The 72089-nt window shown below is 47.0% G+C and overlaps 3 protein-coding genes across 3 annotated transcripts; all 3 read left to right on the plus strand.

Annotated features, from left to right (window-relative positions):
• Nucleotides 1-34878: 34878 nt before the first annotated feature.
• LOC123121547 (uncharacterized) lies at nucleotides 34879-46105 on the plus strand. The gene is made up of 10 exons (XM_044541549.1): nucleotides 34879-36196; nucleotides 36704-36862; nucleotides 36954-37307; nucleotides 37385-37448; nucleotides 43659-43876; nucleotides 43956-44069; nucleotides 44197-44302; nucleotides 44378-44589; nucleotides 44912-45015; nucleotides 45588-46105. Exons 1-10 carry the CDS (start codon nucleotides 34928-34930, stop codon nucleotides 45733-45735), a joined length of 2748 nt encoding a protein of 915 aa, XP_044397484.1. The 5' UTR covers nucleotides 34879-34927; the 3' UTR covers nucleotides 45736-46105.
• A 4443-nt stretch (nucleotides 46106-50548) lies between these two features.
• On the plus strand, nucleotides 50549-54857 carry LOC123121549 (20 kDa chaperonin, chloroplastic). The gene is made up of 6 exons (XM_044541551.1): nucleotides 50549-50800; nucleotides 50888-51060; nucleotides 52141-52320; nucleotides 52638-52793; nucleotides 53517-53594; nucleotides 54517-54857. The coding sequence occupies exons 1-6, from the start codon at nucleotides 50581-50583 to the stop codon at nucleotides 54688-54690; spliced, it is 981 nt and encodes a 326-aa protein (XP_044397486.1). The 5' UTR covers nucleotides 50549-50580; the 3' UTR covers nucleotides 54691-54857.
• A 494-nt stretch (nucleotides 54858-55351) lies between these two features.
• LOC123121548 (uncharacterized) lies at nucleotides 55352-57052 on the plus strand. Its single transcript, XM_044541550.1, has one exon. It carries the CDS (start codon nucleotides 55536-55538, stop codon nucleotides 56565-56567), a length of 1032 nt encoding a protein of 343 aa, XP_044397485.1. The 5' UTR covers nucleotides 55352-55535; the 3' UTR covers nucleotides 56568-57052.
• The last annotated feature ends 15037 nt before the right edge of the window (nucleotides 57053-72089 follow it).

The raw sequence follows: 72089 nt of genomic DNA on the forward strand, positions 1-72089 counted from the left end.
AACATAATATATCTCTAGTGACATATGTATATCAAAATTAGAGTGTTTTGTACCAAGTTTGTGAATAAGTATTATTCTAATTATGATTCGTTGCAACGGACATGGCCATTGCTAGTATTTCCAACCATGCATTTTTTTCCTAGTATTCCATAGTTTCGAGTTTTCCATCAAGATATTAGTCACTCATGGTTGATATTTACTTTCAATCATGTACACATATGCACTATGTAACTAGCCTTGCTTATTGGCTTCCAAAGCTTAACTTTCACTCCTACTTACAATATGTAGAGTATTTAACAGAAAACTACCACTTTCAACCAGCCCTAGGAAGAATCTATTGTACAAAAAATAGCAAAAACATACCCAAAATTTCTTAATCCACGCCAAAAACTACCTAGTACTCCTACCGATTAGGTTCGTTTAAACCCATTTAGGACAGGGTTTGCCCACACGTCCGTGCTGACGAGGCAGCTTAAACCAACACATTTTGTTTGACCGTTGACACGAGGGACCCACATCTGACCTTCTACCCTGTTATTCCCCCTCAAATCATTATTTTTCCTGAACATTACTTCAAACAGTACTGATGCGTGTTCGTCGGTGGCGCCGGTGATGAGCGAGTTGACCGCCGCTCCGCCGGACGGCCCGGACGCCGCGCTGGCCTCTGCACGGGTTGGCAGGCTGGCCCGAGTGTGACTCACGAGCGAGCAAGCCGCCGCGCTGGCCTTCGCTCGAGCCAGATGGCTGGCCTTAGCGCGGCGCGCGCGAGCAAGCCGCCGCGCTGCCGTGCCAATCTAGCTAGCAAACCTTGCAGATAAGCAGCTAGACAGAGCTATCTTGGCTAGCTAGCGGCCGCGAGCGCCGGACGGAGCTGGCATCCGGGCTGCCGCAACATGGGCTCCGCACCGCCGACGGTTTTGACCTCGCCTTCTGCCGGCGGCGGTAGCTAGGTCCCATGGCCGAGGATGACTAGGTGGACGGGCCGGAGGTAGGAGGTCACTCGAGGATTTTTGTTGGTAAGAGCATGTACAATGGTTGATAAGGTAGTCTTATCTTAAGTCTGCCACGTATGCAAGTGGTAGTAGTTTCTTGGCATTTTAGTGGTTTCTTGCATTATTAGAGCAAGTACAATAGAGCCCAGTCAGCGGGCTATAAGAAATAAACTAGTATATTTCTGTTTAGTTGGAGGAAAGAGAAGAGGAGAGAGAAGGTAAGCGGGCTCTTCGTGAAGAGCCAGCTCTAGCACGTGCTCCTAGGCACTTTGTGAGAATGAGAAGTGGGCCACATAATAAAAAAGTAGTACACTCTTTTGATCTATTATTGTACATGTTGGCTATAAGATGGGCTGTAGATGACATGGCACTGGCTTATAGCCAGCAGCTGGCTATACTATTAACCATGCTCTTAGGGGTTTCTTGTAAGGAACAATGTACGTACTACTAGCGACAAAAGGCGATTCTAGGTTGCGTTGTACTCCAACGAGTACTACTAGTGGTCGCGGGAGTGTATACCTCGTTTTGTGGGTTCGATCCCGGCCGAACGCACGGCGGCCTTTTTTAAAAAATAGTACTACTACACTTCGCTGCGAGCCAATATTTTACACGGGTAGTTTGAGTTTTGAAGTCAAACGGACGTGCGGCCCCACAATCTGGGTGCACTGGACAGCCTAGCCACGTGAACGGGTTTTCCTTCCCAGCATCCCGTGGCTCGCGTGCTCGCCCTAGCCGCACCTCGCTTGCAGCTTCCAGCTAGTAGCATATTTAAACTAGCGCCTCCCAATTAAGCCCGAGGAGCCGGAAAAGCCTGGCGGGGCATTGGGAACTGTGCAATATGGCTCTGTACGTAAAGTGCTCTACTACTACTCTGTAGCTTGTGGCGTTGCACGCATGGACTTCACTCCATTATCGGCTCTACTATAAAAGAAATTCCTCTTGACGTGTTTTTTTTGAAACGGAGGCAAAAGCTTTGCTTCATCTCATTCATAAAGAAGGAACTACTAACAAAGTTCGACGAGATCCATTACACCTCCACAAATGGAAGCGAAAAGCCTAGTCTCGCTGTATCAAATAACTCAAATGTTCTGCCCCCGCAGTAACCGTCGCTGATAAACAGGCTGCTAGTGTGTGCGTGAGAGGAGCGGCTGAGTAGGCCAGCTACGTGAGAGGAGCGGCTGAATAGAGCACCGAGAGTACCCACTAGGCCACTACGCAGGTGTACTTCCCCTGCATTGATAGTACAGCGATGGTTCTAGAGAACAGTAGTACCCTCCACTTCCAACTGTAGCTCCTTGGCCCTGAGATTCAAGAGTTCAAAACTGGTGCACTATACTAGACTAGACTAGAAGTACAGTACATCGCACTACTAGTTGAGAAAAGTAGTACTAGTACTGCTACAGTACGAGTACGTACTCCTCCGTCACATAATGTAAGACGTTTTTTGACACTAGTTGGCGTGTACAAAAAATGGCAAAAACATACCCAAAATTTCTTAATCCACGCCAAAAACTACTACCTAGTGCCAAAAATTTCTTACTAGTGCTATTATTTACAGTATAATGCAATCCCATAACGTTCCATAATGCTAGTACTAGTAGTAAATAATAGCCTCACCCCTTCGCTGAGGAACGATCTACAGTTGGAAGGGACGAGGCCCTGCGGTTACTACGCTCTTATCTCCTCCTCGCCAGTTCCCCTCCCCCCGAAGAGAAGGCAGTTCGTCGCTGCTCCCATGGATTCGCCAGGCGGTTCTCCTCCTCGTCGGGGCTGGGAGACCTTGGACGACGATCCTCTGGGAGAAATCGCACGCCGCTCCGACGTCCTCACCGCCGCAAGACTCGGTGCTTCCTGCACCAACTTTTTCAAGACGCTGCTTAAACAGGCTTGGGAAAAGGCCATGCTTGTTGGTCTTCCATGCGTCCTCGAGGAGAAGGTTCTTCTATGGGACAATCCTTCGAACAGTCCACCGCTCCCTGGCCATGGTTGCACGTTGACTCCGCTAGAGTTGCCGACGTTGAGAGGTAGTCGGATTTTGTCCGATGAGCAGGTCAGTAATGGAGTTTGATCATGTAGTACTTAGTTATTCCATTTCCATCCCGTAATTTCTCCGCTGCCCACCGTCTTATATATAGGTCTGGGTCGGTGCCAACGAAGATTGGCTTGCATACCTCCGGCCGGATACCACCATCATTTTGCACAACATCCACAGCAGTGCGGCCGTTCCGGTAGACCCCTTCTCCACCATTGGGATCGGCCTTCCGGACTGGCTGGGCTTGAATACGTATGATGATGCCTACATGAGATTGAAGAAGATAGCAATTGCGGACCCGCCGACAAAGCGACGCGGCTACGACGATTACTATCTCATCGCGGTGTTCGACATAAGGATTGCCATCAATGCAAGAGGCAGTAACGGCAGAGGCTGGCGCATGTTGGCGGCGGCAGATTTGTACCCCTACACGTTCGAAGACGCCGTGCGCCATCTAGGCCGCATCTTCGCGGTGACAAGCCAGGGGACTTGTTTCATCTGGTTGCCATCCTACGGTACGGGAGATTACAAACGGAATGCACAAACCATCATTTGCATCCCTAACGGTACTCCATTATTTTGCAGGGACCAGTCATCCCCCGATCAAAATAAGATCGCCGATCCTGGATGTGCATTTGCATCCGCGATTCGGTCTAACCTGGAACCTTGTAGCTGACTTTGGCATATTGGGATCAACTATCTTAGCAGTCGTTACCCATGGTACCACTGATGTGCAACATGGTCACACAATCTACCACGATCGGACCGTCACCATCTACCCAGGTATTCCATTTTTTAACCCTCTCGCCTTCTCTTTCATTGTTGTACTAGTAGTATACTTTGTAGTACTAGTAGGAGTACTTTTTACCTTGGAGGACGCGTATAGCTAGCTAGGCCCTTGAAGACTTGAACCCACTAGCTGCCACCATTTTTGTTTTTCCATGTCTTACTATCTCATCCATGTAGCCAAGAGTGGCTATATATAATAAGCCGGTTATTTTACTTCCTCTATACCGGAGTAGTACTATTTGCTGCACAGTATTACTGACCGCCATATTTGAGCACAACATTATTATGCATGGACCTTGACTATGTACGTCACCATGTGTCCAGATCTGGGATGCCGCGTGTACCAGATGAACGGCGCCGAGTTCGACCCCCGTGATGCTACGTGGGTGCCGAGGAACACTCTTGGAGAGTACTCGCTTTTCATCGGGGACAGCTACCCCATTGTGAAGCGGATGCCACCTTCCGTGCACGACACGGAAGGCCTGCCGTTCATGAAGCATGGTTGTGTCTTCAGTGCGCACCGCCGGATGAACGACATGCTGGGACACGCTATCCCTGATTTATGCCGCTTCAGCTTGGATGAGTCTCCATCGTGTGGAACCGGACTAGAAAGCTGCGACAATGATTCCCGTTGCCCACCGCTATGGATCGTGCCATCCATGAAGAACACCTGGGACTGGAACCTGGAGGAGGACATGTAGCCCATCTATAACGTGTAAGTGGAGTACGGTAATTGTGAACGGTAGCGCTGTGAATATATGTAGACTAGTCGTGCACAAATTTATCACATGAATTGGAGATGAACTTGTGTGGCATACTGGCATTTGTCCTTTAGAATTTATTACTAGTAAATGTGTTATGTGTACGTGCAACTTGTGTGGTTGTTGCACGGGCTCCAACACGCTCTTTGAGAAAAAAAGGTGGCACAGCTTTGGATATACGTGACGTGGCGGCATCATACAGTAGCATCGTTCGCTATAGTTGTAGTACACTCCTACTAGGACGACAACTCCTATAAAACCTTGCGCTTGGCTCTTTGCCTCTTCGGGAGGTTCAACAGTTCGTACTCGTGTGAACCTTGCACTTGGCTCTTCGCCTCTTCGGAAGGTCCAACAATGATGATACTACAGTACAATATGCTTCTGGCAATCTGACACCGATTGAACTGCTGCACGTCCACCGCGAGGGCGAGGGCGAGGGAGAGGGAGAGGGCGCTGTAGTCAAAACCCTCTCCTCGTCCTGCGAACCACCGCGCGCGTGGGCGAGGGAGAGGCGTAGTAAGCAAGCTTCTCCTCGTTCGGCGAGTTGACGGGACACATCAAAGCAGTACTAGTACTAGTAGTAGTAGTCCATACTGCGTCCTTTCCGATTAATATGGCTTAATTTGAAACGAGAAAAATACACTGGCGGTCAACGTATGTAACAATACGCTCTTTACGGTCACTATATATAGTTTTGCGGCGATTATACGATCACTAGCTCATCGTAGAGCACCGTATTGCACCCTACTGACCGGCCACATAGTCGACGTGGCACTTTGTTGACTGGTTAAATTGTCACCTGGTTTCTGGGTCCCACCTGTCAGTTGGCAGAGCAAAGAAATCAGTTAAACAAAACTTTACGCAGGCGCGACACGAGTCCAACCCTTGCGCGCGAACCGCCCTGGCTGTGTATGTGAGTGCATGCACGTGTCCTCCCTCGGTCTTCCAACAAAGAGTGTACATCGGCTATAAAACAAAGAGTGTAGTACATGATGTACATCTACACTTCCAATGCATTTAGCCTTTAATCTAAATCGATATTGATTGACTAATGCACCAACTTGTGCTGTAGGTATAGGCTACATGTCTATCCTTAATTACAGCATGCAACGGCCTTCATTTAATCTTCTTATCTCAATGGTCGCATGCACACATAAGTCTGCTACTTTTGGGCGTTAATTATGCCCTGGTCAATGTGTAAATCTCTAAATGTACAGTCTTTCACGGACGTAGGGAGTAGGTTGAGCACTTGAGCGTGAGCGTGTGTGTTGCGTCGTGTGCTGTGTGCCGCATGGGTGCGTGAGTGTTGCGTGCGTCCATGTGTACGTGTGAGTGTTGCATGTTGCATGCATGCATGCATGCATGGGGCTTACTCCCTCCCATTGACATGTTCATATTTCAAGCTTCCTCTGTTCCCTCCATATGGTGATACTCCCTCTGTTCCCAAATAGTACGGAGTAAAAGCCTCCCTCTGTTCCCAAATACGGAGTATTTGTCTTTCTACAGATTTCAACAAGTGACTAGGTACGGAGCAAAATGAGTGAAGTGAGCGTAGAGGCATAGGGATACTGTAGAAAGGAAGTCCTCGCGATCCATTATTCCCCATCTCGGTCAGAGAGAACTATTCAACTAGTCTTCGCAGTGAAGTGACAATACACGCTGCAGCAGATGGGACACGTAATTAATAAGCTGAACCAGCGTGTTGGTGTTACTAAATCAGCCTTACCCAGTACTGCCATCATGTTTGCCAGTAGAGCACGCTTCCGCAAATACGCCTACGCACCTCTGTCCTCCATTAACTGACATATGGGCCCTGTTGTGGTAGACCCACATGTCATCGGTGTAACTATTTACACTCCGAAGGACGGTATATCCTGGTAGTAGTACTAGTAGAATTGAGATTGAATGCACTTTCTTCCCCGTCTTCCACTCTTCTTCCTCCTCTCTTCTTCTTCCTCCTCTCTTCCCCATCGTCGGCCGCACACCATTTACCCCCGCTCACTGCTCGCCCGCCCGCGCCATCTTCCTTGGTAGCTCGCGCGTACCATATCCCCCGCTCACTGCTCGGCCACACGAGGAGAAGCTTCTTCGCTCGCCCGCCCGAATCCACTTCCCCGCTGGCTCGCAGGCACCGAAAACCCCAATGGCAGAACCGACTGACACGCAGAGCCGCGATTGGAATTCCCTCCCCGATGTTCTCTTGGAGCAGATCTGTAGTCGTATGGACCTACTCAGCACCGTCCGTCTGGCCGCATGCTCGGTGTCTTTGTACCGTCTACTCGTCTGCAACCGGCCGGCTCTTTTCAAGACACCCTGCTTGCTGATGCCCGATCCTCGCAGGTGGCCCAGACACCGACTTGACGATCCTACGGAGGTTGCCGTGGTGCCCCTCGACATGCTACCACTACCCGTCCACCTGTCCTTCATGCGCGGCCACTACTGGGCGGGCATGAAGGCCAACTGGATCGTCCTCATCCACCACACCGGTAGTCCGTGGCGTCTCGTGGATATCTACACCCAGCGAGAGATCACCCTTCCATCGTTGGATACCGCCGCCATCGAGCCTCGCGGCCCGCCGGACACTCCTGCCTACTACGCACGAGACGCGTCAAGCTTTTGGCTCGACCTCTGTTTGCAGAAAGTTGTAATCTGCGAAGTGCCCACACCATCAGAAGACTACATGGATTACAAGCTCATTGCCTTGTTCAACATGGGATTAGTCTATCTGGAATCCGGTCGCCATACATGGTTATGGCTCATCATCAATCCTGTTGAGGCAACATTTCTGTCTGATGCTATAGTGCACGATGGCATCGTTTACGCGGTCGACGCACAGATTGGCTGCCTATACTGGTGGAATCTATCGTCGTGTAATTGTTCTATCTCATCTCATCTTTACCTTATGAATACGACTGCCTGTTCATTTGTTACAAATTTAGAATGCATAGCATGTCTATAACCACATCATTGCTATATGTTCCTCTCATTTCCTAGATTTTTATGACCACACATGTTATTGTTAGAGTTGATATGAGAACAATTGGCATCTAATGATTGTTAGAATACATATTATGAGCATAACATCATGATTGCTATATGTTACTCTCGTTTACAAGATTTTTATAACAACGCATGTTATTGCTTAGAGTTGATATGAGAACAGTAGTAGTAAGTGCTATGGTAGAATATGAGTAGGCGCTGTCATAGCTGTTTTCCTCTCATTGTTACATGATGTTTGAACCATGACATATTGCTAGAATATGAAAGCCATTGGCTTATTTTTTAACTTGGGGTATGATTATGACCACGACATTGCAATTCTCTGTCTATGATATGTGTCACTGTTATAATAATCTTAATTCCACACATACTCTGAACATGATTGTTTATTTTTGTCCTTTTGGTCTCCAATTTGAATTGTTGCAGCAGACGCAAATGCGCTGGCCTTCATGATTCCAGGACCTGGAATCATACCAGCCGATGGGTGGTGGTTTATCGCTCGTTCAGCTGACGGCGGTCATTTGATGCTCATTCGCACGTACCAAATTGACCAAACCATTACATCAAACCACATGCAGTACAATGCGTGGGGCGTTCGTGACATTGATGGCTATGGCTGCTTCGTGTTCGAGAAAGATCCCAGCTCCGTTGGGCCAGGCGTATTCAACTGGAGGCGGGTTTACAGCCTCGGCAACCACTCCTTGTTCCTCGGGCTCAATTATCCGATCATCCAACCAATCATCGATCATATCACCGGCGATGATTACTGTGCTATGCAACTTCCATTCGCGAGGGGGGGCTGTGTTTACACATCATACCATGGGTTTCATGAATCACCATATCCAGAGATTCGTCGACACAGCTTGTTGCCAGATAATCTTCAGTGTGTGAAAGGCATCAAGCTTCCATGCGATGGATGGCTTTTGCAAACCCGACATGCGGCGATGTGGTTCATGCCAACAGCAAATATGCACAACTTGATTCGTGCTGATATCTAGACTGAGCCATGTATTCTGCTGTTGTAGCACGACCCTCTTTTGTTGGATATTATGTACTGTTGTTAGTTTGAAGCACTCCTCTGGTTTGAAGGATAGATACCTTCCTGGGATCAAGTGCATCCTAACTCACCTGCGTAGGATGTACTGATAATGATTATGGAGATGCTGTGCAGAAGCCATATATATATATATATATCAGTTAGGCTTCAGGTGCGTACTTGTTAGTTAAACCTATGTATAAATTGTGACACTAAATACGACTAGTAAGTAGTACAGTAGCAGTACTAGTATACGTCGGTCAAATCATTCATCATGTCCACACATTGAATTGACGTGACAACACGCTGCGCGTAAGGTGACACAAGAATCCCGGCGGCGTGTTCGGGTATTCTGGACTTCAGATTTGGAGTACCACTTATCTGTCGAAATCTTTCATCATTCACTTAAAACAGTCGATTGATCATACATTGAGTACCATATAACTGGAATTACCGATGCAAGTCGAAGAAGGATTGGCCGGTGCTGCCGGCTGGCGTCAAGTTCGATCCCACGGATCAGGAGCTGATCGAGCACCTTGAGGCCAAAGTGAGTGCTGACAGCGCGAGATTTCAGTCTCTCATCGATTTGTTCATACCAACCATCGATAGCGAGCAAACTTCCGGGTAAGACACCGATCGGCCGTCTACTTGCACAAACATATTCCTTTGGTTATAGCTCTATTTTTCTTTTTAGACGCAGACCTGGTGAAGCAATTACAATTTGACAGTTAATAAAAAGTGAAACAAGTGACTACAACATGCCAAAGATGTTATGAAAATGCCAACTAGGTACACTAAAACCTGTATTCCACAATACTGCAGGTATCACACTGAGTGGCCTAAGGAAGCATTTCTTCCAGCGCAATTCCAGGGCGTTCAAAAGGGGCACGTGGACGCGTCGCAAGATACAGTCGGAATGCGGCATGCACGCGATGTGGCACAAGACCGGCAATACCTTGCCGGTGATGGTCAACGGCCGGCAGACGGGCAGCAAAAAAGGTTCTGGTGCTGCACACCAACAAGAACTTCGACCAGCAGAGGACCAACTGGGTGATGCACCAGTACCACCTCGGGGACCTGGAGCAAGAGAAGGAGGGGGAGCTGGTCCTCTGCAAGATTTTCTACCAGACGAACACTAGGGCCAGGAGTAAAAAGATTATAAGTTAGTTTGGTATTGGTAGTTGTACTACCTTGTCGTCCGCAAGTTGGTATTGTTGTTAACGATCTTTTGGTATGAACTTGCATTTGCTTCCAACCATCATGCCGAGGGTCGACGTGGATATAAAGCTGAAGCATTTGTTTCAAAACAAATTTTCAGGCACCTGATTTTTATTTGATGGGTAGCATAAGCACCCGCCGTTCGAATTCCCAGTTCTCCTATTTTTTCGAAACAAGTGCATGCACTTATTATCACGATAAAAAACAATATCCGTGATGCATCCCAGTTATCAGTCTGTACTTGCAGAATTCTCTCGTTTATTGAGCACGTATATTGTTTTTTCAGGTCGAGCAAGTTTCAACTGGGCTGTAGACTGCCCAGGGTTGGTTTTGTTTTTAACAGGCCCAGCCCATGACGACAATGGGGCACAAAGATCCAGCAGGTATCTACTGGCCTCTGGCCCACCAGCGTTAGTTATGTTTTGTCTTACAACATCTGCAGGCAGTTTTTTTTACTGAATCAAACACACAGCTCAGTTCTATTTTCCTCTTGAAACGCATGTCCTACATCCGTTTTCTAATCTCTACCTATAGTTTTACTAGTTCATATACATGTATCATTATATTGAAAACACATAAAATTCCCTTTTCATATTTACATCCTTATTTCTGTTTTTTTCCACCCAGCACTGATTTTTTACCACTAGTTTTCCCTTAAACCAACTCAATTGTCCCACGTCTTATTTGCTTACAAAAACAAAACGATTTTTTGGCAAATCAATAAGTTCTTAAAAAAATGTTTATCATTTCGGGATTACAACAGTTCGGACTCCACCGAAATATGCAAAATAAGGTTGAACTTTTTGACCGTGGTCCTGGGCAGAAAATGGGCTGTAATAAATTACTTAAGAATTAGCAAATGTGCTGCAAATTATAAAAAATAGCAAATGGGCTTTATTTTGTCTGCCACAGATTTGGAGGCTGACTTGTGGGCCTACTAAGTTCATGCGTACACAAGGTTTCTCAAAAAAGAAACTTAGTCCACAATCGACTCTACCAGCGTCAGACCGTTAGATGTCAATCTAACGGCAATCGTGCTTCTTCAGTCTCTGATCTTCCTGCCCCAGTCGCCCAAACCAGCACCGTCGGAACCGCCTGCTCCCGCCTCCCGTGGCCGGCAGTGCTGCCGGGCAGGCCTCACGGCCCCATCATACTCGCATCCCTCGCCTGTCTATCCCTCTACTCACCCACACCTCCTGTTATTTTCCGGCGACGGCAGCCGAACCAGTCAACCCTCATACTCTCTACCGCGTGGGCAGCCACTGTCGTGTCTTCCCCGGCTCCGTGTCATTCCCTTCGTAGGCCTCGCCGCCGTCCACCGCCCTGGTGCTCTCAGCGCGGCGTGGTCAACGATGTCCATCCAACGGCCATAGTGCTTCTTCAACCTCTGGTCTTCTTGCCCCAGCCGCCCAAAGCAGCGCCGGTCGTGCCGCATGCTCCTGCCTCCCGTGGTCGGCTGTGCTGTCGCGGAGGCCTCACCGTCCCCATACTACTCCCACCGCTGGCCAGGCCATCCCTCCACTCACCCACTCCCCCTATTATTCTGCGGCGACGGCAGCCTCACACCACAGCCGAACCAGTAAACCCTCGTACTCCTCTCCGCGTGGGCATCCACTGCCGCGTCTTCCCCGGCTCCGCGTCGTCCCCTTCCTAGGCCTCGCCGTCATCCACCGTCGTGGTGCTCTCGGCGCGGCGTGGTCAATGTGGTCAACGACTGACTTATATCGGAAGAGTACTGTACGTGGAGAGGCTGACAGCTTGGTCCACGGCAGCCGCAAGGAAGTGCCTCCTTATTACGCGCAAAATAATTATTCCTCCACCTGACAGCAGGGACCCACTGGTAGGCCACCAGTATTTCATGGAAAAAACGTTTCCCCCCTAACTGCTGGGACCCAACGGACGGGCCACCGTATTTCATGAAAAAAATGTTTGCCCCTGAATGCTGGGACCCACCGGACGGACCACCGTATTTCGCGAAGAAAATGTTCCCCCCGCTGTCAGCTCGGACCCACCGGAAGTGCCTCCTTATTACGCACAGAAAAATGAATACTCCCCCTGCTAGCTGGGACCCACCATGGTGGGAGGCTGACTTGTGGGCCTACTAAGTTGACGGGGACGGAGGGCTTTGTCAACTTAGTCAATATGAACGATTCTAGCTCCAGTGACCGTACGATGTCCATCCAACGGCCGTCGTGCTTCTTCAATCTCTGCTCTTCCTGCTCCAGCCGCTCAAACAAGCGTCGGCGGGACTGCCTGCTCCTTCCTCCCCGCGGCCGGCTCTACTGCCGCGCAGGCCACACCGCCCCACCGTACTCCCATCGCTGGCCTAGCCATCCCTCTACTCACCCACACCTGCTGTTATTCTCTGGCGACGACAGACGAACCAGTAAACCCTCATATAGTCGTACTCCCCTCCGCATGGGAAACAACTGCCGAGTCTTCCCTGCCTCCGTTTCATTCCCTTCCTAGGCCTCGCCATCGTCCACCGCCCTGGTGCTCTCGGCACGGCCTGGTCAACGTGGTCACCGACCGACATGCATCTGAAGTGGATTGTACGTGGAGAGGCCGACAGCTGGGTCCACGACCGCACGCAAGGAAATGCATCCTTATTACGCGCAAAATAATGATTCCTCCACCTGACATCAGGGACCCACCGAAAGGGCCTCTGTATTTCACGAAAAAAATGTTACCGCCGCTGACAGCTCAGGCCCACCAGCTATATCTTCGCACGCAAGGAAGTGCCTCCTTATTACGCAAAAAAAAATGAATACTCCCCCTGTTAGCTGGGACCCAGTATAGTGGCAGGCTGACTTGTGGGCCTACTAAGTTGACGGGTACGGAGGGCTTTGTCAACTTAGTCAATATGCACGATTCTAGCTCCACTGACCGTACGATGTCCATCCAACAGCCGTAGTGCTTCTTCAACCTCTGGTCTTCTTGCTCCAGCCGCCCAAACCAGCGCCGGTCGTGCCTCGTGCTCCTGCCTCCCATGGCCGGCTGCGATGCGGCGGAGGCCTCACCGCCCCTACTACTCCCACCACTGGCCAGGCCATCCCTCTACTCACCCACACCCCCTGTTATTCTGCGGCGATGGCAACCTCACACCGCAGCGAACCAGTGAACCCTCGTACTACTCTACGCGTGGGCATCCACTGCTGCGTCTTCCCCGGCTCCGCGTCGTCCCCTTCCTAGGCCTCGCCGTCGTCCACCGCCCTGGTGCTCTCGGTGCGGCGTGGTCAACGTGGTCAAGGAACGGCTTCCATCGGACGTGGACTGTACGTGGAGAGGCTGACAGCTGGTCCATGGCCGCAGCAAGGAAGTGCCTCCTTATTACGTGCAAAATAATTATTCCTCCACCTGACAGCGGGGACCCACCAGACGGGCCACCAGTATTTCGCGGAAAAAACGTTTCCCCCCTGACTGCTGGGACCCACCGGACGGGCCACCATATTTCATGAAAAAAATGTTTACCCCTGAATGCTGGGACCCACCGGACGGACCACCGTATTTCGCGAAGAAAATGTTCCCCCCGCTGTCAGCTCGGACCCACCGGAAGTGCCTCCTTATTACGCACAAAAAAATGAATACTCCCCCTGCTAGCTGGGACCCACCATGGTGGGAGGCTGACTTGTGGGCCTACTAAGTTGACGGGGACGGAGGGCTTTGTCAACTTAGTCAATATGAACGATTCTAGCTCCAATGACCATACGATGTCCATCCAACGGCCGTCGTGCTTCTTCAATCTCTGCTCTTCCTGCTCCAGCCGCTCAAACAAGCGCCGGCGGGACTGCCTGCTCCCTCCTCCCCGCGGCCGGCTCTACTGCCGCGCAGGCCACACCGCCCCACCGTACTCCCATCGCTGGCCTAGCCATCCCTCTACTCACCCACACCTGTTGTTATTCTCTGGCGACGGCAGACGAACCAGTAAACCCTCGTATAGTCGTACTCCCCTCCGCGTGGGAAACAACTGCCGAGTCTTCCCTGCCTCCGTGTCATTCCCTTCCTAGGCCTCGCCGTCGTCCACCGCCCTGGTGCTCTCGGCACGGCCTGGTCAACGTGGTCAACGACCGACATGCATCTGAAGTGGACTGTACGTGGAGAGGCCGACAGCTGGGTCCACGGCCACACGCAAGGAAATGCGTCCTTATTACACACAAAATAATGATTCCTCCACTTGACATCAGGGACCCACCGAAAGGTCCTCTGTATTTCGTGAAAAAAACGTTACTGCCGCTGACAGCTCGGGCCCACCAGCTATATCTTCGCACGCAAGGAAGTGCCTCCTTATTATGCAAAAAAAATGAATACTCCCCCTGTTAGCTGGGACCCAGTATAGTGGCAGGCTGACTTGTGGGCCTACTAAGTTGACGGGTACGGAGGGCTTTGTCAACTTAGTCAGTATGCACGATTCTAGCTCCACTGAGCGTACGATGTCCATCCAACGGCCGTAGTGCTTCTTCAACCTCTGGTCTTCTTGCTCCAGCCGCCCAAACCAGCGCCGGTCGTGCCTCGTGCTCCTGCCTCCCGTGGCCGGCGGCGATGCGGCGGAGGCCTCACCGCCCCTACTACTCCCACCGCTGGCCAGGCCATCCCTCTACTCACCCACACCCCCTGTTATTCTGCGGCGATGGCAGCCTCACACCGCAGCGAACCAGTGAACCCTCGTACTCCTCTACGCGTGGGCATCCACTGCCGCGTCTTCCCCGGCTCCGCGTCGTCCCCTTCCTAGGCCTCGCCGTCGTCCACCGCCCTGGTGCTCTCGGCGCGGCGTGGTCAACGTGGTCAAGGAACGGCTTCCATCGGACGTGGACTGTACGTGGAGAGGCTGACAGCTGGTCCATGGCCGCAGCAAGGAAGTGCCTCCTTATTACGTGCAAAATAATTATTCCTCCACCTGACAGCGGGGACCCACCGGACGGGCCACCGTATTTCGCAAAAAAAATGTTTCCCCCCTGACTGCTGGGACCCACCAGCTACACCTTCGCACGCAAGGAAGTGCGTCCGGGCAAAAAAACAAAACGATTCGCCCCCTGACTGCTGGGACCCACCAGCTACATCTTCGCACGCAAGGAAGTGCCTGACAGTTGGGACCCACCTGGTCGAAGCGTACGTAGCGTTGTCATTCTGGTCGCGAACGTGTACGTACATATATACTGGTGGATGTAGAGGCGCGCATGTGTCGTAGTAGAGGCGCGTATGTGTCGTAGTAGAGGCACGCACGTAGCATGTACACGTACGTACAGCGGCCAGGGTGCAAGAAAGAAAATACGGCCACGTATGTGTACATACGGGCGGGGTCTCGAACGCCTACTCGCGCATATGTACGGCCAAGGCTCGTGTACATGGCTGGGTCAGAACGGAGAAACAACGTCGTCGTCGTGTTCATGGGGAGGCAACGGAATGCGTCGTGTTCATGGGGAGGCAACGGAATGCGTCGTGTTCATGGGGAGGCAACGGAATGCGTCATGTTCATGGGGAGGCAACGGAATGCGTCGTGTTCATCGGGAGGCAACGGAACGCGTGGGAGCCAACCGGCTGGGTCGGAACGGAATGCGTGGTCGTGTTCATTGGGAGGGCTTGGACGGAACAGGCGATGGAAATAAGGCCTGGCGTACCGCAGAATGGAGGAAACGGACCTCCTACGGTCGAAACGGGGGTCCTGTTGATCGGGAGGGGTGTGGCGTACCGCAAAACGGAGGAAAGGACCTCCTACGGTCGAAACGGGGGTCATGTTCATCGGGAGGGGTGTGGCGTACCACAAAACGGAGGAAACGGACCTCCTACGGTCGAAACGGGGGTCCTGTTGATCGGGAGGGGTGTGGCGTACCGCAAAATGGACGAAACGGACCTCCTACGGTCGAAACGGGGGTCCTGTTGATCGGGAGGGGTGTGGCGTACCGCAAAACGGACGAAACGGACCTCCTATGGTCGAAACGGGGGTCCTGTTCATCGGGAGGGGTGTGGCGTACCGCAAAACGGGACTCCATGGGATACTGTTCATCTCCACCGTCGACCTCCTCCAGCCTCCACGGGCTCCTGTTCATCCAGCCTCCACCGCGCGCTACTCCACCGTCTACTGTTCAACCACCCCTCCACCGTCTACTGTTCATCCAGCCCTCCACACCACGGGGTCCTGTTCAACCACCCCTCCATGAGCACCCCTCCATCGTCTACTGTTCATCCAGCCCTCCACACCATGGGGTCCTGTTCATCCAGAGGCAACGCCACCGCTCACTGTTCATCCAACCCCCCCCCCCAACGCTCACTGTTCATACAATCGATCGGCTTCAGTTAGCAGCAGTAGCGAAGGAATCGCTCGATCGGGTTCAGTTAACAGCCATCGATCGATCGCTCGGGTTCAGTAACGCGTAGCCTGCAGTGCAATCGCTCGGGTTCAGTTAGAGCCCAACGCCTCGCTCGGATTCAGTTAGAGCCAACGCCTCGCACACACGCGCGTACGTGTACGAGAGAAACGCGCATCGCTCGGCCCCCGACCTCCCACCGTAACCGGGAACTCTCCGAAATTTTCCTCGCCCTCGCTTCTACCACGGTTTTTTCCGTCATGGACGGCCCAAAGAATGTCATGCAGCTGCGTCTCCGGCCCGCCCAGGACAAAAAGCCCATTTTCTGTCATGATTTTTTGTCATAGAAGTAGGAGCCCACCACATCTATGATGATACCGGGTTTTGTCACAATTATCGTCATAGAAGTGTCATATGTATGACAGGAAAAAAAATCGTTCGGCCCAAAATGTCACGGATGTGTCTTTTTTTTGTAGTGAAGGTTGCCCCATCAAAGCATTGGGTAGACAAAAATTTGGTTGAGGTTTTGGTTGCCCATGATTTGGCCAACATTGGCAAGAAAAATGAACTAGAGTTGGCTAGAGTTCATTGGCATGCCAAAAAAATGGCAACCATCCAAACAAAGACTAATCTTTGGGTCATGACCAAAATTTTGGTAAGGTGCACTTTGGCCACAATCCAAACACACCCCAACACCCGGCTCGTCGAGGATGCACGGGGCGCCGGGACGCGTCCGCGGAGTGGTGTAGCGCGGCCAACTGCATCCTTAGGACTTGAGACCATGCCGAGTCGTCTTGCTTTTTAATGACATGCAACGATCGCATGTGAGCAAAGGGCATCTCCAACGTTGCCACAATCGCAGCTGACTACCCTGTCACACCAAAACCCTCGTCCCTCGCGCCGTCGCACGGTGCATTCCCAGCAGGCGCCAGCTGCCCGCATTCATGTCGTCCATCCCTATGCCGTCGTTAAGAGGCTCGGTGCACGAGGAACCAACTCCGGCGACTTAATGACGCACCAGGACGCTTGGCCTCACCGGAATGCGCTACTTAAAGCGGCAACGCCCAACTAACCTCCACACCATAGTGCATCGTCCTCCTACCTGGCACCACATCCGCCATGACCGCAAGCGCGAACGCTCTGCGGGAGAGCTTGTCTTCGGGGATGAAGCTCGAGGTCGCCGCCCTCGCTCAAGTCGCCTCTCGCGACGCAATAGCGGCGTAGCCGGACGCGGACGCGACCGCACAAGCGGTGGCCACGCTGGCGGCCGACGACGGGAGCACTGTCAGCCACGCGTCCTACTTGCCGCCGTCCAACGTCCGGCACCGCCGAGGTCGAGGACTCCTCCGAGGATGAGTAGGGCATGGGAGGCGGCAGGGCATGGTGTGCCAACTGGCCGGTCTGTATCCCGTGTTCTACTCTTCCTCGCCGGAGACCGCACCTTCACTTCACGGGTCTTGAACCCCGCCCCCGTACATAAAGATCGCAGATGGAGGACGTCGGTCGCCGCCGTAGAATAGGTATAGGGTCGGGTTTATTTTATTTTTCTGTCCTATAAAAGTTCGAAATGTAATGAAAATCTGTCGTGTTTGCATTAATCTCGGCCGGTGTATATGAACTTTCACAATAATATAGTATATTGTAGGAGTACTAGCAAGATGCCCGTGTGTTGCACGGAAGGTCAAGATCTTGTGGGAGAAAAGGATGAACGAGGGAAGGCCTTATCTGCAAATGTGGAGAGGAGTGCGGGTAAATTGTCATAGTTTCCTTCCTATCCGTTAGATATAGATCGGACGGCCTATATTGCAGGATGACAGGCACACCATCATCACCAACTCTGCTTTTTATTGAACCAAGACAAAGCTAACATGCAAAGTAAAATAAACACATAGGGTCTATACATACACAATTTATCTTAGGCACTCCAATAGTACGTCCATTACACATTCACGCATTTCACATCTTTCTACATCTACGGGAACCTACGAAAGGGTTAACGTAAATTGCCTCTCTCTCTCCTCCCCTGACTTTCATGGTGGTGGCCCCCTCCCTCCCCCCAATCTACAATCAACAGCTCACATGTTTCACATACGTTAATTGCGTATCTGGGATTACGTAGGTGTAGCATTACTCGTCCTAAAAAACCCAACTAAGCCAACCTCCCAGCATATCGCGCGGGAAAAGACCCGGCCGCGCCGTTTTAGTCGAGATTACCGGATTACTAGTAGTAGTATCGATGGATCGCGCGAAGCAACAAGTTTTTTTTGAGGGGGCGAAGCACCTAGTTTAAAAGGAAAAACGGCGGTACACTCACGACACCCTTGTCGCGGTCGCATTGCACCCCACACACGTTCGGTCATGCACACGGCTCACACAAACGGAAAGCGCTTCGGCTTGCCTCTTCACTGACACGTGGGACTGCACTTGGAGAAACCGACCATGCGCCAAACTCCCCCCGCCCACCGTGCAAAAATCCTCCCCCCACCCAAAAATTCCCCCCAAATCCTAGATTCAACCGCCCTTCGGCCAACTAGCCAATAATATTCCCCAAACCTCCCTTCCCCCGTCCCCCTCCACTCCATTCGCTCCGCCAAAGCCGCCCTCCCCGCCGCGCCAATACGTCGGCGCCGCGGTTCGTCGAGGGGGACGCACGGTGATCCTCTCACTCCCACAGTACGCTCTCGTAGACTGCTGTCCTCTAGCCGCGCTGCCACCACTGGCGACGTTCTTGTGGAGGCACACGGCGGTGACCTCCGCCACCGCTGGCGACGTTCGTGTGGAGACGCATGGCGGTCAGCTTCTCCCATGGTACGCGCATTCTAGACTGAAGCCCCGTGCATGTCGGTGTAGTGCTGAATGTTAGCTGATAGACGTTGTTAATCTCACTGTTTGCCGAAGTAGTTTACAGTCAATATGCTCTGCTTAAGAAGCTTCCTTGCCCTGTTCTGCACTCAATTTTCTTAGCTGAGATGGTATGCCAAGGCCGATTAGTTGCTAAAATATCCTGCCATATATTTATTGTGACGTAGATTGCCATTGTCTAGTAGCTAATCTGTTAGGTGAAATAGCTCTACACCGTTTTATACTCGATCTTTGTTGCTGCGATGGCCTTCGATAGTTCGATGGCTGTGTGCTCGGCCTCATTGACTGCTGAAACAGCCTGCCATAATTTAGCACTCAAATTTGTTTGCTGAATTAGCTTTACATATATTTCGTTACTTAGATCTGCTCGTCCAAATATCTTGTCATAGCTTTAGACATCGACCTAGGTATTTTTTTGGACTTCATAAAAAAGCATATATGTTTTTCCTGTAGTATCTAATAGAAGAACTAATTTGTATGTTTAACTGATGGACAGGACTTGGATAACTTTTGCTCGAAGATTCTTCGCTGCATATGTCGAGGGGGTTGAAAACTTCATGAACTTTATCAGAGCTGAGTACGGTGGTCCGAAATCAGATGTGCTCTTCCCGTGTAGCAGTTGTATGAATTCAGTTACAAGACCCTAGTCAACTGTGCAAAATCATCTACACTTGTATGGGATGTCGGTCACATATACTAGGTGGGTTCATCATGGTGAAGCTGTGAACATCAATGTTATTGACTACGTGGAAGCAGCAGATCACCATCTTGATCTGCCTGATGCTCAGGTGGAAGAGGAGGATGAGGAGGTGGTGGCGGAGCCAGTGAGTTTGACCAACATTGAAACAATGCTATGAAATGCCCATGCATTCTGTGAACTTTCACCTGCAGAAGAAAAAACGGTGGGCCCGCATGTTGGAACAATGCAACGTGGCTGTCACCCCAGGAAATAAGCTGTCAGTATTCTCAGCTATGGTCACCTTTCTTCAGGTGAAGACATCTGAGCGGATGACCAACAAATCATTCGATGCGATGTTGGCTGCTTTCCGCAAAGCTTTCCCAGATGCGTCTGAGCTGCCACACACCTACAGTAAAATGAAGAATTTCCTTCGTGCAGTTGGAATTGGATATGATATGATCCATGCTTGTAAGAATAATTATGTTCTGTTTCGGAAGGATTATGCCAACTTAAGTGAATGCCCGAATTGCAAATCATCAAGATGGAAAGATGGAGATGCTGTGAAGAGGATTCCTCATAATGTCCTGAGACATTTTCTAATTACACCAAGATTGCAGAGGTTGTTTCATGATGCTGAAATAAGAGAGAATGTACTGTGGCATTCTAGGAACCAGGAGTACAGAGATCAGAATGTAATGAGCCATCCATCACATGGTAGTGAGTGGAAAAGCTTCAATCAGAAACACGAAAAGTTTGCTGCTGACCTGAGAAACATTAGACTTGGCTTAGCTTCAGATGGATTTAACCCATTTGGCCACCAGAGCGCCACATATAGCATGTGGCCAGTGCTTGTTATCCCTTACAACATGCCTCCAAATGTCTGCACCAAAGAATCAAACTACATGATGGCCTTGCTCATCCCAGGTCCAAAAAGTCCTAGAAAGGATTTTGATTTGTTCATGGAGCCTCTTGTGGAGGAACTTCAACAGCTATGGAAGGGTGTTCTCACTCGAGACCTATATAGCAGCCCACCAGCTGATTTCTTTCTGCGTGCTGTTATAATTTGGTGCATCCATGATTATCCGGCTTTGGGCACTATGTCAGGGCGAATGACACATGGTTACAATGCATGTGTTCGCCGCGACAGGAATCCGCTGTCATACGCAATACTTAGCAAGATCTGTTACATTGGACACCGCCGTTTCCTTGCCAAGGACAAGCCGCATCCTAGAAAATACCGAAGAAATGTGTTCAATGCAAAGCATGAAAACCGTGATGCGCCAAAGAGGCTCATCGTCGATGAGTTGCAAGTGAAATTAGAGAAGGTCAGGCATATTACACCAGGAAACCATCCTGGTAATGGTAGCTGGAAAAGGAAGCGTGGCAGGGCAGAAGAGAGATTATTGTTTACCCGCAGGTCCACTTTGTGGGACTTGGAGTATTGGAAAGATTTGGATCTGCGGCATAATCTTGACGTGATGCACATCGAGAAAAATATATGTGACAACATTATCGGCACACTTCTTAATATTGAAGGCAAGACGAAAGATACCTTAAAATCTAGGATTGGTTTGACACACCTGGGTATCAGACATGATTTGCAGGTGCAAGATGAAGGTAAACCACGGGATATGGCACCAGTTGTGTACGTCTTGGACAAGGTAAAAAGAAAAGAATTCTGCAAGGTCCTGTCACGTGTGAGATTCCCACATGGATTTGCTTCTAACCCTGAAAGGAGAGTCAGTGCAGATGGAAACAAGGTACAAGGGTTGAAAACTCATGACTGCCACGTCCTACTTCAAAGGGGTTTACCTGTTATCCTTAGAGGATTGGGCCGCCCTGACTTATACAGAGCAGTTGTAGAGTTGGGACAATTCTTCAGGGAACTCTGCAATAGAAATATCAGGATAGATGCTTTGGAGCGTCTTAGAGACAAGATACCAACTATCCTATGCGATCTTGAGAAGATATATCCTCCAGCCTTCTTTGATGTGATGGTGCATTTGGTTGTTCATCTACCTGATGAGGCACTACTTAGAGGTCTAGTACAGTATGGCTGGATGTACCCTATTGAAAGGCGGCTAGGCACTTTCAAGGGCTATGTTAGGAACAGAACTAGACCCGAGGGTTCCATTGCAGAGGCGTACATTGCTACAGAAGCGTTGACATTCTGCTCAAAATATATTGGAACAGCTAATCAGCTTAGCAAAGAGGTGGATGAAGACAATCCCGGGCTCAATGTTTTCGATTATTCTGTTCGAGTTACAGGGAAGAGTCGACAAGAGGACAAACCTAAAGATTTGGACAAAATGCTTTGGTATGTGTTGAATAACTGTCCTGAGATACTACCTTATATCAAGTAAGTGCTAAGTACTGCAGCTTATACATCGTAATCTACTAAACTTGCAACAAATTCTTATATATTTAGATGTTTGACGCGATCACTATGTTGTGCAGCATCTACAAAAAGGAGTTACTGCCGCAAAATCCAAGAAACATTGACAAACTGGTTATGACAGGATTTGCGAAATGGTTCAAGAGCCATGTAAGCTTTTGAATTGCACGGTCAGTTTTTTTAATACATTGAGTACATAAGATGATCAGCTTGTCTATTTTCTAACCATAGGTTAAGAAGATGCGGGAGGATGGGCAGGCAGTTGATGATGCCCTTTACTCACTAGCAATGGGTCCTGATACTCGGGTAAGACATTATGAATCTTGCGTTGTTGGAGATGTGCGCTACAACACCCTTGCACGAGACGAAGGCAGGAAGACACAAAACAGTGCCATCATGAGCACGGATACGTATGACAAAGAGATAACTGAAATGTATGCTAACATAACAGACATTGTTCAGTTGCAGTATATCTCCAGTTTCGAGGATCATCGTTGTGTGGTTTTGTTGTGCTGTCATTGGTATAACCTGTTTTCTAGGATCGCAAAACCCAGAGCTGATGATTATTTCAAATCCATCAATGTCAAGGCGGCGTACCAGACCAACGAGCCTTTTATTTTGGCAAATCAAGCAACACAGATATTTTTCTTGGAAGACACATTTGCACGTAGTGATGACTGGAGAGTATTGCAAAGGTTTGAGCAGAGGAATTCGTTTAATGAAGTTGCACAACAAGATGATGCTTACACTGCTCCCGATGTACAAGATAACGCAGATGTTCCTAATATCTTTGAGAACCATCACGTCAATGACGCCGGCGAAAAGATTGCCTGTTGTGTTGTGGACATACAAGAGTTGATCAAGAAGAAGCCAACGTTCGAGGACGAAGAAGAAGATGACACCGTGGGGAATTACGATTCAGACTGATACACATGGCGAAGATGTTGACGCTGCTGCTGCGGATGATGATTACATTGCTTTTGTCGTATTTGCCTGTCAGAAGACGTTTTTTTATCTACTATGTGAAATTGTGTTTGCTATGACAACTGAAACCTGATGAACATGTTGTTTAGTATTTTTCCTATGAGAACATCACTTGTTATGTATGCTGATTTGTGTTTGATGATTGTATGACGACTAAAACATGATGACATTGTTGTTTAGTTGTACTCATATTTGGCTGTGAAACTTGAATTTGATGACATAGTTTGTTGTTGGACTGCAATTTGCTCGACGTCTTCGAATGAGAACAAAGCTGACCCGATAGGGCCTCTGCTAATTTATTTATTTATTACCAAAAGGGCCTCTACTATTTATTTATTTATGAGCAAAAGGGGATACCACCTGATTTCCGTTAATAGAAATCATTAGATGTTCACAACACTACGCCCAGCCTGCTATACAGGTTTCATTCATTACTAGTTTCAGCAAAGTGCTCATGTCATAGCCACTGAATACATCACGAGTGCTACATACACTGCAAATAAAGAGACAATCATCCTACAGAGCACATCGATTTTGCCCATTATCTTCACAAGCTCTTTCATCTCCTCATTGCTGTCAAGGCCGTTCAACAGCTGTTGCTTGGCCATGATCAGAGGAACTGCATCTTTAACCTTCTACTCTGCATCTTCCTCTTCTGCCATTCCTTCAGTTACTGGTCCAACACCCCAACCTGCTGGTATTGGGATTCCTCGGCTAACCAAATAATCAGCGTAGTTGCACTCCCCTACATCAGCAACTTCCCAGAAATACAAATCACATGAATCTTCCCTTTTCTGCACGAATCAAATTGGAAGATCATCGACCAAACTATTAAAAAAATCAGCAACTGAAAGCAGCAGAACAACACTTAAACATATTATTACCCCATGATTCGGGCATTTGTAGAAGACTCGGCTAGGGTTGAGGATTGTGGTTGAGACGCGATGGATGACTCTACGTGATTTGCAGCAGTAGCACCACACCAACGGCAGCGGGTTGCGATGAGCAACCGGCTACGGTGCGCGTGCCAGCGGGGGTGTGATGAGACCCACAGGTGATGGTACGGGTGGCGACTTGGTGCATATTTGGTTGTTTCCTGCTGAAGAGCAGGTGGACGAGCAGCCAGCGGACATGGTTGCTGCGGCCAAAGCTTCTGATGCTAGGCAGAGTAAGTAGAGAAGAGGAGAAGCGAACGTTGGATATGTCAGTTTCATTACTTGCAGAGTAGAATAGCACCATATATATAGTCATAGTCTAGGTTTGGATTCGAACCAGCTACAGGAGCACGTCTCTCTTTTTTCTAAAACTCAGCAACGTCTCTTTACTGGTACACTAGCTTGTTCTGTACGCCTTCTCAAGTCTTTGATTCCTCCACCTGACATATGGGACCCACCGGAAGGGCCTCTGTATTTCGCAAAAAAACGTGCCCCCCGCTGACCAGTCGGACCCACCAGCTATCTTCGCACGCAAGGAAGTGCCTCCTTATTACGCACAAAAAATGAATACTCCCCCTGCCAGCTGGAACCCAGCATAGTGGGAGGCTGACTTGTGGGCCTACCAAGTTGACGGGGATGGAGGGCTTTGTCAACTTAGTCCATATGAACGATTCTAGCTCCAGTTATCGTACGATGTTCATCCAACGGCCGTAGTGTTTCTTCAACCTCTGGTCTTCTTGCTCCAGCCGCCCAAACCAGCGCTAGTCGTGCCGCGTGCTCATGCCTCCCGTGGGCGGCTGTGATGCCGCGGAGGCCTCACCGCCCCCTAGTACTCCCACCGCTGGCCAGGGCATCCCTCTACTCACCCACACCCCCTATTATTCTGCGGCGACGGTAGCCTCACACCGCAGCCGAACCAGTGAACCCTCGTACTCCTCTCCGCGTGGGCATCCACTGCCGCGTCGTCCCCTTCCTAGGCCTCGCCGTCGTCCACCGCCTTGGTGCTCTCGGCGCGGCGTGGTCAATGTGGTCAACGACCGACTTCCATCGGAAGAGTACTGTACGTGGAGAGGCTGACAGCTGGGTCCACGGCCGCAATCCAGTTTTTTTGTGATTTGCCAAGTAAGTCGCTTTGTCAGGCCTGTTGGGCTGCAAATCTTTCAAGACAAGGAGAGTTTCATTCGGCTGGCCGAGAAAATGTCCTATCAGTAATGAGAAATGGGTTGTACATTTTAACACACATCAAACCGGCAATTAGTTTTAAATTTCTTTTTTTCATTTCGAGATTTTAAATTGCATTGATTTTTATGAATGGACAATTTGTTGGATTTTATATTGATATACATTTATTTTTAAAATCAGTTTGAATGTGACTCAAAATTTCAGGATTAAAAACAGTTCGGACCACACCAAAATATGCAAAATTTCGTACAATTTTTTAACCGTGGCCACAATATGGGCTGTAATGCTAACAAAAAGAATATGGGCTCCAAAAAAAACCTTAAGAATTAGCAAATGGGTTGTAAATTTTTAGAAATAATGGCAGATGGGTTGTATGCTGTTTTTCACAGATTTGAGGCTTTCCTAAAAAAAGGGTTGACGCACGAGCATTGACTATTGGATGTCCATCCAACAGCCGTCGTGCTTCTTCAATATCTGCTCTTCCTGCTCCAGCTGCTCGCGCCGGCGGGACTGCCTGCTCCCTCCTCCCCGCGGCCGGCTGTGCTGCCGCGCAGGCCTCACCGCCCCATTGTACTCCCATCGCTGGCCTAGCCATCCCTCTACTCACCCACGCCTGCTGTTATTCTCTGGCGACGGCAGACGAACCAGTAAACCCTCGTACAGTCGTACTCCCCTCCGCGTGGGAAACAACTGCCGAGTCTTCCCTGCCTCCGTGTCGTTCCCTTCCTAGGCTTCGCCGTCGTCCACCACCCTGGTTCTCTCGGCGCGGCCTGGTCAACGTGGTCAACGACTGACATGCATCTGAAGTGGACTGTATGTGGAGAGGCCGACAGCTAGGTCCACGGCCGCACGCAAGGAAATGCCTCCTTATTACGCGCAAAATAATGATTCCTCCACCTGACATCTGGGACCCACCGAAAGGGCCTCTGTATTTCGCGAAAAAATATTACCGCCGCTGACATCTCAGACCCACCAGCTATATCTTCGCACGCAAGGAAGTGCCTCCTTATTACGCACAAAAAAATGAATACTCCCCCTGCTAGCTGGGACCCAGTATAGTGGCAGGCTGACTTGTGGGCCTACTAAGTTGACGGGGATGGAGGGCTTTGTCAACTTAGTTAATATGCACGATTCTAGCTCCACTGACCATACGATGTCCATCCAACGGCCGTAGTGCTTCTTCAACCTCTGTCTTCTTGCTCCAGCCGCCCAAACCAGCGCCGGTCGTGCCTCGTGCTCCTGCCTCCCGTGGCCGGCTGCGATGCGGCGGAGGCCTCACCGCCCCCTACTACTCCCACAGCTGGTCAGGTCATCCCTCTACTCACCCACACCCCTTGTTATTCTGCGGCGACGGCAGCCTCACACCGCAGCGAACCAGTGAACCCTCATACTCCTCTACGCGTGGGCATCCACTGCCGCGTCTTCCCCGGCTCCGCGTCGTCCCCTTCCTAGGCCTCGCTGTCGTCCACCGCCCTGGTGCTCTCGGCACGGCATGGTCAACATGGTCAAGGAATGACTTACATCGGACGTGGACTGTACGTCGAGAGGCTGACAGCTGGGTCCATGGCCGTAGCAAGGAAGTGCCTCCTTATTACGCGTAAAATAATTATTCCTCCACCTGACAGCGGGGACCCACCGGACGGGCCACCGTATTTCACGAAAAAAACGTTTCCCCCTGACTGATGGGACCCATCAGCTACATCTTCGCACGCAAGGAAGTGCGTCCGGGCAAAAAAATGATTCGCCCCCCTGACTGCTGGGACTCACCAGCTACATCTTCGCACGCAAGGAAGTGCCTGACAGTCGGGACCCACATGGTCGAAGCGTACGTAGCGTTGTCATTCTGGTCGCGAACGTGTACGTACATACTAGTCGATCTAGAGGCGCACACGTAGCATGTACACGTACGTACAACGACCAGTGTGCAAGAAAGAAAATACGGCCACGTACGTACATACGGGCGGGGTCTCGAACGCCTACTCGCGCATACGTACGGCCAGGGCTCGTGTACATGGCTGGATCGGAACGGAGAAACTGCGTCGTCGTCGTGTTCATGGGGAGCCAACCGGCTGGGTCGGAACGGAATGCGTCGTCGTGTTCATCGGGAGGGCTTGGACGGAACAACCGATAGAAACGAGGCCTGGCATACCGCAGAACAGAGAAAACGGCCTTGTGTTTAACCGACCATGGTCGAAACAGGATCCTGTTCATCGGGAGGGGTCTGGCGTACCGCAAAACGGAGGAAACGGACCTCCTACGGTTGAAACGGGGGTCCTGTTGATCGGGAGGGGTGTGGCGTACCGCAAAACAGAGGAAACAGACTTGTGTTGAAGCACTACGGTCGAAATGGGGGTCTTGTTCATCGGGAGGGGTGTGGCGTACCGCAAAACGGGACTCCACGGGACACTGTTCATCTCCACCGTCGACCCCCTCCAGCCTCCACGGGCTACTGTTCATCCACCGTCGACCTCCTCCAGCCTCCACCTGCGACTATTCATCCACGGGCTCCTGTTCATCCAGCCTCCACCGCGCGCTACTCCACCGGCTACTGTTCAACCAGCCCTCTCCACGGGCTCCTGTTCAACCACCCCTCCATGGGCTACTGTTCATCCAGCCCTCCACCATCTACTGTTCATCCAGCCCTCCACGGGGTGGTCCTGTTCATCCAGCCTCCACGGGGTCCTGTTCATCCAGCCCCAACCGGCTCGATCGATCGGGGTCCTGTTCATCCAGAGGCAACACCACGGGGTCCTGTTCATCCACCCCCACCGGGAACTGTTCATCCAACCCCCCCCAGCAATGCTCACTGTTCATCCAGAGGCAGCATCGATCGGCTTCAGTTAGCAGCAGTAGCGAAGGAATCGCTCGATCGGGTTCAGTTAACAGCCATCGATCGATGACTCGGGTTCAGTAACGTGTAGCCTGCAGTGCAATCGCTCGGGTTAAGTTAGAGCCCAACGCCTCGCTCGGGTTCAGTTAGAGCCCAACGCCTCGCACACACGCGCGTACGTATATGAGAGAAACGCGCATCGCTTGGCCCCCGACCACCCACCGTAACCGGGAACTCCCCGAAATTTTCCTCGCCCTCGCTTCTACCACGATTTTTTCCGTCATGGACGGGCCAAAGAATGTCATGCAACTGCGTCTCCGGCCCGACCAGGACGAAAAGCCCATTTTCTGTCATGATTTTTTGTCATAGAAGTAGGAGCCAACCACATCTATGATGATACCGGGTTTTGTCACAATTATCGTCATAGAAGTGTCATAAGTATGACAGAAAAAAAATTCGTTCGGCCCAAAATGTCATGGATGTGTCTTTTTTTGTAGTGTTACTAGGCATTTGCAGGTTCCATATTTTCTTCCAGATTGGGTGAGACGAAGAACCACTAAGACCATCTGAAGGAGTTCGACTCAAGTAACTATCCTCCCACTACCTATAATAGGCCGATCTCACACTGAAGATCCCTGATTAGTAAGGTGCCATGCAATGTAATATTCCGTCTGGTGGTGATGAATCGGGATTTGCAAAATTCTTTCCGCATCAATATGCCAGAAATTGTCCCTAATGAGGTCTTCATCCCAAGCACCAGTAATCGGGTCGATCAATTCTTCTACTCTCGTGAGCACTCTATTACCAGGAACTGTGATGATTTTTCTTGAAGAACTATTCGGTATCCAACAATCCTCCCAAATGTTTATCTTGCTTCCATTACCAACTCTCCATATGCAACCTTTTTTAAAAGTTTGAACACCTGCCCATATACTCTGCCACACATATGAAGATCCTTTTTTTAACTGGCAATTTAAGATGTCACCCGTGGGGAAATACTTGGACCTCAAAACCTTGGCAAAAAGTGAGTCGTAATTTTCAACTAGCCGCCAACACTACTTGGCAAGCATTGCAAGGTTGAAGCTACTGATGTCACGAAAGCCTAGACCCCCTCTGTCCTTAGGCACACACATCTTCCACCAAGCAAACCAACATTTTGCGCTGGTTTTCTCCATCACCCCACCAATAATGCGATATGGCATCAGTGATTCCCTTACAATTTTTTTCCGGAAATTTGAATACACTCATCGCATAAGTCGGTATGGCTTGGGCCACCGCTTTTATCAATGCCTCTTTTCCACCATATGAAAGTGTTCTCTCTTTCCATCCATTAACTAACTTCTGGATTCTTTCAATCAAGTGTTTAAAACAGTTAACTCGATCAACACCAATCATGGAAGGCAGGCCCAAATATTTATCGGAAAGGGATTCCGTCATAATATCAAGTATTTGGCATACCTCCACTTTGGATTCCACATCTGTATTCGGGCTGAAAAAAATTGAAGACTTTGCTGCACTCACCATTTGTCCCGAGGCTGCACAATAGTCGTCTAGGATCCTCTTCAGCGAGCCAACATTAGTACTATCTGACCTCATGAGAATTAATGAATCATCAACAAACAAAAGGTGAGATATGAAAGGAGTGTCACTGCACACTTGCACCCCCTTCAAATTTCCTTGTTCCTCTTCACTGGCAATCAGAGCAGAGAGGCCTTCTGCACATAAAAGAAAGAGATAGGGAGATAGGGGATCTCCCTGTCGTAAGCCCCTTGTAGGGGTAAAAGGTGTTGTCTCATTGGAGTAGAATCTCACTTTATACTCCACTGATGTTACATAGGCCATTATGAGCTCAATCCAGCTACTATCAAATCCTAGTTTACCAAGAATAGCCTCCAAAAAGACCCACTCTACATGGTCATACGCTTTGTGCATGTCCAATTTCACTGCACAAGATCCCACCTTGCCTTTTTTTTCTTTTTTTCATCGTGTGAAGACATTCATATGCAACTATGACATCATCCGTAATAATTCGGCCAGGAACAAATGCACTTTGCATCTCACTGATAATCTCTGGGAGAAATACCTTCAGTCGAGCCGCCAACATCTTTGAAATGACTTTGTAAACCACATTACATAGGCTTATAGGGCGGAATTGGGACACCTTCTCCGGCGTGTCCACTTTTGGAATAAGCACTATGGTGGTCGTATTCCATCCCTCAGGAATAACCTTACTGTTCACGGCTTCGAGTACCACTTTCACCAGATCCGGGCCTACCAAGTTCCAAAATTTCTTATAGAAAATTGTGTGCAGCCCATCCGGGTCGGGGGCCTTCAAGTCACCTATACTGAATAACGCTCTTTTAACTTCTTTTTCGGTGTAAGGTGCAAGTAAGGCTTCATTCATATAAGAGGAAACACGCGGTTTAACTTTATTTAATACTTCCCAATTGGGTACAGCAACTTCTAAAGTAAAAAGGCCCTGGAAATATTCATCTATTAAACTTCTCATGGCCTCGTTGTTCTCTCTCCAGTCTCCGTTTTCATCCATCAGACGACGAATAAAATTCCTCTTCTTTCTTGCAGTAGCAAAATTGTTAAAGAAATTTGTATTTCTATCACCGTACTTGAGCCAATTTGCCCTACTGCGTTGTACTCAATAAATCTCCTCCTTCTCCATAGTTTCTTCAATTTCAATGAAGAGAGAGCGTTGCCTATCTGCTGACTCATCAGTGAGTGGCCCCGATCGCAACGAGTCCAGCTCCGCCTTTAAGTCCTTCATTCGACGTTGCGGAGCCCTCAGAACTTCGCGATCCCATCGATGAAGGTGTTCATGCACCAAGGCAGTGCGATCAGCTAGGGACGCCGAGACGCACGTGCATTCCCATGCCTCTGTGACCTGCTGAAGCATCTCTTCCTCCAGCAACCATCTTGCTTCGAACTGCCTCTGTTCCCGCCTAGTATGTTGCTCAGCTCCCGCCGCACCATCTGTACCAAGTACAATCGGCATGTGGTCTGATTTGATATGCGGAGCATTTGTAACAATCGCGCCTGGGAACAACCCATGGAAGGGGCCATTACATACAGCTCTATCTAGGCGTTCACGTAGCCGGTGACGCCTCCAAGTGAATTGGTCTCCCTGGAACCCCATATCCTCCAATTGACAGTCAACAAGAGCGTCTCTAAATCTCTGCATCATAGAAACAGGGCGTGGAGAACCACCCTCCTTCTCATGGGAATACAAAATCTCATTAAATTCTCCCAAGACCACCCATGGGATTTGTGTTTGTTGGGCTAGGCCACAGAGATAAGTCCAGGAAAGATGTTTATCCTCCCAACGTGGCTCGCCATAAAACCCAATCAACCTCCATTGCTCCTCCGGTCCAGTACCCACTGTTGCATCAATAATTTTTTTTATTCTTGTCATGAATTTGCATTACCACAGGGCAACGCCAAAACAAAATGAGCCCACCACTGGCTCCAACACTCTCCACAACTTCCACTCTATCCATCTTCAGTTTTCTTATGAGTTTCCCTGCCTTAACTGTGTTCGGATGTGTTTCAGACAGGAACAACACATCCGCCCCCCACTGCTTCTGGATATCCAAAAGAGCTCTCTCTGTTGCGGAGCTGGCCATTCTACGGCAGTTCCAACTTAAGATTTTCAGTGCGCACGGTGAGCACCCTCGAGGGGAGTAGCCGATGTATCAGTTGATGTACTTGTGTCGCCATCCGGTCTGTGTCTTTTTCTGGTCATGGATTTTCTGCGGGGTACTCATTTGGCTCTTGTCCACAACTCCAGAGGAATTTGTTTCTATCATCAAGATTTTGTCTGACACAAAGCCTTCTGAGGGAACCTGCTGCTCCACCGTCCTCTCTGTGAACGTACCATCGACATTGACAAGTCGTTTGCGAGCCATCGTGACAACAACCCCATTATTCACCAGTCCTCCATCACTATCAAGGTCCATATTTTCTTGATTGTTCGGGTCTCCTGGGTTGCCACTTCCTCTACCTGGGCCACCTCCTCGACCCCTTGCACCCCCCACATGGTGCCCAACCATTATTCTGTGTTCGATTTGAAGTTTCAAAATTCACCATCAGCCACTCTCCCCATTCGCAGGAATCTGGGTCATGTATGCCATCACCACATTCGGTTACCACGTGACCCATCAGCCCACAATAGTTACAAAATTCTGGAAGTTTTTCATATTCCACATGATACTTCTTACTTTCCTTCAGATTAAAGGTACAAATCGAACCAAGGGAGTGTCAAGTTTCAGGAAAACTCGGGAACGCAAATATTTCGAAGGATTTAGGCGTCCTTCATTGACCATCACCTTGATCGGAGCTACTCCCACCTTCTTTGCAATTCTCTCAGCCAATTCAGTTTTCTTCATTAGCCCATCTGGTATGCCCATGATTCTCACCCAAACTGGGATGCGATCCAAGACATAATCATTAGCATTAGTGATCCCATCATATTCTTCAATCACCACAGCCGAGTTCCGAAAGATCCAAGGTCTGCCACTCATCACACGGTTCCAATCTCCCATGCAGTTGAATTGGGCTAAGAACAGATTGTCATTCATAGTTTTAAACATAACACCTCGGGCTGGAACCCAGTCGTTTCACATATGTTTGAAGAGCGCAACATGGCTGAAGGGCTTCAGGGTATGAATCCTAAAGATGCAGATCCATCTAGTGTCCTCGAGGGACTAATTACACATGCCTCAAATCATTGAGATATATTCAAGCTTAACTGGGAGGGACTAATTACACATGCCTCAAATCATTATACCTTTTCGTGGTGTCTCTCAAAAGGTAGAAATGAGAATCTCTTTGCGAAAAAGGGTGGCAAACCTTGTCATGTCCTTTGTTGCAGCTAATGCTATTTTGCAGGTCTCCAAACTTGAAGATACATGGCCGAATATTGAGCAGAGACAACAAAACAACGACAATAGCAATTTTTTGGCTGCCCAACTCCCTCCAACTCTCAACTCCGATCTTGAAGCAGGAACGTTTTACTCTGTGATGCGGCATGGGAAGAGAAGCAAGGAGGCGACCCTCATCCTGCTAGACTTGGACTTATCTTACATCTACAGAATAATCTACACTGCAAAAACAAAAAAATCCACGTTGCAGCATATTTCTTCGGTCTCCTCTCCTCTACAAGCCGAAGCTTGTGCTCTACTTATAGCAACTAAGCTTGCAAATATTTTCAGAATTCATAAATCCTACCTTCTAGATGGAAAACTACGTATTTGCCACCACAACAAGGCCCTCTACCGTCTCTTCGGCTTCAGGGCATTGGCGCAACAAATCGCTTCTAGCGGACATCCAAGCCGCTCCCTCCTTCAATCATATCAGGATTTATCATATCAACACGACAACAATGCCAACAACACCATTGCACATCATGGCAAAGCTTGCTATAAAGATACAAAACATATTGTTGCTTTTCAGATGCCTTGCTTTGCAATCTTCTCAGGGAAATCAATGTCTCATCAAAGATACTCTTGACGTACTTCCTCTGTTTCATAATGTAGTGCATACAATTTTTCTCAAAAGTCAAACATTACAAATTTGGATCATGTTTAACAGAAAAAATTATTCATTTAAAATACCAAATACATATCATTGGATACATCATCAGTTATATTTTCATGCTGTATATGTTTGGAATTGTATTATAAATAGTTTTCTCTGTAAAATCAGTCAAAGTTTGCTTGGTTTGATTTTTGAGAAATTTTATATGCACTACATTATGAAACGGAGGGAGTATCTAGCGTGCTTCCTTTTACGCTTCTACCTGTAAAATGCTCCTAAGTGAATAAAATCTCACACCATGCTACTGTTCACTGTACTAAAGCTAGAGCTCTCAAAGAAGCCATGAGGGAGGTATGGTCTCTGCCGAAAGAAGAATATTTCGCTTGCTCCGGACCCGATTGGCTACTAATGTTACTTAGCCAATGTGACAACATCTCCAGAGATAAGATACTGTTGATGTTATGGAGAGCCTGGTATTTACGTGACGGTATTATGCATCAAAAAGGTACTACCTCCATTGCCGAATCTAGAATCTTCTTGTCTAATTATTGGAACTGTCTAAAGGGAGGCATTATCTCTGCTGATGACTTGAAGGGCAAAAGTCCCGTGGTTGCAATTCCTAGAGAGAAATCTGTAGCTGGTGCCCATTCATCCAATGCTTGGACAAGGGCCCCCGTTGGCTCTGTGAAGGTAAATTCTGATACATCTTTTATTGCTGGTCGGGTATGGCAGCGTCTGGAGTCATTGCAAGACAAAGCGACGAGGAGGTTTTGTTTAGTGCGGGCTGGACCCTTCCTGATTGTAGTGATGCTCAAGAGGCAGAAGGGCGGGCGATGCTGTTAGGCATGAGGGCTTTGGAAAAAGTATATATTGGTCCGACGAGGTTCGAGACAGACTGCGCGGCTATTGTTGAGATCCTCAATGCAAATTCTGTAAGCCGGTCAAGATGGTGGGCTACTTATATTGATTCGTTGGACTTGCTGAAGAATTCTCCATCCCGGAGAGTAACAAAGATTGGGAGAGAGAGCAACGTGGCTGCACATAGACAAGTATTTCTGGATGGAGGGAGTAGTATAAATGATGTAATCTTAAAAGACTGTACTCTAGGTACAAGTAATATATAAAGCTCTCTGTTCCCTCAAAAAAAGAAAATCTCACAGGTTAAAAAAAAGAGAGAGAGGGAGGCCAAAATGGCATCACGCAAACACGCCTACCGAACGGCCCACGGAGCCCCCCAAAGCCTAGAAAGCGGAAGGCCCAGTCTCGCTCTCGCGTTTCCACACAGAAATAGGCGCGCCCTTTTCCATTTTCATTTTCAAATAGTCACGGCCAAAAATTCCACCCCCCACTCCCAGTTCCTCACCCAATTCCCCTCCTCACCAAATGGCGGCGAAGCCCAAGCCCCCCGCGAAGCCATGGCCGCCGGCGACCTCCACCTCCACCTCCCATACTAAGACCACAACCAGGCCCTTCATCGCCGCCGCAATCTGCGAAGACGACGACGACGACTTCCAGATCCCTCCCCCCGCCAGCCGCCCCCGCCCCTTGAAGCCCTCCTCCAATGGCGCCGTCTCGCGCCGCCTCCGTAAGAAGCTACAGCTCCCATCACCCTACTCCGGGAAGGAGAACCGTCCCGTTGCCAGCGGCACGGCTTCCTCTGAGAGTGTTGTTACAGTAGCTGCGGCGGCTGCCGAAACCCTAGCGGGCCGTTCGAGGGTTGGTACCGGCATACGCCGCGTACCCGAGGGCAACGAAGTGACGGGTGGAGGAATCTGCGGCATATCGAGGTCCCATTCCGATTGCCCCAAGTTATTCGCTACTGAGAAGACTGGATTGGGCGGATACGACGGTTGCAACGGAAGTTCCAATCGATTCCCCAATTCGACAGAGTCGAGTGTTTTGGAGTCAGGCGAAGCATGTAATTTGGGAAGTTGGCACTGTGAAGAGGCGGAAGGGGTCTCCAGGGTTTGTAATGCGGTTCCTGAGGAGAGGCTGGTGGGGGGAATATCTGGTTCATGGCTCCATGGCTCTGTCTTTGATGAAGGGAATGTGGATATAGAAGCTGAGATTGCATCTAGATCCGAGACCCAAAAGAACGAGCGGAGTGGATTTGAAGTTCATGACGGCAATTACCACTCATGTTCTACAGAATCAGAGCTTTTAGTGCTGGATTCAAAATATGATATTGGCGGTGCAGATTGCAAATACTTCCAAGAGCCTGGATTAGGAATCTCTAGCTTGGTTTCTGAAGAGAGAAAAGTTGCTGTGGAAGATGCTGCCACTCTCAGTCCTCAGACTAGGGAGAAGAAATCAAGCTCAGCTGCAGATTGTCTAGAGTATCAATCCTCGAATTCAGTTGAATCGGTGCTTCTGGAATCATGTACGACCCATCATGCTGAACAGGACGATTGTGATAATTTTGAGATTGGAACCCAGCTTAATGAGCTCATAAACCTATGCATGGAGGATCAGGTGCACAGTCATCGTAACAGCAGGGCATCTAATGTTGAAGGGAATAAAATGGATTCTGGGAGGTTTGAGTCAGTTTATAAAGTGCAGTGCCCATTATGTGGGTCAGATATTTCTGATCTGAGTGAGGAGCTCCAGCTAGCACATACTAACAATTGCCTCGACGAAGATGAACCTGCTAAGGTGATGCTTCAATATCATATTACATATTATTAAACTGCTGTGCTAGTATAGTGTTTCTATTAATCATTCATGATAACTTATTGGGCTTTCAAAGGTAGTTTAATTTATTGGAACCTTAGGTACTGATGTGTTTCTTGAAATTTTGTACCAGTGTTCAATATTGAACTTAAGCATGAGGTTGTATAATATTTTCATTCACTGTGTATTAATCATAGTTACGTGGACTGTTGTTGTGCATGTGCATCATTATCTGCCTAGTCGAGTTGATAGATGAACACATGAACATATATTGTCAATATTTTGTTGTGGATCGTGGGGCTGTTGGCAATATGAGGCTTCTATTTTCGTGTCATGTTAACTCAAGCACACACAAACTCAAGTAAGGGGAGGAGACTCTTGATTCGATATCTTTTGGTTAATGGTTTGATCATTGGCCTTTCCAATAGTTTTTGTATCAATTATTTCTCACCAACATCACATAAGATGTTTGAATTTCCTCTGTTCCAGGAATCTAATCCTAATCATGAAAGAGGACCTTGCGATGGAGAAAATATTGAGAACACGTGTGTTGTAGAATGGTTAAGGAACCTTGGGCTATCTAAATATGAGGAAATTTTTACCAAAGAAGAAGTTGACTGGGAGACCTTGCAGTGGCTCACAGAAGAGGTAGTCAACGTATACTGGTTGGTGTATTAAATTTGACAGTCTTTCTAGTTATAGATAAAAGAATTAACATATTGGTGCCTATGGATTGCAGGATCTTCTTGGTATGGGAATTACTTCCCTTGGACCCAGAAAGAAAATTATCCATGCCCTTGGTGAATTAAGGAGGAAAAATGACAATGCTAATGACACAGAAGCAGATGTGTTAATTTCTGAAAATACTAAAAGGACTAAAGGTCCAATGAGCGGGAACAAATTAATTACGGAATTCTTTCGGTGTTCCTCATCTGATCAGAAACAGAGAGACCACAAAGTCCAGAAACCATCTAATTTGAATAACCAGAAAAATTCCAGTGCTAAGGTGGCTAGTAGTAGAAGTCGTACTCGTAAAGCAAAGGTTAAAGATACACCTCTTTGGTGTTGTATCCCAGGAACACCTTTTCGAGTGGTATGATATTTCCAGGTCAATTGGAGCATTTGTCCTTCATACGCTAGTGGGTTCTGTAACTAAATTTGTTGCTGCAGGATGCATTTCGCTACTTACGAGGAGATTGCTGTCACTGGTTTTTGACACACTTCCATCTAGACCGTAAGTCAAGGTTCTTTTTTGCGTGCCAGTGCCAACTAATAGAGTAATTACAAAAGATGATCGCCAAACTTCCTGAGTACATGTTTTCCCCCCTGTTTGAATGAAGGTTTCTCAAATCTCAACGAACAAATTTGTTATGTTTTCGTAGTGATCTAGTGGTTTTGGCCTAAGTTATCCAGAAAGAGATGTCTGCAAACTTTAACCAGTATAAGAGTTTCCTGCTGAGCAATCGGTTTTACTGAACCCAAAAGTATATGAACATACCTAGCCCCTATGACTTTATGAACATCGCGAGGCTGTTCTTTAGCAATCTAAGTGCTTTTCTAATGAAACAGGGCCACGGTACCCTACTACTCATCCATTATGTTAATCACTTGGTGTGTGAGTCACTGGATTTGTATGGAATGTGGTAGGAGGATTATCTTTTTTTTTTAAATTCTTTTCTATAAATTTGAATCTGCTGACTGCTGGCCTCTATTGCGTTATACATATTTAACGTTTGTGCTGTAATGTTCATGGAGCTACAGTCGTAGCAGCAGAGTAACTTTTGAACTTACCTATGTGCGAGCGGTAAACGTCTTACCCTGTCAAGGGCGACGTGTCCATGTTATATAGTAGGGGAGCCAAAACCCTAGATGGCTTTACACATGCGGTTTGAGAGAGAGATAAGGGAGAATCTAAGATACATCTTGGGAGAGAAAAAAGGAGGAGATGGTTACAAGAATATCTCATACAAACTACCTCCTAGCCTTATCTCTAATATGCACTGAACATATATCTCGTGACACACATATGTACCGCATGTGGATGATGTTTGACACCCCCCTTAATCACAACTTCATTAGGTTGAGATCATGCTTAAATTCTTCAAAGCTTCTGATAGGCAAGGCTTTAGTAAACCCATCTGCAACTTGATCTCTGGAATGAATGAACCGAATATCAAGCTGTTTCCGTGCAACTCTTTCTCTGACAAAGTGAAAGTCTATCTCTATGTGCTTTGTTCTGGCATGAAAGACTGGATTTGCAGATAAGTAGGTGGCACCAAGATTATCACACCACAAACATGGAGCTTGAGAACTTTGTATACCAAGTTCTTTTAACATTGATTGAACCCATATGATTTCAGCTGTGGCATTTGCTAATGCCTTGTACTCTGCCCCTGTGCTAGACCGAGACACGGTGGCCTGTTTCCTTGCACACCACGAAATCAAGTTAGGTCCAAAAAATATTGCAAATCCACCAGTAGAGCGCCTGTCATCCAGACAACCTGCCCAATCAGAATCTGAGAAAGCACTAACAAGAGTTGAGGATGACTTGCTGAAATTAAGGCCAATGCTCAAAGTATGTTTGACATACCTGACGATGCGTTTTGCAGCAGTCCAATGCACGGTGGTAGGAGCATGCAGAAACTGACATACCTTGTTGACAGCAAAGGAGATATCAGGCCTTGTTAGAGTCAAGTACTGTAGTGCACCTACTAAACTCCTGTACTTTGTACTGTCCTCTTGATTCAAGAGTTGCCCTTCTGTGAGAGATAATTTATCTGAGCTGGATAATGGAGTGAAGGAGGGTTTACAACCTTGCAGACCTGCCTTTCTTACCAAATCAGTTGCATATTTCTCTTGAGAGAGATGAAGTCCATCCTTGTGTTTCTTCACTTCAATCCCAAGGAAAAAATGCAAATCTCCAAGATCCTTGAGAGCAAATTCTGCACTTAAATCCTTCAACAATGATGCAATGGCCTCACTAGATGAACTTGTAACAATAATATCATCAACATAGATGAGAACAAATATGCATGTATTGAGCTTATTGTAAATGAACAGTGAGGTATCTGACTTGGAAGAGACAAAACCAAGTGATTGCATCTTGTGACTAAGACGGGAGTACCACGCCCTTGGGGCTTGCTTCAAGCCATAGAGTGCTTTATCAAGTTTGCACACAAATGAGGGATTAGACTTGCTCTCAAACCCAGGAGGCTGTTTCATATACACCTCTTCTTCCATAACACCATGGAGGAACGCGTTCTGTACATCTAGCTGTCTGAGACTCCATCCCCTAGAAACAGCAATAGACAGAACAAGGCGAATGGTGGCAGCTTTTACAACCGGACTGAACGTGTCCTCATAATCAATACCATATCTCTGTTTAAACCCTTTTGCAACAAGCCTAGCCTTGTATCTATCAACAGTTCCATTAGATTTTCTCTTAACTCTGAACACCCACTTGCAATCTATAAGATTTTTACCTTGCCGTGGGGGAACCAAATGCCATGTTTTATTTTTCTTTAGTGCCACATATTCTTCCATCATTGCTTTTCTCCACTTTTCATCTCCGAATGCCTCATCCAGAGTTCTTGGTTTAACTTGTTCATCTGTAGAGCAAACTAGGCCATATTTGCTTATATTTTTACAATTGAGGGGTTGAGTTACACCTTTTTGCAACCGTGTGAGTCGCCGAGGTTGCACCGCAGAGTCGGCTGGCGCAGAGGATCCGGAACCATGCACAGGAGTTCCTGGTGCTGGTGATCCCGAGGCAGATCCGCCCGGCACCCGCACCGGATCCTCTGTGGCTTCAGCACGTGATGGCGAGGTTGCATCTGCCGCAGAAAATCCTGGGTCACCGACCGGCTCATCATGAGCCCATGATTGCGCGGGGCCACGCGGATCAGCACCGAAGCCCGTGCCCTCCTGGCTGGATGGGTCAGCGCTGGATCCTGCGCCAGTCGGCCGCGCCTGGGGGCGCCGCTTGTAGCAGCGCGATTCGTCGGGGAAGCGCGCACCGCCCAAGCCACCAGGACGTCGCCGCGTGGCATCTGGCGATTGGAGCGGAGCCGGCGCGGGGCTGCCGCCACCCGAGGGCTGGCGCGGAGCCGCGGGAATCCGCACGAGCGGCAGATTCTGCTGCTGGCAGGTCTGGCGCATCTGCCAGCGCTGATCCCGGCGCGGATCTCCTGGACTGCAGCTGATTCGGCGACGTTCCCAAGGAGGATCTGTTCCCCAAGTCTGGACACAACAAATATGGCACTTGGGGGCCAATTTCTTCATCATTTTTTTCGCTGTTTGTTCCTGCAACATCACCAGAGAACTCGTGTGCACCGTTAGGAGGGTTAGTCAGCATTGAATCATCACAAGTATTTCCCCCGTGATCAAGGCCGGTGAGGTAAGATGGCAAGAGAAGAATTTCTTTGCGAAGTAATGCACCGGCGTTTGGATGAAGATCAGCAAAAGGAAACTTGGTTTCGTCAAAAACAACATCACGGGAGATATAAACACGCCCCGTAGACACATCTAGGCATTTTACACCTTTGTGTTGAGCGCTATACCCAAGGAACACACATTGCTTTAACCGAAACATAAGTTTGCGTTGATTATATGGACGAAGATTTGGCCAACATGCACACCCAAAAACATGAAGAGACGTGTAGTCAGGCTTGGTGTGGAGTAGCCGTTCTATTGGAGTTTCATTATTGATAACACGACTAGGAAGCATGTTAATGATGTGAACGGCAGTGAGAAAAGCTTCATCCCAGAATTTGAGAGGCATGGAGGCGCCAGCTAAGAGAGCTAAACCGACCTCAACAATGTGCCTGTGCTTGCGTTCAGCAGAACCATTTTGTTGGTGAGCGTGGGGACACGACACATGGTGAGAGATGCCGAGAGTTTGAAAGAAAGAGTTTAATTTCTCATACTCTCCGCCCCAGTCTGATTGGACAGCAAGTATCTTGCTGTCAAACTTGCGTTCAACGAGTGCTTGGAAGTTTTTAAAAACTTGAAAGACATCGGATCTTTTCTTAAGGAGATAAATCCAGGAAAATTTACTATAGTCATCAATGAAGCTCACATAGTACGTATGTCTACCAACTGAGTTGGGGGCAGGACCCCAAACATCTGAAAAAATTAATTGCAATGGTTTGGTAGACACGCTAGTGGATATAGGATAGGGTAGCTGATGACTCTTAGCTCGTTGACAGGAATCACAAACAGTTTCAATATTGCGCTCACCAACAAACGGGAGCTTATTCTTTCTAAGCAATTTTTCAACTAAAGAAAAAGAAGCATGTCCTAGACGATCATGCCATCGTGTGGGCGAAAGCTTGATAGCACCACAAGCTTGTTTATTCAGTCTCCTAAGCTCCGGAATCAACGGGTAGAGCCCACGAACGCATCTACCTCGATAGAGAATGTTCTTCGTCGCCTGATCCTTGATCAAAAAGAAATAAGGGTGAAATTCAAGGAAGACATGATTATCAAGGGCAATTCTATGGACAGAGAGAAGACTTTTGTTGGCTTTAGGAACATGCAAAATTTTCCTAAGATGGATTTTACGAGAAGGGGTACTAAAACTTGAATGACCAATGTGACGGATCTCCATACCTTCACCACTAGCCGTGTGTATTTGGTCCTTGCCGTGGTATTTCTCCTTCATGGTCACCTTCTCGAGCTCGTTGGTGATGTGGTTGGTGGCGCCGCTGTCGACGTACCAGTTGGTGTCGATTCCGTAGGAGCCATCTGCAGCCGCCGCCACCTTGTCATCATCTTGAGAGGAATCGTCGTCCTCTTTGTAGAGGTACCAGCAATCTTTTGCTGTGTGCCCCAACTTGCCACATATCTGGCACCGAGGGGCATCAGGTCGATGGCGAGGATTGCCGCCACCGCGGCGAGTTCTGTTGTTGGCGGGAGCACGCCCGCCATTGCGGGAGTTGGAGCCGCCGCCGTTTCCTCCTCCACTGGACCTCCCCCTGCCACGGGAGAAGCCGCCACGCCGAGAGGAGCCACCACGACCACGAGAGGCCGAGTTCGCCGAGGACTTGAAGCCGCCGCCGCCGTTGCCGTGGAAGTGTACCATCCGCTGATCGAAGTTTGAGAGCATGGCGAAGAGCTCGTCGATGGTGACGGGAGTGACGCGAGCATCCAGAGCAGAGATCAGCGGCTGGTAGTCAGCGTCGAGCCCGTGGATGATGTAGGAGATGAGCTCATCGTCAAGGATCGCCTTGCCCGCCGCGGCCAGCTCGTCGGCGTAGCCGCGGATGGTGGCGAAGTAGGAGGCGACGGAGAGGTTGCCCTTCTGCGCATTGATGAGAGAAGTACGGATGTTGTTGATGCGACTCACCGATTGCGACGAGTACATGTCGGCGAGCGTCGTCCAGAGCGCGCCCGCGGTGGTGACCGTGGTCACCATGAGGAGCACCTCCTTTGTGAGGTTGCTCAGCAGGTAGCCAAGGACCTGCTGGTTCTCCCGGACCCAGATTGGGTGGAGAGGGTTGGGCGTTGAAGTCTCCTTGCCTTCCTTGGTGGTGACGAGGAGCTTTGCCGGCTCCGGCTGGGTGCCGTCGACGTAGCCGAAGACCCCGGCGCCACGCAGTTGGGGTATGATCTGCGTGCGCCATAGCACGTAGTTCGTGCGGGATAGCTTCTCGGTGACCTGGCCATTGAGACTAGGCTGGAAGGAAGCGCCGGAGGAGGAAGACATGGTGCGGCTTCGACACAGGTGGTTCTGGTAGCTAGATGAGTTGAAGAAGAGGGGCTCTGATTACCATGTGCGAGCGGTAAACGTCTTACCCCGTCAAGGTCTTACCCCGTCAAGGGCGACGTGTCCATGTTATATAGTAGGGGAGCCAAAACCCTAGATGGCTTTACACATGCGGTTTGAGAGATAAGGGAGAATCTAAGATACATCTTGGTAGAGAAGAAAGGAGGAGATGGTTACAAGAATATCTCATACAAACTACCTCCTAGCCTTATCTCTAATATGCACCGAACATATATCTCGTGACACACATATGTACCGCATGTGGATGATGTTTGACAACCTAATCAGAATATACTGGTGCATATTTTTTTTTAAATAATATAATTTAACAACACGTGTGCTTAGCTTACTGCAGTCCCCTTTTTAAATTATATAAACTGGAGCAAACAAATTGGAGTTGCCAACAACCTCATATGGACTAAAGGGATAGTGGTGTTTAGACAGTTTCTTGTTTAATCAAAGAACATTTTATTTCTCTCACTCTCTGTTGAATTATCATCTTTAACGTTTGTCTAGACTACTAGTTGACCACCAGGCTTTGTCTATTTGCATGCCCATTGGTTGTTCACTCTATCTCTAATTGTATGTTTAGTCAATTGAATGCTTCCCACCTCAGTGATGCTACGCACTTCTATTTGATGTTTTGATGCCTAAGCTTGAGGTCTTTGTCTTCAACAGATTACCAAGGCTTGACTAAGAGCTTTTGTCATGGGAAGATATACTGTACCTCAATAACAGCAAACCTTGTACACCATAAGATTGGTGTCCCATGGGATAGAATGCATGTATTGCCACTGAACAAAAGGATTACTGTTGCTGGTATTAATTTGACATGTTTTGAAGCCAACCATTGCCCTGGATCAATAATCATCCTTTTTGAGCCTCCCAATGGTAAGGCAAGTATTGTTCTGATTTGGTTCTATCTTCTGTTGGCTTGATTAGTCCATATCTTATTTTTCCTGGCTTGCATTTTAGGCTGTTTTGCACACTGGAGACTTCCGTTTTTCTTCCGAGATGGCCAACAATCCTGTTTTGCAGTCTTCTCACATCCACACTCTAATACTTGACACGACCTACTGTAATCCACGAGTATGTATTTTTCCCGACCAAAAGTGTTACCAAAAGTTCCCGCAAAAAAGTGTTACCAAAGTTAGAGTTGAGTTTCTACGACCAATCTGCCATTAATTTTTCACACACACTAAAAATTATTTTGCAGTATGACTTCCCAAGTCAAGAGATTGTAATACAGTTTGTCATTGAGGCCATACAAGCAGAAGCTTTTAATCCAAAAACACTGTTTTTGATTGGCAGCTACACAATTGGTACAGTTTCATCTTCGCGCTCTTTAATATTCAAGTGCTCCTGTATCTCATGTCTTATATTGTCACCGGTCGCAGGAAAAGAAAGACTGTTTACGGAGGTTGCCCGTTTGCTTCAGAAGAAAATATATGTTGGAGCTGCAAAGCTGCAAATATTAAAGCACTTGGAGCTTCCTCAGGAAATCATGCCCTGGTTGACAGCCAATGAAGCTGAAAGTCACATACATGTTGTCCCCATGTGGACTCTAGCAAGCTTCAAACGATTGAAACATTTATCGAGTCAATATGCTGTAAGGCTGACTGTTCTATCCTACCAGCTGCACATTATTTAAGTTATAACATCTCAAAGCTATTATCGTTCACCAGTATCAGGTCAACCTGGCAGCCATTACCAGCATTCTGTTTACCTAATACCAGGATTAATAAAAGATATCTAGTTTTTTTATGCTTAGTTTTCTGTTGGATCAAGTAGCCAAGCCTTAAATATCAACATTTCATAATTCATTCCCCAAAGTTGCTATCCAGTGAGAAACCGAAATCTCAGTGCAGTGTTATTCTCATGTTCGTTAGTGTCATCTATTATGATTTTCTGATGGCTACTTTGCTTTTTAGGACCGGTATGACCTCATTGTGGCATTTTGTCCTACTGGTTGGTCATTTGGTAAAGGGAGGAAAAAGACACCAGGCAGAAGGTGGCAACAAGGGACAATCATCAGGTACTGTCCTGGAATTGCTTAACTGATACTTCCCCCTGTTCAATATTATTTCTTGTTTTGGGCATCGGCAATTCAGCAATGTCTCCAACATGCAACTTTGGTAGTTTGTTATGAATATGCCAATTTTTTACTATAAATTATTAAACCATGGAAGCATGTTTCATGACTATAATCATGTAAAGCTCAAACGTTTCATATTTCCGAGGGAGTAGTAGTCACTCTGTAATTTCCCTAAAGAAAATAGTAAAGAAACCATTTTGACACTATTTGCACTTTCCAACAATGAGATTGTAGTACTGTAGTTTTCACCTTATTTTTTCAGGCCAGTTTTCACCTTATTAACCTCACTTAGTATTTATCCAACATGAAGAAACTGTTTTAAGAGCCGGAGTGGGCATTCTTTTGGGCAAAACTAAATTCAGCATTTTCTACGCATTACAGAAAACGGAGATTTTTTTTCTGTTAGTTCAATGCTTCTGAAGTTATCTTCGGAAACCCAAAAGCTCTGATGACCTGATTACTGTCTCTGGGTTGATTCTGAAGTTCTATCTGCTGTTTCTTCCCCTCTACAGATATGAAGTACCGTACAGTGAGCACAGTAGCTTCACAGAACTCCGAGAATTTGTCCGGTTCATATCACCAGAGCATATAGTTCCTAGTGTAAACAATGATGGCCCTGAGAGTGCAGATGCTATGCTGGCCCAACTGTTAAATGACTAGTGAAATCTACTACTCCACCGTGACAGCGTGAACTACTAACTACCGTTAGTAGATCACCTCAATGAATGTCCAAAGATAGAGTGAAGGTGAAGCACTTTGTTTGCTGTGCTGATGCCGAGATCCTGACGCAGGAATGCACCAAATGCTCGATGGTAAATCTCTGGCAAAGCAACTGCGGCACCGAAAGAAGTGCTACAACACATACTTGTGAACGGGTGAAAATGTAAAATGCATGAGTGAGTAAATCACAATCCTTTTTTGTAGTTGTGGATGATTATGTGTGACGTCCCCGACTCGACCGTACACTAATCATGCACGCAAATGTGTACGATCAAGATCAAGGACTCACGGAAGATATCACAACACAACTCTAGACACAAATTTAAATAATACAAGCTTCATATTACAAGTCAGGGGCCTTGAGGGCTCAAATACAAGCTCGATACACAAGAGTCAGCGAAAACAACAATATCTGAGTACAGATATAAGTTAAACAAAGATGCCTTAAGAAGGCAAACAGAAGAGCAACAACGATTGAAGAGGCAAGGCCTCTTGCCTGGGACCTTCTAACTACTCCTGGTCGTCGACGGTCTCCATGTAGTAGTATCCATCGGCAGTGGCATCTGGCTCCAGGGATCCACCATCTGGTTGCATCAACCGGAAAGAAGAAGGAAGGGGAAAAAGGGTAGCAAAGCAACCGTGAGTACTCATCCAAAGTACTCGCAAGCATCAGATCTAAACTAAGTATGCATTGGTATCAAATGGAAAGGGTTGTATCTGTGGACTGAACTGCAGAGTGCCAGAATAGAGGGGAAGGCCTAACCTATTGAAGACTAGCATATTCAAGCAGCTCTGCTGTAGAAGAGTAAAGAATAGCAGTTTATATTTAACAAACATGTTGTAGCAATAAAGCCCAGAGATCCTTCCTCGACTCCCTGCGAGAAAGCAATCCCGGAGCCACATATCTTAAGTACCATTTCTAGTTGTATTAGATCAAGATATAAGTCTGAACGTCCATTACCGTGGACACGGTATTCGAATAAAGATCTTCCCTGCAGGGGTGCACCACGTTTTCCAACACGCTCGATCACTCTGGCCGGACACACTTTTCTGGGTCAATGCTCGGCCTCGGAAGATCAACACGTTGTAGCCCTACCTAGGCTCAGCAGAGAGGTCCCCGCCGGTCTACATCCTAAGCACTCCGGGGTCTGGGCCCATCGCCCGTTGCACTCCGGGTCGTTGCGAGCAGGGCGGAGCAGGCTCCAACACTACAGGATGGTGCCGGCCCAGCCGTGCCGCAAGGCTGAACTGGACATCTGACAAAGCTTCGGCTGATACTGCGACGTCGAGGCCCATAACTATTCTCGCGTGGTGGTTAGTGCGTAAAGGCCAAAGGCCAACTCAGAACAAATACCCAAACCATAGTGTATTATTAGCTTGCGGAGACGAGCAGAGACTCACGATAATGTGACCCCGTCGCCCCGTCTCGAGGAAATACGGCAAGGGCAAGCCCAGCCCACTCGGGGGCGGCCTGCCTGCCCGGCCGTGCCTCGTAACCATCTTGCGGGTGCTCTCCGGGCCCGCCCGACTTTCCCAAAGGTCTCAAGTAATGTCAAGGTAACCGTGTGTCCAAACATCAAGGGGAAAACCCGAGGAATCACCCCCGGAGGATTCCACTCAATGTAATCATCAAGGTGAACGTAAGAGGGACCACCCTCGAGGTTCACACTTGAGGTGTTGAACGACAGAGCCGTATCGGGAATGGTGAAAGAGGAAATCACCCTCAATGACCACGACCGAATAGCTACACTACAGAATTATCATCAGGAGTGCGTTATGAGGGATCACCCTCGGCACTCGATAGTAACTCTGCAGAGTCGAGCAACAAAAAGGGGCGTGATGTGACGTGAGGTGTCGGGCTCTGGTCGTCGATCACGTAGATCGAGTCGTCGATGATGAAGCAGGGGCAACAAGGACAAGTGGGGGTCACTGATGGATCACTAACCAACCTATACTAAGCAGTTTAGGAGAAGCAGGTAGGTAACAATAGCAGGTACAAAAGCAGGCTATGTATCAGAATAGGAGCAATTAATAACAGTAGCAAAATCTAATGCAAGCATGAGAGAATGGAATGGGCGATATCGGGATGATCAAAGGGGGCTTGCATGGTTGCTCAGACAAGAAGAAGGGGGTGTCGTTGACGTAGTCGATCACAGCGGCATCAGCGGCAGTCTCGGGGTCTACCGGAGAGAGGAGGGGGAAGAAACAGTAAATACAAGCATACAGAGCATAACAGGACAACAGACAGAGCTAGACGTGTTCTAATGCGGTGCTACACGTTACCGGCGAAGGGGGGTAACATCCGGGAATGTTTCCCCAGGTTTAGCATTTTCGGACAGATGAAACGGAGGGGAAAAGTTGCATGTTCAGGTAGTTAGTGGCATGTGGCAGACGAACGGATCGCGTATTCGGATCCGTCTCGTCGTTCTGAGCAACTTTCATGTAGAAAACTTTTTCATCCGAGTTACGGATTATTTTCTAAGACTTTTCAAAGATTTAGCAATATTCTCAAATTATTATTAATTCGAAATAAAAGGTGAAATTGCTATGTGCACCCAGCAGAATGCACACAGCAGGGCCACCAGAGGCTGACAATGGGCCCAGTTGACCAGGTCAACTGTTGACTGGTCAACAGCTATGGCCCCCCCTCTCATTGACTTCTAACTAATTAACTAACTGAACTAATTAAGCTAATCAGGTTTAGTTTAATTAAACAGGATTAGTTAAGTTAATTAATTAATTAATTTATTTATTTATTATATATATTTTTAAAAGTTTTCTTTTTAGTTTTACAGGGGCGGGCCCCACTTGTAAGTGGCCCAGGAGGCCACGCGGGTTAACAGGCGCCGGGGCGCTGCGGGCGCCCGACCCGGGCGTCGTCGCGGGGCAGTGGCTGGACGGCGAGGAGCGGCGGGGAGAGCGGCCGCGAGCGCCGGCGCGGGGGGGGGGGGGTGTGGGCTCGTGCGGGGGAGGCGGGGCCGAGCACGACCGGCGTGTGTGCGCAGGCGACAGCGGGCGGCGGAGCGCTGGCCGGTGGACAGCTGCGAGAGGCGGGGCGAGGTAGAGAGGGAAGGGCCGGAGGCGAGGCGGAGCAGGGGTACGGCCGGGCGCGGCCAAGGCTGGTCCAGTGCGAGCGGGGCGAGCTGGGCGGCAGTAGACGCGGCGGGGCGGCAGGCGAGCAGAAGCAGCAACAGCAGCACGGGGCGCACAGGCGATGCGGACGCGCGCGTGCCAAGGAGGGCAGAGCGACGGCAGCAGCATGCGGTTGCGAGGCCACGTACGGGCGCGCAGGCAGGGGTGCGTCGGCGGCGAGTAGCACCGGGTGCGGCATCGCGCGCGGAGGCGGCCGGAGTTCGGGCTAGGCCGGGTCTGTCGAAGCAGGGCACGCGTTAGGTTCCTAGAGAGCCCAGGAACTCGACTGCAAGCTCGAACGCGAGCTCCGACTGCGGTGGCCATGGAAAACAAGGAAAAGGCGGCGGCGCGGGCACGACAATGGCATGGCGAGCTACGACACGAGAACGGCAGCGAAAACAGAGGGGAAAGAAGGCGGTGCTCACAGTGAGCCTGCAGGTGTGCTAAAGGCAGCTCGAGGAAGGCTTGTGGTTGCCGGAAATCGACGACGGAGCTCGTCGGGTCGATGTCGAAGACGACTGGCAGGGGTCGATGCAGGGTCCCTCGACTCCGTCTGGTCGGCGAAGAGGAAGCAGGGGACGACGGCGGTCCGATCTGGCACGGAGACGAGGCGAGGCGGCGACGGTGGTGTCCTCGTGCGCGCCGTCGACGGGCGACCAGAGGGGAAAAGAGGTCGGGGGCGCGAGGGAGGGAGGAGAGGAGGGGAGCTAGGGTTCCAGGGAGGGGGTCGGGCCTTATAGACGAGGGGGGGGGGGGTGGCCGTGGATGGCCGGCACCTGGCCGGGACGCCATGGATGGCCTCCACGATCCCCCCGGCTCCTGTAGCGGGGAGGGGAAGAGTTAGGTGGGCTGGGGCTGTTATAGCTAAATGGGCCAAGGTGCCCAATAGATTTAGATTGTTTTGTTTCTTTTATTTAGTTTCTGTTTAAGTTTTCTATTTTATTTTTTAATAGTTTTAGTTTTATAAAATGTAAGAACAACATCTAAGTTAGTGCTACTAATTATACCATTGCCATGAAAAGTTTGGTGCAATAAAAAAAAATACTTGCACATTTCTAATATTTAAAAGGCACTTAAATAATTGTTTTAACTGCTGTTTTAATTATTAAAGGGCATTTAACCAATTTCTAAAAATGTTGGTTCACCACCATACATAGATATGGAATATTTGCAACGTTATGAGCATTTTAGTTTTGTCACTTTGTAAACTTTATTTATTTGACTTTTTTAAATTTGGATTTGGACCGGTTTTGAAACTAAGCGAGATTGGCAACAATAACAGCGATGCCATGACATCATTAGCTAAGGGATTACTGTAGCTTAATTAACCGGACGTCGCATTATGGGTAAAAATGTAAAATCACAAGACCAGGCTATGTGAGTGAATATTCATAAGTACTCGCTCACCCATCATTTGCCCAATATTGTGCATCAGTGGCTTATACGTGATCATTCAGTTCGCGGTCAAGTATCTCTTAAGTATGCAATGTTCCTTTTGTTTCCCGAGTTTTTTTTAAGATCGATCAGGGTTTGGTTAAGCGTCTGCAATCCATCCGTAACATTCTTTTCCCTTTATAACGGGCTAGGCCGCGAGAAGCCACCCATTCGCAGACAAAGCTGGGCCGGCCCGAAGCGATTCCCCAGCCCGGATGGATGGGTTCCGGGAGTCCGAATCCTGCCCGGCGGCCATCTTCTAGAACCATCCGGCAGCCTCCTTTCCGTCCTAAACCCGAGAGTAACAAAATCCTTATCCCAAGCTTAGCAGCCTCGGTCTCCTCGGTTTCTCCTCCTCCCCGAACCCTCGCTCCATCACTCTCTCCCTCTCCCACTCCCACTCCCACTTCGGCGCGCGCTCAGCTGAATCCTGCCGCAGGTACGCGCCTCTCCGTGCCCCGGAAGCTCACTTTGTTCGGTCTCCTGTAGTTCACGGCGTGATTTTGTGTGCTATTGGTCTCGGCAGGAGCAATGGCGTCGGTGCATCTGTGCGGCCCGAAGGTGGCGTCCGCGGCGATGGCAAAGCCGGCGTTGGCGGACGGGCTCCGTGTCCCCACTTCGTCGTCGGCGCGTCCCGTGCCGACGGGGCGGAGGCTCCGGGGCCTCGTCGTCAGGGCCGCCACGGTCGTGTCCCCCAAGGTAACAATCAAATGACTGGGCCTTAAATTGTCAGATACTACTGTCTATTTACACAATTTGTGCTAGCTCTATGGTTGCACCTTGCACGTAGCCATTATTTCATAGAAGGAAACTGAATAGGGTGTAGGAGAGGAAACACAGTAATCCAAACACTTGCTCATATCCAGTTTTGCATAGTTAATGGTGCTTTAGGGTACTGCAGGGTGGAGCCTTAGGTCTGAGAGAACGAGGATTAGTTACTCGTTAAGAGTTGCTGGTCACAAGACCTTCTGTAATCCTATTACAGAACACAGATCCTCAGCCTAAATTGTTTTTCATCACAAACTGGAGTGCATAATTTGCATAGGTTTTCCCTTCATATGTTGTTTCTGTTGTACAGATGTAAATTTCTGCCCTTCTTGTCTTTATGTATATATTTTTCGAACCCAGCTGCTCCGCTGTCTTGAGGAATATAAAGACCATTACCATAAATAGCATGAAAAAAATATGAGATAATTCTGATTTCCGACCATTTCTGATGCAAACCCTTCAATGTGGTTACTGCAGATCCCCGAAAGTTCCAAATGGGACTTTCAGGATTCAAAACATAAAATTGATGTAATCCCCAAACCTGCTAGTTTTCAAATTTTGTGTAGGACCAGGTTTGCTGGTAATTAGTTGCAGTTTAACTCTCTTTAGCGTGATATGCTTTGGCTTTGAGGGAGAGAGTTATGCTGTTATATATTTGGCACACTTTGTTTCCAAACTTGCCTAAGGTTAGGCGTTCCAAATCAGCACCACACTTTTGTGAGTCAATACGTGTGGAACCCAGGTGGCAAGGAACAAATCTTTGCCTAACTTGTGGCGTGGCATGGCTGCGCACGAACCAAGTATGTTCATGTGCAAAGCTACAGCTTTCTGCAGTTTACTTCACACACCATATCACCCACATTATATTGCAGTTGCTCAGGCGAAGCAGGTCGTTGCTCACTACAAGTTAGTTGTGATACTGTTTAAACTTCTGAGAATGTAATGTGCGATGCCTGGCCTTTTGGTTTTTACCTAAGCTCTACTGTTTATAAACTGGTGAATTTTTTGCAGTATACTTCTGTGAAACCATTGGGAGATAGGGTACTAGTGAAGACCAAGACTACTGAGGATAAAACTGCTGGAGGGATATTGCTTCCAACAACAGCTCAGTCAAGACCACAAGCAGGGGAGGTTGTTGCAGTTGGAGAGGGGAGAAGCTTAGGCAGCAACATCGTCGAGATCAGTGTTCCGGTATGTACCCTATTTGGTTGACTATAAGATCATCTAGTGTTTGGTGATAGGACCCATACCTGTTTAGCAGAGCATGTAAATAAAATAAACTGAAGGATAAATCACCTAAATGTGTTGTTACTGAAGTGCCATCTATGGGCAAGAAATAATAATACAACTGAACTGCATGTATTTGATCTTTTTTCACATCAAAATCACTCTATGTTCTTGAAGACTACTCGCATGACCTCTTCGTTGCCGCAGTTTACGTTATTCTCCTATTTAACCTAATATTTTACTGCGATGAGAGGAAGTAACAATATATTATCTGGTTACAGGTTGGTGCCAAAGTTATTTACTCTAAATACGCTGGCACCGAGTTGGAATTCAATGATACCACCCACCTCATTATGAAAGAAGATGACATCATTGGTATTCTTGACACTGATGACGTGAAAGATCTGAAGCCACTGAGTGACCGTATTCTCATTAAGGTCTGTTTCGACAAATTATTTTTGATTTTTACACTCTTTACTGAGTGGTTACTGTATTCCTCTTGTGAATAGAATGTATATTCAAATCCTTTCTTGGTTCAGTACTACAACTGCACACTCAATTCGCATAGGCTATTTTATTGGCAAAATATTATTCATGGATTATGCATCAAGTTTAGTATATCGCACTATGGTATGGCACCTATTCAACAGAAAAATAGAGGATAATTTTACCCACTAATGATAGGGCAGTAATAACTCATTAACAACCGAACAAGAAGTGCTCTTTCAAACAAAAAAGAAGCAACGTAGAGCAAGAACAATACTCCTTGTGTTATTTTGCTCTGCTCTGTTTTGCTCATGAGCCTTGGCAACCTCTTTTAATTGAAATAAAAAAAACTTGGTTGTATAACTCCTCAATTTTGTTCTTTCATGCTCTTTCTTTCTGCCCGACTGCCTTTAGTTCAGATCCATTATGGTTCTATTCCAGGTTCACCATGCTCAGTGTCTCTGCGACTATGCATTATTGTCAATGGGAGGTTTCTTTTTTTTTGCTTCAAGCATTCAGATTAGACAACAGCAGAGCTAGATCCTCTATAGCCTAGAAAAAACCTTAATTCAGATTGCCAGGATCTATTTCTTTCTTGTCTGAGTACAGTTTGTAATATGGACACCAGCAATACCCATTACCAACTGAAGTTTTATATTCTCCTTTGACATTAGGTTGCAGAGTCTGAAGAGGAAACTGCTGGCGGTTTGCTATTGACACAGGCGTCGAAAGAGAAGCCTTCTGTTGGAACAGTGAGCACTTCTGTTTGTTATGCATTTGCGGCAATTAATCAGATGGCCTGTGATCATAACTGCTTATAACCTCAAACTTGAAAACACATCAACTATGGAATAGTTGCATCCCTTCACATAATTATTGCTCTGTGAGGTGTTGTTTTTACTGTGATTTGTGTACTTACTGATGTTAATAGTATATGTGCTCTTAAGCTATAAGGAAAGGAGGAAACCAGATCTGTGTTGCAGAAGTGTGATTTATAGTCTTGTCTAGTGTAACTAGTCAGTGATACAGTGACCAGGACTTCTTTTTCCGTGCTGTTTTCTTGGATATATATTTTTGCTCATTTTGTGGTCACCTGTTATTTCCTGTTGCTTTTGTGGCTTGCCAGTTTCCACAATGGTGTCTGCGAGATACCACTTTAGGTACATCACTTTTCTTTTTGATCAAAGAAGGGCTCCCCCCTTCCGATTTTCATTACTGAAAACCATCAACAACCAAAGTATTTGCCCTAGAACATAACTAGAAACGAAAAGCTACCAGGTCCATCATCTCGCAACATAAAACGAACCAGTAGTAAATCACTAGTAGTAAAACTGAAACAGCTATGGAGATCCCTAGATGCTTAACAAATAGTACTCATATTGCTGGTTGACTAGGTTTGATAGATAGACTAGACCTTAACTGCGGTGCCAATCCTAAATTTATTTTTACTATCATATGAAACATGAGCAATCAGGCACACCATACTCCATCATTTAATATTTATTTTTTGCATTTCCTACATGCACTATACATGACTGGTTGGGGCATGACTGCATGACTATGAGCAATCCTCCTGTCCTGGGTAGCTATCCACGTTGATATAGTCATATAATCTTGACACTTAGACTTGTCGCATGAGTTACTGAGCTGTGACCACTTCTCTGGCTGAAACAGGTGGTTGCTGTTGGACCCGGGCCATTGGGCGATGATGGCAGCAGGACGCCATTGTCAATCACTCCTGGAAGCAGCGTGCTGTACTCCAAGTATGCAGGAAGCGAGTTCAAGGGTTCGGAAGGCGAGTACATCGTTCTCAGGTCATCCGACGTGATAGCCGTGCTGTCATCATAAGCTTGTCCTGCCCTGCCCTGCTCATGTGAACTAGGAATTTTGATATTTAGTCCAAAACCTTGTTTGGTTATTGCTCTTTGCTTGTGATTGGTGAATCGTGAATTGCTTCTTCGCTCCATCGTGGAAATGCTGCTTGATAGTTTAATAAGATGACCGCTTAGACTTCAGAAGTGGCTGTGTTTTGCTTCTAAGCGTCTTTGTTTGGTGGGCGTCTAAACGTTTGACAGATCGGCAGGGTCAGCGTTTCTCACGAAGATTAGCTGACTGAAAATAACCTGCGCATGTGAAGAACGCTTGGTAGTTGTAGTAAAAAAGCATGCAGACATTGCACTTGGCTCGGTTGGTGAACGACTATACTGGATAATACTACTCGTCTGCCAGAGTTGGTGTATCGGTACAGAGGATTTGTCTCTAGGAGGGTGAGGGTTTAGTCATACAAAATGCTACTCCCTCCATAAAACTGATGCCACTCGGACAGCGAAAGGAAGATCTTATCAAGGATACAAATTTCTCCAGTCAATCCTGGCGACCTAGCTTTTCCGAGCCCTGGACGCGAGAAGCTGGCCAGGTCGACGCCGCCCTGCCGCCCCACCCGGTCAACCAAAAGCCCCTCATCGGCCGCGCGCGACCGAATCAAACAAACGCAACACAAACTACTCCAAAGGCCCCGTGCCGCTTTCCGCCGCCAATTAACCTCTGCCTCTGGAGTCGTCCGACACGGTCACACTCGCACCTCCAAACTTAATCACGCCGCGGCGACGCGCGCGTATATAGCCCGCTCCGCCCAGCGCGCACCCTCCGGCACGGCACGCACAGGATTGTCTCTGTTTGTCTCCACGGGACCGATGGCGAGCCACGGAGGACACGACCACGACGCGCTCTGGGCCAAGCTCTGGGAGCTGGAGCTGCAGCTCGCGGCGTACAAGCTGCTGCACGCCGCGCGGCGCGGGGAGGAGGACGACGCGGACGCGGACGGCGTGCGGGAGCCCGCTGGGGCCGGCGCCTGCCGCCGCGGCAGGCAGTACGACGCCTACATGCGCCGGCGCGACGCCAGGCGCGTGTCCGTCGCCGCGGTGGCCAAGAGCCAGCAGCAGCAGCAGCAGAGGCCGAGCGGCGTCAGTGTCACGCGCGCCGGCGGCAGGCCGAGCCCGCTCACCGTCAGGTGCGCCGCTCGGGACACGCCGCAGGTGAGGAGGACGGTGCCGTCGGGAGTGTCCGCTGCGGCCACCCCGAGGAAGGAGCACGGCGCGCTGCCACTGCCCAGGAGCAGGACGGTGAGAGGCGGCGCGCCTGAAGCGAGGCCGCAGTCGCACAGAAGGCGGAACAGCGTCGGCGGCGACCTGGGCGAGTGCGCCACGCCGAGGCCGTTCCTGAGGCGCGGCAGCGGGACCGGCGGCGCGATCGGGAACCTGCGGTCCCCGAGGGTGCACGACCTCCCCAGCGGCAGCCCGAGCCCGAGGCGGCCGCCGCAGGACCAGTTCGTCCCAAAGGTGGCGGCCGGGCGCCACCTCCGGTCCGTGTCGGAGCTGCCGCTCCACGCGACGGTGGAGTCGCCGAGGTGGGCGGAGACGCCGCGGCCGGCCCAGTCACGGGCCAGGAAGCGGTGGGGCAGCCTGGAGAGCCCGCCGCCGGCGATCTTCTCGGCCCCGGCGGCCAACCCGCACATGGACCTGGCCAAGGGGCTCCGGAAGCTGCTGAGCTTCGTGAGGAAGGGCAAGAGCAGCGAGCATCGGCGCTCCGACGGCGGACGTGAATCCGGCGACGGGAAGCCCGTGAAGGGGTGGACAGCTTGCTCCGTCCTTGATGGCCCGTTCGAACGTGCGAGCCTGGAGGGGCACCGGTTCCCCATGACACGGGCAGTCGGCACCTCCGGATGAGGCGCGTGGGCTGGCATTACATGCCCTTAGCGTTTGTGACAGGCCGTCCACGGGTTTGGAGCAAGTTCTTTTCTCCTCCCTTTCGCTTTGGGTCCTGATAACGCCCACATCGGGTGACATACTAGACATCCGCCCATACACCATATGTGGTGTGAGCAGAAGGCAGCCTACACCGGTTGTGTGTGGGCGAATATTAGAATTACCCACATGTGTGGGCGCAGCTACTTTGTGTCACACGTCCAGCAAGTACTACCCATCCCTACCTCACGCGTGTGGCACGAAGCAAATATGCCCACACGTCCTGGCGCAGCTACGTTAGGTACCCGCGGGATGACGATTTAGTTGCCATCCGGGATGGCAAATGTAGCTGTAAAAGCATGAACTCTCTCTGTTTTGATTAACTATAGTTGCCATGTCTAATTTATGGTAGTTGCCGCGTGTAATCAAACCATAGTCGCCGTGTGTGATTAACTACTTGCCATAAATGGTCAAACAATAGTTGTCATATGTGTTTACCTAGTTGCCACGTATGGTCCAACCATAGTTGTCATGTATGGTTAATCACAATTGTCATGTGTGTTTATCTGGTAGTCACGTACGCGCAACTGCAGTTGTCGTCTAGCGACGAATCATAGTTGCCATATGTGTTTACCTAGTTGCCACGTACGCGCAACTGCAGTTGCCATCCAACAACGTACCAGTGTCGTGTGGGCGAAAAGCAGTCCGCCCACACACGCGTGGACTAGGTGGTGGCTGTGTGGGCAGAAACTAGTTCGCCCACACAGCGCAGCTGGCAAACCGCGTGCTGCGGGGCGTGTGGGCGAGCTCTCCAACGCCCACACACATGATGATGCCCACGTGGCACTCAGATTCTAACATATTTCTTTAGAATTCGTGCAAAACAAAATCAACGTGGATCAAGGCGTGTGGGCGATGTGCAAACATGCCAGACATGTGGGAGTTATCATTTGGGTTCTATTTACTCTGCATCTTAGTTTTGAACTAAAACAAACTTTCTATAGTTTAATTTACTCTAAAGAGTGAAATGCATCCTCAAACTATTTTGAAGGTGTCAAGCAGGTCCTTAAACTATGAAAAGTGTCATGTAGGTCTTTGAAAATGCTTGAAGTGTAATAAGTGTGTATATATGTGACACCTCTGAAATAGTTCAATGACCTACGTAACACCTTTGAAATAGTTTGAGGACCTGGGTGACGATTTTTGTGGGTCGAGGACACCTCTGAAATAGTTCGAGGACCTATGATGCACTTCACTCTAATAAAATTTATAGAAAATAATATGAACTTTCACAGCAACAAATATATATGATGTGGAAATATATTCAGTGATGACTCTAATTGTATTGATTTGATACCGTGGATTTTAATAATTTTGTGTATAAACTTGGTCAAAGTTTGCAAAGTTTTACTAGACGAAGCTAATATGCATAGCAGTACAATGGTTTCTGGAGTTGCTGTCTTCTTTTTGTCCAAATGAATTACTTGCATACCCCCCCCCCCCCCCCACCTTCAAATAGAGAATTTATCCTAGATGCAAAATTTCTGCTACCGAGCTCAAATGCACCCCTGGGAACAATACAAAAATCTGATTTTTTTTGCTAGCAACCATTTTTTAATGTTCTGACTACGTGCAAAATTCTATTGAGAAATAACATTCCTATTATTGCTTTGGGATAAAAAAATCGATGCTCCAATAAGACTTTTTTTGCAAACATTTTGGAGCGCCAATTTTGTTATCATTTCGGGTACCTCCGCAAATGTTTATTGTAAAAAAAGATTCAGAATTTTTGAATTGTGTATCTATTTTTTCGATATTAATGTTCATAGAGGGAGCATTTGAGATTGGGATTAGAATGAAACTTAATATGTCTTAGAGACACATACATTCAAAGTTTGTGAATCCTGTGCGCGATACATTCAAAGGCCTCCTTTGCTTCATAGGATAGGAATATCATAGATGACATGTATCTCAGATCCTATAGGAAAAGTGACCTCATTTGATTGATATGATATGATTTTTTTTCATTAGGTCTAGGCTAATGTTTGAAATATGAAGGATTGGTTCCTATGCTGTATAAGAATAGGAATATATTCCTACAAACCAAATGTCTCCTGAGGAATTTTTCCTACCAAGTTTCTATCTTTTAGAATTTGTACAAAATTCCTATCAACCAAAGGAGGCCTAAGTTCACAGTAACATACATTCAATATGTCTCAGAAAAGTATAACAAGCAAAAGAGCACAAAGCTCGAAACTATCAGACACTAAGAAGAAACAATGACTCAATTATATCTCCAGTCACCGAATATCCATCAAGCCCGGTTGAAGATACCCCGTGCAACATCTCCAGTCGGATGCACCCAGAGTCCGTGTACCCACTGAAAGGATCAATATAGTTCACTAGAGGGGGGGGGGTTGAATAGGCAACTAACAATTTTTAGCTTTTCTTTACCAAATTAAACTTTGCATCAAAGTAGGTTTTCTAGATATGCAACTAGGTGAGCAACCTATATGATGCAACAACAACAAGCACACAAGCAAGCAAGGGATACAACACAATAAGTTTGCACAAGTAAAGGTAAGAGATAACCAAGAGTGGAGGCGGTGGAGACGAGGGTGTGTTACCGAAGTTCCTTCCCTTTGAGAGGAAGTACGTCTCCGTTGGAGCGGTGTGGAGGCACAATACTCCCCAAGAAGCCACTAGGGCCACCGTATTCTCCTCACGCCCTCACACAATGCGAGATGCCGTGATTCCACTATTGGTGCCCTTGGAGGCGGTGACCGAACCTTTACAAACAAGGTTGGGGCAATCTCCACAACTTAATCGGAGGCTCCCAACGACACCACGAAGCTTCACCACAATGGAATATGGCTCCGCAGTGACCTCAACCGTCTAGGGTGCTCAAACACCCAAGAGTAACAAGATCCGCAAGGGATTAGTGGGGGGAATCAAATTTCTCTTGGTGGAAGTGTAGACCGGGGTCTTCTCAACCAATCCCTCGAAAATCAACAAGTTTGATTGGCTAGGAAGAGAGATCGGGCGAAAATGGAGCTTTGAGCAACAATGGAGCTTGGGGACAGAAGAGGTGATCTTCTTGGGGAAGAAGACCCCCCTTATATAGTGGGGACAAGATCCAACCGTTACCCACTCACTCAGCCCGCGACACGCGGTACTACCGCACAAGCTCACGGTACTACCGCATGGAGCTACGGTACTACCGCTCGTGCGATAGAAGCCAGGTGAGGTCCTGTTGCACTAGGCAACGAGCGGTAGAACCGCCGGAGCGGTAGTACCGCGCGCCCCTGCGGTACTACCGCAGGGCAGGGCTCAACTGGGCTGGGAAAACGCACGGACTAAATAAATTTCGTCCGTGACTACTTCCGCTGAGTTTGGGACGTGCGAAAATCCGGCACGGTACTACCACTCGCAGGGAGCGGTACTACCGCGTAGGGGCGGAAGTAAAAAATTACTTCCGCGCCTACTTCCACGTGCGCCAACGTTCTGGGCTAGAGGCAGCGATACTACTGCTCGCGAGGAGCGGTACTACCGCGTGGCGTGGTACTACCGCAAGCCAGGGCGGTACTACCGCGGGCCCTTGTGGTACTACTGCTCCCTTGAGCAGTACTACCGCATGCCACAGAACCTATAACATTTGGAGGCCTTCATCTCACAGCGATAAGGATAAACAGATGGTGCTCCAATGAAGCGAAGGAAAGGTGGTGCAAAGTGATACGTCCATTTTGCATCATGTTTTCTTACTGTTATTTATGATGTGTTTATCCATAATAATGCTTTTTGGATTAATTCTAATGCCTTTTCTCTCATAATTTAAAAGGTACACACAAAGAGGGAGAATTCCGCCAGCTGGAAATCTGGACCTAAAAAAGCTACGTCAGGTTACCTATTCTTGGGGAGGGCAATCTCCATCAACATCTTCAACAACACCATATCATCCCAAACCCTAGTTCATCTCTTGTGTTCAATCTTGTTACCGGAACTATAGATTGGTGCTTGTGGGTGACTAGTAGTGTTGATTACATCTTGTAGTTGATTACTAGATGGTTTATTTGGTGGAAGATTATATGTTCAGATCCAATATGCTATTTAATACTCCTCTGATCATGAGCATGATTATCATTTGTGAGTAGTTACTTTTGTTCTTGAGGTCATGGGATAAATCATGTTGCATGTAATCATGTGAACTTGATATGTGTTTGATATTTTGATAGTATGTATGTTGTGATTCCCTTAGTGGTGTCATGTGAACGTCGACTACATGACACTTCACCGTATTTGGGCCTAAGGGAATGCATTGTGGAGTAGCAATTAGATGATGGGTTGCGAGAGTGACAGAAGCTTAAACCCCAGTTTATGCGCTATTCCGGAAGGGACCGATTGGATCCAAAAGTTAATGCTATGGTTAGAATTTATTCTTAATACTTTTCTCGTAGTTGCGGATGCTTGCGGGAGGGTTAATCATAAGTAGGAGGTTTATTCAAGTAAGAACAACACCTAAGCACCCGTCCACCCACATATCAAATTATCGAAGTAGCGAACACAAATCAAACCAACATGGTGAAAGTGACTAGATAAAATTCCCGTGTACCCTCAAGAACGCTTTGCTTATCATAAGAGACTGTTTTGGCCTGTCCTTTGCCTCAAAAGGATTGGGATCCCTTGCTGCACTTTTGTTACTACTATCGTTACTTGCTCGTTACAAATTATCTTGCTATCAAACTACTCCGCTACTTACAATTTCAGCACTTGCAGACATTACCTTGCTGAAAACCACTTGTCATTTCCTTCTGCTCCTCGTTGGGTTCGACACTCTTACTAAGAGGTACAATTGATCCCCTATACTTTTGGGTCATCAAGGCTATTTTCTGGCGCCGTTGCCGGGGAGTGAAGCGCCTTTGGTAAGTGGAATTTGGTAAGGAAACATTTATATAGTGTGCTGAAATTTATTGTCACTTGTTACTATGGAAAACAATCCTTTGAGGGGTTTGTTCAGGGTATCTTCACCTCGAATGGAACCACAATTAGCTACCCCTCAACCTAATGCAACTACTGAAAATATTGAATATGAAATTCCTTCGGGTATGATAGAACAACTACTAGCTAATCCTTATGCAGGAGATGGAACCGAACATCCTGATATGCACTTGATATATGTAGAACAAATTTGTGGATTGTTTAAGCTTGCAGGTTTACCCAGGGATGAAGTTATGAAAAAGATTTTCCCTTTATCTTTGAAGGGAAAAGCATTGGCATGGTATAGGCTATGCGATGATATTGGATCTTGGAATTGGAATCGATTGAAATTGGAGTTCCACCAAAAAGATTATCCTATGCATCTAGTTCATCGTGATCGAAATTATATATATAATTTTTGGCCTCGTGAAGAAGAAAGTATGGCTCTAGCTTGGGGGAGGCTTAAGTCAATGTTATATTCATGCCCCAATCATGAGCTCTCAAGAGAAATTATTATTCAGAACTTTTATGCCCGGCTTTCTCGTAATGATCAAACTATGCTTGATACTTCTTGTGCTGGTTCTTTTATGAAGAAGATTATTGAATTACGGTGGAATCTTTTGGAAATAACAACTCTGAAGATTGGGAACTCGACGAAGGTAAAGAGTCATGTATTAAGCTTAAGTATGATTGTGTTAAATCTTTTATGGATACCGATGCTTTTCAAAAGTTTCGCACTAAATATGGACTTGACTCTGAGATAGTAGCCTCTTTTTGTGAATCATTTGCTATTCATGTTGATCTCCCTAAATAGAAGTGGTTTAAATATCACCCACCTATTAAAGAAGAAATTAAAGAACCGGTACCGGTTAAAGAAGAAACTATACTTTACAATGTTGATCCAGTTGTTCCTTCTGCTTATATTGAGAAACCACCTTTCACTGTTAGGATAAAGGAACATGCTTAAGTTTCAACTATGGTTAACAAAAGCTATATTAGAACACCTAAACCTGATGAACAAATTAAAGTAGAACCTAGTATTGGTATGGTTAACGATCTCTTAGAAGAAGATATAGATGGGCATGTTATTTACTTCTGTGAAGAAGCTGCTAGAATTGCCAAACCTGATAAAAAAGATAAACATAGACCTGTTGTTGGCATGCCCGTCATCTCAGTTAAAATAGGAGATCACTATTATCATGGTTTATGTGACATAGGTGCTAGTGTGAGTGCTATTCCTTACACCTTATATCAAGAAATTATGAATGACATAGCACCCGCAGAGATAGAAGACATAGATGTTACTATTAAACTTGCTAATAGAGACACTATATCACCAATTGGGATTGTTAGAGATGTTGAAGTCTTGTGTGGGAAAATAAAATACCCTACTAATTTTCTTGTTCTTGGTTCCCATTAGACGACTTTTGTCCCATTATCTTTGGTAGACCTTTCTTGAACACCGTTAATGCTAAAATAGACTGTGAGAAACAAACTGTTGGTGTTAGTTTTGGTGATGAGTTTCATGAGTTTAATTTTTCCAAGTTTAGTAGAAAACTTCATGAAAAAGAATTGCCTAGTAAAGATGAATTAATTGGTCTTGCTTCTATTGCTGTGCCTCCTACTGATCCACTAGAACAATATTTGCTAGACCATGAAAATGATTTACATATGCATGAAAGAAATGAAATAGATAAGATTTTCTTTGAACAACGTCCTCTGCTTAAGCACAATTTGCCTATAGAAACTCTAGGAGGTCCTCCTCCACCTAAAGGTGATCCTGTGTTTGATTTAAAACAATTGCCAGACACTTTGAAATATGCTTATCTTGATGAAAAGAAGATATATCCTGTTATTATTAGTGCTAATCTTTCAGAACATGAAGAAGAAAGATTATTGAAAGTTCTAAAGAAGCACCGAGCTGCTATTGGATATACTCTTGATGATTTAAAGGGCATTATTCCCACCCTATGTCAGCATACAATTAATATGGAACCTGATGCTGAAACCATTGTTGATCACCAACGTCGGTTAAATCCGAAGATGAAAGAAGTGGTAAGAACGGAAATATTAAAACTTCTAGAAGCAGGTATAATCTATCCTATAGCTGATAGTAGATGGGTAAGTCCTATTCATTGTGTCCCTAAGAAAGGAGGTATAACTATTGTTCCTAATGATAAGAATGAACTTATTCCACAAAGAATTGTTATAGGCTATAGAATGGTAATTGATTTTAGAAAATTAAACAAAGCAACTAGAAAAGATCATTACCCTTTGCCTTTTATTGATCAAATGCTTGAAAGATTATCTAAGCACACACATTTTTGCTTCCTTGATGGATATTCTGGTTTTTCACAAATACCTGTTTCTCAACCTGATCAAGAAAAGACCACTTTTACTTGTCCATTTGGAACTTATGCTTATAGACGTATGCCTTTTGGTTTATGTAATGCATCTGTTACTTTTCAAAGATGTATGGCAGCTATATTCTCTGACTTTTGTGAAAAGATTGTTGAGGTTTTCATGGACGACTTCTCTGTTTATGGGAAGTCTTTTGATGATTGTTTAAGCAATCTTGATCGAGTTTTGCAGAGATGTGAACAAACAAATCTTGTCTTGAATTGGGAGAAGTGCCACTTTATGGTTAATGAAGGTATTGTCTTGGGTCATAAAATTTCTGAAAGAGGTATTGAAGTGGACAAAGCTAAGGTTGATGCAATTTAGAAAATGCCATGTCCTAAAGATATAAAAGGTATTCACAGTTTCCTAGGAAATGCTGGTTTCTATAGGAGATTTATCAAAGACTTTTCTAAAATTTCTAGGCCTCTTACGAGTCTCTTGCAAAAGGATATTCCTTATGTTTTTGATGATGATTGTTTAGAAGCCTTTGAAACACTCAAGAAAGCCTTAATTTCTGCACCTATTGTTCAACCACCTGATTGGAACTTGCCTTTTGAAATTATGTGTGATGCTAGTGATTATGCTGTTGGTGCTGTTCTAGGACAAAGAGTTGATAAGAAACTGAATGTTATTCATTATGCTAGTAAAACTCTAGACAGTGCTCAACGGAATTATGCTACTACTGAAAAAGAATTCTTAGCAGTGGTGTTTGCTTGTGATAAATTTAGACCTTATATTGTTGATTCCAAAGTAACTGTTCATGCAGACCATGCTGCTATTAAATATCTTATGGACAAGAAAGATGCTAAACCTAGACTTATTCGATGGGTTCTCTTGTTACAAGAATTTGATTTACATATCACTGATAGAAAAGGAGCTGAGAACTGATACGTCTCCGTCGTATCTATAATTTTTAATTGTTTCATGCCAATATTATACAACTTTCACATATTTTGGCAACTTTTTATATGATTTATTGGACTAACCTATTGATCCAGTGCCCAGTGCCAGTTCCTGTTTTTTGCATGTTTTTTGTATCGCAGAAGATCCATATCAAACGAAGTCCAAATGAAATAAAATTTCATGGAGAATTATTTTGGAATATATGTGATTTTTGGGAGTTGGAACCACCGCAAACGGAGGCCCACACAGCCCACAAGACACCAGGGCGTGCCAGAGGCCCCTAGCACGTGGTGGTTGGTTGTGCCCTCCTCGAACGTCGGTTGGAGCTCTACTTCAGGCACAAGGAAGCTTATATTCGGAAAAAAATCGTGTTAAAATATCAGCGCAATCGGAGTTACGGATCTCCCGAAATATAAGAAACGGGTTTCAGCCAGATCTGTAGATCGCGAAACAAAGGAGAACAGAGAGGGAGATCCAATCTCGGAGGGGCTCCCGCCCCTCCGCCGCCATGGAGACCAAGGACCAGAGGGGGAACTCTCCTCCCATCTAGGGGGGAGGCCAAGGAAGAAGAAGAAGGAGGGGGGCTCTCTCCCCCTCTCCCCCGGTGGTGCCGGAGTGCCGCTAGGGCAAGGATCGTGATGGCGATCTACACCAACAATATTGCTACCGTCAACACCAACTTTCTCCCCCTCTATGCAGCGGTGTAACACCTCTTCCCCCCGCTGCAATCTCTACTTAAACATGGTGCTCAACTCCATATATTATTTCCCAATGATCTGTGGTTATCCTATGATGTTTAAGTAGATCCGCTTTGTCCTGTGGGTTAATCGTGATCTTGGTTGGTATGATTGTATATTTTATTTATGGTGCTGTCCTACGGTGCCCTCTGTCTCGCGCAAACGTGAGGGGCCCCCGCTGTAGGGTGTTGCAATATGTTCATGGTTCGCTTATGGTGGGTTGTGAGAGTGACAGAAACTTAAACCCGAGTAGGTGGGGTATGACGTATGCGAATAAATAGGACTTGATACTTAATGCTATGGTTGGGTTTCACGACCTTAATGATCTTTAGTAGTTGCGGATGCTTGCTAGAGTTCCAATCATAAGTGCATATGATCCAAGTAGAGAAAGTATGTTAGCTCATGCCTCTCCCTCATATAAAATTACAAGAATGATTACCGGTACTTGTTATCGATTGCCTAGGGACAAATAACTTTCTTGTTGACAAAAGCTCTCTACTAAAACTAACTTAGTTGTGTCTTTATCTAAACAACCCCTAGATTTTATTTATGTGCTCTTTATTATCTTGCAAACCTATCCTATCACACCTACAAAGTACTTCTAGTTTCATACTTGTTTCCGATAAAGCAAATGTCAAGTGTGCGTAGAGTTGTATCGGTGGTCGATAGAACTTGAGGGAATATTTGTTCTGCCTTTGGGTTCGACACTCTTATTTATCGAAGAAGGCTACAAACGATCCCCTATACTTGTGGGTTATCAAGACCTTTTTATGGCGCCGTTGCCGGGGAGCAATAGCGTGGGGTGAATATTCTCGTGTGTGCTTGTTTTCTTTATCACTAAGTAGTTTTTATTTCCTGTTCTAAGTTGTTCTCTATATTTAGTTATGGATATGGAACACGAAACACCAAAAAATTAGTGGTACCTGCTACTCATGGAGATGGGAACCTCCTAAAACCCTCGATGCTCATTATGTGAAAAATATGATGCACTACTTTGATAATCCTGAGAAAACCCCATTCAACATGATAATGGGAGTAACGTTGGATCAACATGAATACTTTAGGGATTATCGGTTGACACAAAAAGGGAAACTTTTATGGGATCAAATTTATATGTTGCATTGGTATGCTCGGGATATGATTTTACTTGTTGCTCTAGGATGAATGCTCCACACCTTCCCTTTGCATGCAAATTTAATGATAATGAAACCTTGGCTTCTTATGATAGAGGTATATATGATTACTATGATGTGGAAAGAATCTTTGTTTATAAAGTATGAAGCTTTTGATGATGATGTTTATAGACCTGAAATTTTTGCCATCCTTTAATATTGCTATGATAATTATAAATACAATTCCGATATTGATGAATTTATTGAGAAAATCTCTACTGTCTAAGAAGAGACTAATATTTTGCAGGAGTCTATGGAAGAAGGAATTGATGAAACTATGAGCTCATTGGATGAAAAAGATGATTAGGAGAGCGAAGAACAAAAGGAAGAAGAGCGGATTGATCACCCGTGCCCACCTTCTAATGAGAGTAAGTCTTCAACTCATACATTGTTTAATTTCCCTTTGTTCTTACCGAAGGATGAATGCTATGATAATTGCTATGATCCCGTTGATTCTTTTGAAATATCCCTTTTTGATGAAATTGATGCTTGCTATGCTTGTGGCCAAGATGCCAATATGAATTATGCTTATGGAGATGAACTTGCCATATATAGTTCCTTATGTTAAAGATGAAATTGTTACTATTGCACCCACACATGATAGTCCTATTATCTTTTTGAATTCTCTGAACTACACTATATCAGAGAAGTTTGCTCTTGTTAAGGATTATATTGATGGGTTGCCTTTTACCGTTGCACATGATGACTTTGATGAATATAATATGCATGTGCTTGCTGCTCCTACACTACTAGGGAAAACCCTAGTAGTAGCGCGGGTTTGAGGCTATCAGCAGCGCGGGTAGCCACGCTACTACTATGGCGCTACAACTAACTGTTTGTAGTAGCATGGTCTGTACCCGCGCTACTACTATTGACTATATCAGCAGCGCTTTTCTGGAATGCGCTACTATTAACTAGCTGTAGCGCTTTCCTAGCCCCGCGCTACTGCTGTATCTTTCATCATTTCCCCCCGCTTCCTACCCCGTTTGAGTTTCAATAAACTGCAATTTCCAGATACTAGGTACTACTAGATATCAATTTCATAAAGCATTATAGGTACTAGGTAGTACTAGATAACAATTTCATATATAGTCAACATGTATCCTCAAGTAGTACTAGGTAGTCTTACAACCACACATATATAGCAGTTCTACTAGGTATATATAGTCATACAGCCACGCACACATATGTAGTTCCAGATGATATCGACGACGATCATCATCCTCAAGCCTGGGCGGTGGGTGTTCCTGATAGTAATTAGGATGGCCTGTCCAACACGAAGATTCTTGCCAACGAGGAATCTCTTCCACCCAATCGAGTTTAAGTGTGTGCGACCGTCCGTGTGCATGCGGTAAGTATAGGTGGTGACGGAGCCCCTTGCGGTAAGGCGTAGTCCAGCTGAGCCTTCTTCATCAGGCTCGATACCACAACTCACAGATAGGCTCTTTGGCAATTTTAGAATAAGAAAAACATATCAATTAATAAATAGCCTCGCACATACTCTTGAAAATATATTTCTATTAAGTATAGATGTTTACACTATCAAAAGACACAGTACTACACATTTGTACTAAGCATGAATTCTACTAATAAGTATATATGGATTATCTACACTATTAATAGTTCCTTGGATTCTACACTAATAAGCATATGATCGGACTCTACACTAAAGCATATCATCGACTAGATTCCACACAGCATATCATTGGACTCTACACTAAGCATATCATCGGATAATTTGCATTTGTAAGTAAAACAATAAAGCACACACACACACATATGTAGATATCATCAAATTACTACAGTTAGTATAACATACATATCATGCCGATCGACCATGGTACTTGTCAAGCGGGTCACGAATGGCACCCCGACAAAGTCATCACGTGGCGGAATTATGTCCCATAGGTTGCACACCTTCTCCTCGCTCAGCCTCATTCTTTGAGCTACGATGGCTTCATGAAGTGGGTCCTCATCATCTTCATCGAGTGGGTCCTCATCATCTTCCACCAGGTTGATATAAATGACAGCCAGCTTGGGTCTTTCTGCTCTGAAGGAGAAGCTGATCAACTCACCACCAGTAAGACGCATGCGGGCGAGGAAACAAGCCCATCCATCTCCTCCAATCTACGACATATTGCGTCCTTTCTCGATCTCCATAGTGTAGGGTCCCCCAGGAGCCTCAAATGTCACAGTGTCTCCTGTCAGCTTGTTGAATTTCAACCTCACATTGCATGGGACGATCTGTGTAAAAAAAGCAAAATGACACAATGCAGTAATGCCAACACTAAAAATAAAATATTTGTTACATTTCATATAATTTCTTACTGCCGCATGACGAAAACTCGGCTGGAAGTAGATGCCGAACAGCTTGCCAGTTGCAAGGCTGCTGGCGCACCTTGACTTGCACAGTCGACATGGTGGTGGTGGCGCCATTTTCCTAAAGCAATATGAGCAAAGGATTAACGATCCACTTCACAGGAAAGAAAAATAGTAGCATGTGATATTTTTGGTTCTTCTTCAGTTATATTTTCATAGTGGAACCCGATCCCAAAAAGTAAACAACAAGCTCTCAATTAACTTACTAACACCTTCTATAATAGAACGAACAGCTAGCAGGCAAATGCCAAATCAGCCAACAAGACTCACAGCCAACAAGTTCTCAATTAGCTTACTAACACCTTCTAGAATAGAACCAACAGCTAGCAGGCAAATGCCAAATCTTGTGTATATATCACCGATATCTCTAGACGAAGAGATTCTTCCACGAGAAGCAATTTGATGGACAATTATAATCCTAAGATCTAGTAACATATAAGATGACAAGGTACCACCTACCAAAGCATTTCAGTGGAACCTATTGCCGAAAAAACTTTTCACAAATATCTACCAAATCAGGGTACCACCTACCAAGACATTTGATCTAATTTGGCCCCTATTGCCTAAGATAACTGATTAAAAAACAAGTGTCAAATTCAATTGGGATTAACTTAGCACTTGCAAACCAAATACTTGTATCAAAACCAATATCTACCAAATCACGGTACCACCTACCAAAGCATTTCAACTAAATTGACACCTACATTTTGCCAAAAAATAACTTATTACAGAAAAAACAAAAGCATCTAGCTATCCATGTACAGAAAAAATAACAATAAAAGGGTGCATTTCTTTCCAAGAATCTAGCTAGGTCGTGCCAAATCTTCAGAGCTATCAACTAGCGTACTAAATCAACTAAATCAAAATGTTTTAAATCAACTAAATCAACTAGCCTACTAAATCAACTAAATCAAACTCTAAATCAACTAGCCTACTAAATCAACTAAATCATATCAACTAAATCAAAATGTTGCATATGAAGTAGCCTACTAAATCAAAATGTAGCAGGGAGGAGGGGTTGTGGATGGAGGAGGGAGGAGGGAGAAGGAGGGGCGACTGGAGGAGGGAGGAGAGAGTAGGACGGAGGAGGAAGGCGGAGCAAGGAGGGGCCGGCCGACGGCGAACGAAGGAGTGGAGGGAGGACGGAGGAGGAGGGCGGCCGGTGAAGGATTACCGAGTCTAGCAAGGAGGAGGAGGTGACGGCAGCACAGAGGGAGGAGGGGTAGGTGAGGGCGGCCGGCGGGGGAGGACCGGTGCGGGGGGGGGGTGAGGGGGAGATTGAGTGAGTGTGAGTGGATCAGAGAGAGGAGAGTGAGGGGTGGAAGATAGAATGGCTTAGCAGTAGCGCGCTATAGGGAAAGGCGCTACTGCTAAACGACCTAGCAGTAGCGCCTTTCAGTCAGAACGCGTTACTGCTATGTGTCAGCATGTAAAAGTAAACATCAAAAATACATTGATCATCAATGATCTTTTTGTGTACAATCTGATTTGTCAACATGAGTCCTCACCGGTTTAGGAACCGGTGAAGACTCATATTGCGGCCACAAATTCTACACATAGAGTTCAATGAAGACCAAGTGCTTGTGATAGTTTGAGAAGTAACATATTTAAGGTGGTAGAAACACTCTTCGCGGAGCGAGGTGGGACTAAATTTTGGTAGTAAACTTAGCAGTAGCAGGCATTGTGGGAATGCGCTACTACTATAATCTGTAGCAGTAGAGCTCTTCGTATTAACACGCTGCTGCTAGAACTAGCTTCGTGGCGAGGTCGTGGCAATTATAGCAGTAGCGCGACTTACAGCAGGCGCGCTACTGCTACGTTTATTTCAGCAGCGTGTTCTGTGGGAGCGCGCTACTGCTACGTAGCAGCAGCGCCTTATTTTAAAACGCTCTGCTGGCAAGATTCTGTGTATAGGCTTTTCCCCAGTAGTGCTACTTGCAGTTATTATGAGAGAGGAACTATATCTCCACCTCTCTATGTTTGCAACACGATAAAATTGCAAGAAACCGCTTACGCTATGTATTGGCCTTTACTTAATGTGCATGAATTGTTCTTGTATGACATGCCAATGCATAGGAAGAGAGTTAGACTTCGTCATTGCTTGATTTATGTTGCTTTGTGCTCACTACTAAATGCCAAATCATTGTTAATTAAAATTGGCTTTGATATACCTTGGGATCCGGGTGGATTCATTACTTGAGCACTTTATGCCTAGCTTAATGGCTTTAAAGAAAGCGCTGCCAGGGAGACAACCCGGAAGTTTTAGAGAGTCATTTATTTCTGTGGAGTGCTTTTATAAATTTTAAAAACAAAATATAGAGGGAAACTTAAAACTTCACAAAAAGAAAAGTGAAAGTGAGAAGGATGAGCACCATGGAAGCGGGAGCATGCCTTGAACTTTGTTCATGCCCATGGAAACTTTGTGAATCTTGAATTGCAGAAAATTTTCAACAAAAATAATTACCCCCTTGTACAATTCCATTGTATTATAAAAATAATGTGCCAATATCTGCCTTTAGGATGTTTAAATTGCTTGTTGGTTTGTGCGGTGCAAAACAGAAACTTTGGCTGTAGTGCTCGATTTTACATTTTTACTGGAACGTCAAACGGTTCTGAAACGTTTTGCATTGTCTTTCTATACAAAATTTTTATTTTTACTAATTTTTTAAGAATTTTTGGAGTACCATAAGTATGGTGAATGTTCAGATTACTACAGACTATCCAGTTTAAGACAGATTCTGTTTTTGATGCATTGTTTTGCTCGTTTTGATGAAACTATCGATTTTTATCGGTGGTATAAGCCATGGAAATGTTATATTATAGTAGATACAATGCAAAAATAAAATATGAATTGTTTTGAAATAGTACTTAGAGTAGTGATTTGCTTTATTATACTAACGGATCTTACCGAACTTTCTGTTGAGTTTTGTGTGGATGAA

This window comes from Triticum aestivum, chromosome 5D (genome assembly GCF_018294505.1).
Source record: "Triticum aestivum cultivar Chinese Spring chromosome 5D, IWGSC CS RefSeq v2.1, whole genome shotgun sequence".
In the NCBI taxonomy this organism is placed as follows: domain Eukaryota; kingdom Viridiplantae; phylum Streptophyta; class Magnoliopsida; order Poales; family Poaceae; genus Triticum; species Triticum aestivum.

What these genes read in the sequence shown, in the direction of transcription:
- LOC123121547 (XM_044541549.1), top strand. Translation starts at nt 34,928, where the DNA reads ATGGCGGCGAAGCCCAAGCCCCCCGCGAAGCCATGGCCGCCGGCGACC. An exon ending in TGCAGTGGCTCACAGAAGAG is followed by an intron (nt 36,863 to 36,953) that starts GTAGTCAACGTA and finishes TATGGATTGCAG; the next exon opens with GATCTTCTTGGTATGGGAAT. An exon ending in CGACCTACTGTAATCCACGA is followed by an intron (nt 44,070 to 44,196) that starts GTATGTATTTTT and finishes ATTATTTTGCAG; the next exon opens with TATGACTTCCCAAGTCAAGA.
- LOC123121549 (XM_044541551.1), top strand. Translation starts at nt 50,581, where the DNA reads ATGGGTTCCGGGAGTCCGAATCCTGCCCGGCGGCCATCTTCTAGAACC. An exon ending in CCACGGTCGTGTCCCCCAAG is followed by an intron (nt 51,061 to 52,140) that starts GTAACAATCAAA and finishes AATTTTTTGCAG; the next exon opens with TATACTTCTGTGAAACCATT. An exon ending in TCGTCGAGATCAGTGTTCCG is followed by an intron (nt 52,321 to 52,637) that starts GTATGTACCCTA and finishes ATCTGGTTACAG; the next exon opens with GTTGGTGCCAAAGTTATTTA.
- LOC123121548 (XM_044541550.1), top strand. Translation starts at nt 55,536, where the DNA reads ATGGCGAGCCACGGAGGACACGACCACGACGCGCTCTGGGCCAAGCTC.